A 72,089-nucleotide genomic window follows, 5' to 3' on the forward strand; every position below is an offset into this window, starting at 1 on the left:
TATAATTTTTTTTAGACTACTGAACACTATCTTATTATATGTTCGGAATTTAGCCGACCTTAGGGTGTGGTCTATTTGGTTTGGTTAGGTGCAGGGGGTGATCTCCGGTGTACGTAGACTTAAGATACCCATCACGGCCAGACACTGGTTCAGGTCATGAAAAAAATGGTATTAGAGCCTAGGTTTGTTCTTATTGGGTGTCCAAAAAACTTGTGTCAAATAGAGTCTCATTTATATATGCGTAGCACACCACACTTATAAAGGAGAAGCTAAAAGACATTTAAGAATGTTTCCCCTTTCTTGTTGTTCTATTTCAAGATATACAGTCTAAGGTTTTGAGTCTCTCTAATTCCTATTTGTTAACTTTTTAGATCATGCCTCTCAGATGATAAAAAGCTCGTGGAAACTACTCTGACCCACTTGAGGACAATGCTAATGGGACACACCCTGCTTATGAAGTACAGACCTGACCTAGAGGTCCAATTCCTGATTTCCCTTTTGGAGTTCCGCCAGTCTCCTCTAGTCCTCCCCGAGCTCCTCAGGCTGATATGTTAAATATAAAATTTTGTCAGTCTATTCATATGTTGACCCAGTTGGTAGCTTCTTAGTATGAGTGTGTAGCTTCTATTTCTCTATCTTCTAAGACCACAAGGGTTATCTAGTTTATGAGGTTGGATCCTTCAACTTTTACTGGTGTTAGGGTTGAGGAAGATCCTCAAGGTTTTATTGATGAGATGAAGAAGATCTTCTTGGTTATTCATTCTACTAATGTGGAGGGTGTATAATTTGCGGCCTATCACTTAAAGAATATAGTATACCAATGGTATGAGGAATGGGAACAATCGCAGGGAAATAATGCCAAATCTATACTATGGGATGATTTCTCTAGTGTTTTTTTAGATTGCTTCTTTCCTCAGGAGTTGAGGGAGGCAAAAGTGGAATAGTTTGTTAATCTGAAGCAAGGAAGGATGATGGTCAAGGAACATGCCTTGAAATTCCACCAGTTATCCCAATATGCTCCCGAGTTAGTGTTTAGCATGAGAGCTAGAACGAGGAAATCTGCTTTTTGGTTATCCTATGATTTGATTCTAGAAAGTAAAGTTTTCTTGTTAAAAAAGGATATGGATATATCCAAATTAGTTGTGTATATGCAGCAGGTTGAGAAAGAGAAAAAAAAATAGATGAAGATAGGGGAAAGATATAATAAGAAGTTTAGATTTTCTAATCAGGGTGAAGGTAGATAGAAGATGGTAGATATGGTGGAAAATGGTCTAAGAAAAAGTGGAGGTGTTCTGGTTCCTACTCTACGATTAGTTCTCCTTATCCAAAGACATCAGCTGATCTTCGTTCTCAGTATGATGGTGGTTTTAGGGTACAAAGCTCCCAATGTTAGGCTGGTAGTGCTCAGTCTGCTTTATTATATCCTCTTTGTAGATTCTACGGGCAGGTGCACTATGGGTGCTGTGAAAAGGAGAGGAACATGTGTTTTAAATATGGTCAGATTGGTCACTTGTAGAGGGATTGTCCTTCTAAGTTGATTCGGGGGAAAATAAGATTCTTGTTTTCTCTTGATCAGCTCTTGCACCAACGGGTGCCACTTCTGCTTCTCATCTCGACACTAGACGAAATAGCTTGTATGTCCTTGCTACCTGCCAAGACTCAAACCCATCCCCGATGTTGTCTCTACTATGTTATGACTCTTTTCTCGTGATGTATATTGCTTGCTTGATCTAGGGTCTACTCTTTATTTTGTGACCCCATTTGTGGCTGTGCATTTTGGTTTTGATCTCGAGTGTATTCCCAACCCCTTTTTTATTTCTACCTCAGTGGGTGACTCCGTGGTTGCTAGTAGAGTGTATAAGGGTTGTTTGGTATCTATTGATGGTATAGAAACTTTGGTAGAGATGATATAATTAGACATGGTTGATTTTGATGTCATATTAGGGATAGACTGGTTGTATTCGTGTTATGCCTTCTTAGATTATCGAACCCTTAAGGTCATGTTTAAGTTCTCTATGAGTCGGTTATTAAGTAGGAAGGGGTTTCTCTAATGCCTAAGAGAAGATTCATATCATATCGTAGAGCCCAAACTTTGATTTCCAGAGGATGTCTTTATCATTTGATTTGGGTTAAGGACTCTAACTTAGAGGGTCCTTCATTGGAATATATTCTTGTGGTTTATGAATTCCTCAAGGTTTTTCATGATAATCCTCCTGGTATTTCTCTCGGTAGGGAGATTGATTTTGGGATTAACCTTGTTCTAGACACTTGTCCTATCTCTATCCCTCTATATAGAATGGCTCTAGTTGAGTTGAATAAGCTTAAAGAGCAGTTGAAAGGAAAGGGGTTTATCCGTCCTAGCATGTCTCTATGGGGTGCACCTATTTTGTTCATGTGTAAGAAGGATGGTTCCCTTCCAATGTGCATCAATTACCGTCAGTTGAATAAGGCTAAGGTGAATAATAAGTATCATCTTCCCTGAATTGATGATTTGTTTGAACAGCTTCAGGGTGTTAGATGTTTTCTAAGATTGATCTTAGATCGAGTTATCATCAACTAAATATTAAGGAGGTGGATATCCCAAAGACTGCCTTCCAAACTCGGTATGACCATTATGATTTCTTAGTCATGTATTTTTGTTTGACTAATTCCCCAATGGCATTTATGGACTAGGTGAATAGTATTTTCCATTAGTTTTTGGATTTGTTCATTATTGTATTTATAAAGGATATTTTGGTGTATTCCAACAGTTAGGCGGATCATGCTGATCACCTCGGTATCGTGTTGTAAACCTTGAAAGTCAACACTTGTATGCTAAGTTCTTAAAGTGTGAGTTATAGTTGAAGGTTGTTACTTTTCTGGGTCACGTTATTTCTAGTGAAGAGATCATGGTGGATCTGCAGAAAGTCACAGTTGTTAAGAAGTGGCCTAGGCCCATGACTTGAACCGATATTCGGAGCTTCTTGGGTTTAGCTGATTACTATAGAATATTTCTGGAGAGTTTCTCGACTGTAGCTGCCCATTAACTATGTTGACCCAGAAGAAAGTGAAGTTTTTGTAGTCTGACGTTTGCAAGGGTAGTTTTGAAAAGATGAAAGATAAGTGACTTCAGCCCCAGTTTTGAATCTCCCCAAGGGTACTGATGGTTTTGTTGTCTATTATGATGCGTTTTGTGTGGGACTTGGCTTTGCGTTGATATAGCATGGTAGGTTGGTGGCTTATGTTTCTAGGCAGTTGAAAGTTCATGAGAAGAATTATCTGACTCATGACATGGAGTTATTAGTTGTGGTGTTTGCATTGAAAATTTGGTGTCACTATTTGTATGGAGTCCATGTAAACATCTTTTTTTATCATAAGAACCTGCAATATATGTTCACCCAGAAAGAGCTAAATCTTAGGCAAAGGAGGTGGCTTGAGCTGCTCAAGGACTACGACATGAGTCTTCACTATCACCCAGGTAAGGCTAATGTGGTTGCTGATGCTCTTAGCAGGTTATCCATAGAGAGTCTAGCTCATGTAGATGAAGATAAGTGAGAGTTGGTGAAAGGTATTTACTGTTTGGATAACCTTGGAGATCGTCTCTTAGACTCTGAGGATGGCGGTGTGTTTGTGCAAGTTGTGGCGAAGTTCTCTTTTTACTGACATAAAGGAGATGAAGGTACTGTATCTTGTCTTAATGAAGATTAACGGGGATGTAGGACAACAAAGGGTTATAGCTTTCGATATTAGTGGTGATGATATCATGAGGTACTAAGGCAGATTATGTGTTTCTAATGTAGATGGATTGAGGGAGAGGATCTTGGCTAAGGATCATAAATCGTGTTATGTTAATCATCCAATTTCGATAAAGATGTATCATGTTCTTAAGCAGATTTATTGGTAGAACAATATATAGTGAGATGTGGCAAGTTTTGTGGCTAAATGCATGGTGTGTCAATAAGTGAAGGTTGAGTTCTTGTGGCCTGGGGGGTTACGTCAAGAAATTGAGTTACCTGTATGGAAGTGGGAAGTGATTAATATGGATTTTGTTATCGATCTTCATTGGTCTCAGAATCAGTTTGATTCAATTTGGGTCGTCGCGGATAGGATGACTAAGTCTGCTCACTTCTTGCCAGTGATGATAAATTATTCGGAGAGGATTATGCAAAGTTGTTCCTCCAAGAGATTTTGAAATTGCATGGACCACCTGTTTATAGTATGTTAGATCATGGTACTCAATTCTCATCATAGTTTTGGAATTTGTTTAAAAAAGGTTTGGGGACTAAGGGGAGCCTTAGTACTACTTTCTACCTGCAGTCGAGTGGGCAAGCGGAAAGAACTATTCAGATATTGGAAGATATGTTTTGGGCTTGTGTGATTGACTAAGGTGGTAGTTGGGTTGATCATTTGCCTCTTATATAGTTCGCGTATAATAATAGCTACCACTTTAGTATTGGGACTACTTTATTTGAGGCCTTGCATGGTCGGAGGTGTAGATAACCTATTGGGTGGTTTGAAATTGGGGAGGTTGAGATGTTTGGCCTGGATTTAGCTCACCAGGTGATGGAGAAGGTGAAGGTGATTCGGGATAGACTTAAAGCTGCCAAAAGTCCCCATAAGTCCTATACAGACGTGAGACGTAAGGAGTTAGAGTTTGAGGTTGGTGATTGAGTGTTCTTGAAGGTATCTTCGATGAGGAAATAATGTAGTTTAGGAAGAAGGAGAAGCTCAGTCCCTGGTATGTTAGCTCATTTTAGGTCTTGAAGAGGGTTGGTAGTTTTGCATATGAGTTGGAGTTTCCTCATAGTTTGAGCTCCATTAATTCTGTGTTTCATGTTTTGATGTTGAGAAAGTGCACGGGTGATCCTTCGACGATTGTTCCTTTAGAGAAGGTGGGTGTTTTAGATTCCTTATTATATGAGGAAGTCCCAATTGAAATTTTGGATTAGCAAGTTCGTGGGTTGAAGAAGAAAGACGTAGCTTCGGTAAAGGTTCTATGGAGGAACGATAAGGTTGAAGAGGCTACTTGGGTAGGCGAAGAGGTCATAAGGTCCAAGTATCCATTATTGTTTTTTGCTCTGGATAATTGTACTTTATGTATGTGTTATTCTTGACATCTTTGTCTTATGACTTTGTTAAAAGAAAGAGTTATTTCTTTGGCATCTTTATTTTATGAGTTTGTTAAAGGTATGAGTAGAGGAATATGGATTCAACTCGTGCTAACAATTACCTTGTCCTAGCATTTGAGGATGAATGATCCAAATGAGGGAGAATTTAAACACCCTGGGTTTTGGACCTTAAAAATTTCTTGAGCCTCGAGCTCACTGCCCTGGTAAGGACTAGACCCTATAAGTCGTAGGGTGTCTGGACGAGTCATAACCGAACCAGTAAGTTTGTGGCTTGACTCTGCTCAGAGTACGAGTAGCTCACTAAGAGCCATAAGGATATGTTATGAGTCATTAGGTGTAATCGTAGGGTGTCCAGTTGTAACACCCCGAGAGTATACCCTGGGCGTCACATGGTTCTTATAACCCCTAAGGACCATAAGATAACCCATGACTAGTACCTACCGTAAGTACTGAATATAATACGAGAGTATATACATAGAAGAAATCTAAAAATGCCATAAGGTTCTCAAAATACTGAAATAATAACTGAGTATAACTGATAATAACTTCAAAAAAGTGAATAACTGACTATGCTAGTCTGAAAGCCTCTAACTGTCTAAATATGGAGTTGATACGACAAACCCCCAACTAACTCAAACTAAAATAACTGTTGACCTACTGGAATACTGAAATAAATAAACTTTGTCCTCAAAATATGAGGACTCACTACTATAACTGTTGCTGATAGCCTGAGCTGCTAAGTACGGCCAGGAACCTGAGCATCCGAACATATGATATGAGACATCATAGCGCAAAAGAAAGTATGCGATCAGTATGTGGAATGTACTGGTATGCTGAGTGAGGTAAGGCTGATATACATGGGTTCATATACGTGATATGATAACTGACTGAATGAACATCATGAAGTAACTGGATGAGAGTACATGTAAAACTGTAACCACTTAACATACTGAATATGCAATACTGCGCCTATAGGTGTACATCATGTATCTAATATTATACTAAATGTGAGTACAGAATTCTGATGGATGAGTAACTGATAATTGATAGCCATGGTTCAGTTGAACTGACTGAGTTCTTCACTGAATACTGAGACTGAAACTGTAACTGTTGGAGTATTCATCTAACCGATATACCCCAATGTAGACTGATTTGGGGTCCAGCCTGTGACCCTTGTTGGAAGGGTTCGACGGGATACTAACAATGATGTCTCAACCTTAATTTGGCAGGAAGACTCATGAATATGTATATATAATCACGTCAACCCTAGTCTGGCAGGAGGATGACTTACCCTATGCTGGCTACGTAGTTTTGTAACTCAGGGATTGCTACTGAGGATTAAACCTTAACTATCAGGAATGCCCCTATCCCTAAATTTGCTCGATGTTTAATCTTACTCCCAACTAAAAGAAACTGATCACTAGACTGTACTAAGCTTGACTGAACTAACCCTGATCATGTTGACTTACTGAACTAGACTGAGTTTTGTTAACTGACTAAGTACTATGATTCTTGACCTTTATTGGGACGATTCTATAACTACTGAAACAAAGTAAACAACTAGATTTTGGGTAATAAATACCCCCAGGACTCAATAGAATAATATATAAACTCATATCATGACTTTAGCAACACAATAATAAGTTACCATGCATAAGTTAGTCATATGGAAATTTTATCAAACACTTGGGGAGCATGGTTAATGCACGTGAAAATGAATAACACATAAGCATTATGCCTATAACTTAATCTTTCAATTTCAAGGGTTTTAACATGGGAATTACATCAATTAACATACATGCTATATTATGTTTATGAAAAATCTTGAATTGAAACCCATACAACAACACAAACATGAATACAACAAAATTTACTCATGTAAATCATGAATCTTAAAACTTATAGTTTTAAAAAGGGTTCTTGAACTCCAAGGGTGGAAGAAAACCCAAGAATGAATACCTAGCATACCTTGATTGTTGGTTTCGTGAGAATTATGGTGAATTCTTGGGACTTGGACTTGAACTTGATAAACTAGGGCTTTGGTCTTGAGAGTATTTGTGAGATAATGGGTGAATTTTTCACTTTGGAAGGTTTAATTTCATGTCATGGCCGAGTATTGTAAGGGAAAAATGACCCAATTACCCCCATAAATCTGTAACTTAATACACAAAACTAGCTCACTGATGCACCGCGCTGATGGGGTCGATACAATCACCTACACATCACGTCGATGGTGCCAATACCATAGCCAATGCGATGCATCGAGATCGCATTAGCTTGCTATTTTGGTCATCCAAACGTGACTCAAACAATGTCCAAGAATTCCAAAACTCACCCGAGATGACCTATAGATAACCCTGATTATGAATCAATTTAAAAATCAACTTTCTAAGGACGAAAAGATCATAAATGATGCCATTGAAATATTAAGGCCAAAAATGAGACTAAGTGTCAACACTTAGCTGAAATTTTCTAAGTCTAGGACCTCTTTTGGCATGCAGTAAAGTACTAAAATGACTAGGACTTTGTGAGGTCTTACAATATCTCCCCCTTAGAAATATTCATCCTCAAATGAGATTGAATGAACAAAGAGAAACTGAGGAACTGTACTTACACTAGCATGCATAACTAAAGAATGACTGAATTCTGGAGATATGACACATTAATGAACTGTTTCATGAATACATGAATGATATGAGAATGTTATACAGCTGTAACTGAGTATGGGTTATAGTAAACCTAAGGAAGGCTGTTACCTTAGGCTGAGTCTGAGTTTGCAGAGAAGAGGTGAGGATACTTAGTTCACATGTCTACCTCTGCTTCCCAAGTAGCTCCCTCAACGGAAAGAAACTTTTTTATTCTTTAGCCTGCGAATCTGACGATCAAGGATTTCGACTGGGACTTCTTCATAAGAGAGACTGTTCTGAACATCTACACACTCTATAGGGACTACAATTTCTGGGTCACCAATTCACTTCTTTAGCAAGGAGACGTGAAACACTGGGTGCACTGATGCTAAGTCTATAGGTAACTTAAGCACCTAAGATACCTTATCGAAATGTCTCAGAATCCTATAAGGACCAATATATTGGGGATAAGCTTCCCCTTCTTACCAAATCTTTTTACCCCCTTCATGGGAGAGATTTTTAAATACACATAATCACCAATCTCAAATTCAAGATCTTTCTTTCTCACATCTATATAAGATTTCTATTATCTTTGGGATATCTTAAGCCTTTTCCTGGTCTACTGTACTATCTCTAAGGCATCAAACACCAAGTCAAGCCCCACTACTGCGGTCTCACCTACTTCAAACCAACCAATGGGAGATCTACATCTTCTTCCATAAAAAGCCTCAAACGGAGCTATCTGAATACTGGAATAATAGTTGTTATTATACATGAACTCAATCAAAGGTAAGTGGATAGCCAACTGCCTTTAAAGTCAATGACACACGCTCTCAACATATCTTATAAAGTCTAAATGGTCCTTTCTTCTTGACCATTGTCTGAAGGTGAAAGGCTATACTGAGTTGGACTTGGGTACCAAGACCCTTTTGGAAGGCTTTCCAAAAGTGAGAGGTGAACTGCGTACATCTATCTAAAATAATGGACAATGGGATACCATGTGCCTAAACAACTCTCTAATATAGAGCCTGGCATAGTCCTCAGATGAATAAGAAGTAAGAACTGACAAGAAATAGGCTAATTTGGTCATCTTGTCCACAATAACCCAAATTAAATTATGCTGACGACAAGTACGAGGTAAATCAGTCACAAAATCCATGTTCACTTCCTGCCACTTCCAAGTGGGAATACTGAACTCTTGCATAGACCTACTAGGCTTCTAATGCTCAATCCTAGCCTGCTGAAAAGTGGAGCACTTAGCTATAAACTCTGTAATATCTCTCTTCATCCCACTCTACCAATAGACTTCCCACAAGTCATGTTACATCTTAGTGTCCCAAGGATGAATAGACTAACGAGCACCATGCGCTTCATTAAGATTTTTTTGTCTTATGCTATCCACACGTGGCATACATAGCCTACCCTGCCCTGGAAATACAGCACACCATCTCCCCCTTAGGAGAAAACCTCAAAATCTGGTCTATGACTGACTCTTTCTGCTTAACTAAACTGGGATCCCTATCCTGCTTTTCTTTCACCTCAAAAACTAAATAAGACTCAGAAATATTCTATAGCCAAACACTTCCCTCAACTGAATCAACCAAATGGACACCTAGCCTGGCAAGCTAATGAACTTCCTAAACTAACTTCTTCTTACTATCCTCAACATGAGCAACACTACCCATGGACAACCTACTGAGGGCATCTACCAATCATTGGCCTTGACCAGAAAATACAGACCACTCATGTCATAGTCTTTCAATAAATCTAACCACCTTTTTTGATATAAGTTTAGGTTTTTCTATGAAAATACATAATACAGGATTTTATGGTCTGTAAATAAATCTACATGCACACCATACAAATACTGTCTCTAAATCTTTAAGGATAAAACAACAACTGCTAACTCAAGATCATGGGTGGAATAATTCTTTTCATGGGGCTTAAGATTTCTAGAGACATAGGTCATTACCTTACCTCTCTGCATCAAAACACACCCCAAGACTACTCGGGAAGTATCACAATATACAACAAATTCGTCTGAACCGTGGGGTAAAGTCAAAACTGGGGTTGTAGTAATTTGAGTCTTCAACTCCTGAAAACTCTTCTCACAAGAATCTGACCATTGAAACCGTCGGTAATAGCCAGTCAAACCCAAGAAACTCTGGATATCTGACAGAGAGATAGGTCTGGGCCAGTTTCTCACTTCTTTGGTCTTTTCAAGATCAATTTTAATGCCATAACCAAAAATAATATGACCAAGGAAAGATACTGACCTTAGCCAAAATTTGCATTTACTAAATTTGGCAAACAATTGATGCGCTCTGAGAGTCTGTAATACTATTCTGAGATAGTCTGCATGGTCATTTTTATTGTGGGATTAGACAAGACTTTCATCGATGAATAATATGATGAACATTCCTAAGTAATTCTTGAACACTCGGTTCATAAGTCCATGAAAGCTGTTTGGGCTTTGGTAAGACCAAATAACATGACTAGAAACTTAAAGTGACCATATCGAGTTCTGAAAGCTATTTTCAGAATGTCATATTCTTTGACTCTAGCTGATGTAGCCCTCCAAAAATGGGTCCCAATATATCACACTATAAGACCCTGAAAAGTTTCCTTATAGTCTAAGCCTTATAGCGTGTCAAACGAAGTATAATTCTGGCCCTAAAAGATTGAGAAGAGAATTCCCTGGTGATTGGTATTTAAACCATATAGATTTTCTTAAATTTGAATTTTTCTCATGTATATAATTGAATTAGCTTTCCAATGATACCAATTTCATCCAAATCCAACATTAGAGTGAGAAGTTATGGCCGTTTACTGAGAGTTTTCGGAACCACCCAGGTGCGACGAATGATCCGATTGACCATTGAGTTTGCGATGGACTATTGCGACCAAGGAATAAACTCCCTTTCTGTCCCAAGTGTGATGGCCAGGACGATGAACCATCAAGGCTGCGATAGACCGTCGCCACTAAGGCAGTGTGGTCTTATCTTAGCCATTGAGCAACGGACAATCCAACAGACTATCGTACCTGTGACGGACCATCGATCCGTCCGTCGCATCGAGGCAGTATGTGCCTTGTCTAGTCATCGTGCGACGGATGACCCGATAGACCATCGGACTTGTGATGGACTATCACTCCGACCGTTGCAGACCCCGTTCAATATTTTTAGCTCATTTTTAAAAGGGCTTTTTGATCTTTTCCACTCTTTTATCAACCAGATATATTCTAAATAAAATTGATAGCCTCATTATCTCTCAAAACATCCAGAGGCTAGGGTTTCTCTCTCAAGAGCAAATCTAAACCCCTTCTCCAAGAAATCCAAGAACTCACCATGGATTCTACAAATTGAGTTGAGATTTGAGTTCCCCAAGTTCAAAGGTTGCAATAAATCTCTCTCAAGAGTAAGAAGAAGAGTTTACAGCAAACTCGTTCATCCAATTTCATAATCTAAGGTATGTGGAATTTTGAACAAGGGTAGTCCTTTCACCCTTGTGCCCAAAGGCTTATTTAAACTAAAATTCTCTGCAATTTATGAGATTTTACATGAAATTGAATTGAGGGGTTTTCACCCATTATTATTGATTACAGTATTTTGATGCTTCCCATGAATGAAGAGTCTAATGGCACGATTTTCACATGTTTTCTTGAGAAATTGCAGCTGCGTCTATACCCCATGATTTTTAATCTTTGAGAAATTAATAGTTGAAATATTTAAGATATTGAAGTATATGAGTATGTTGAGATTTGAGACAATTTGCTGAAATTTTCAGATTTCTACATGAGTTATAAATCTATAGGCTATCTATTATACTTTTGATGAGTTCTAACTTGAGATTGAATTATGGGTTATTAAACCCTACTTGAGACTTGAGATTTTATGAACTATTGTGCAATAAGCACCCATGATTTGAGTATTTTGAGATTATTAAGAAATATTTTCATCTAATAGTCATTGAGTTTTGAAATCCACTCTACTATATGACATTACAAATTTTATTATTGGGTTCGTGGTGAACCATGAGACTATTTCTAAAAGTAGATTTTTATGAGATAACCACAGATAATCTAAAGGGAGTAGTATTTAGCACCGAGCGGGTAAGTTACTACGATTTCTTACCCCAAAACTACGTGCCACCGTAGGTTAGGCCTGAGGCCGAGTTTATAATCATTATTCGGCCTAAAGCGGAGTTGATATTAGGCCCGAGGCCGAGTTTGTTTAGTGATCACTGAACCAAAGTTATACTCTCTGGAAAGAATATGACACCTCTCCCCAACGCAAGGTCTCTTTCTTACGAGGAAAAAATATTGGACTCAATGTAGCTCGCATGGTTTATGTCGATTAAGAGAACCTCCCTTGACATTTAAACTTCGAAATCAGTTACTTCCCTAAACTAAAGTATTTTTCATTGAGATAAGATATTTTCCTTTAAAACTAAAATACTTTCCCTTGATATGAGCATTTTTCCCTAAAGCTTGAAATGAGATATTTTTCTAACGTGAATGAAATGCTTCAAGTATGTTCCAAAGTTATATGATTTCAAATTCCAAGTATTTGAGTTCGAAAGAGCTATGAGTTCTTGAGCATTGAAGAAGTTTTACTCTCCATGAGACATATGCATGAGTTGAAAGTATTGCTTAAAGTTTCCTTTAGCCTTGAGTAATGAGAATAAGAGAAGAGTACAAATTTCAAAGCTGAAAGTACAATGACTCACGGGATTTGTGTTAAATTCTCCATTCTACATGATTCATGAGCTTTACATTTTATACTTATTCAAGCCATGTGAGTCATTACTTATTGCATGCATGATTTGATTAAAGAGTATTGATATTTTTTTTATATAAATACATGCACCCCCACATACTTAGTACATTCCCAAGTGCTGATCCACATATACGTCTATTTGCTGCATTGTCTTATAATGTAGGTTCAGGTGCTTAGTCCCAGCCTCGTCAGTGACTTTTGAGTACCTCTGTCTATATTTCTATAGTGGTGACTCCTCATGGTTTGAGGACCTATCTTCAGACAATTCCGTATTTGAGAGATTATGTTATTACTTTCAATTTATTTTGAGTCAGTTGGGGACCTGTCCCAACGACTCTCTAGTTCATGGATAAGTAGAGGCTTTGTCAGACTAGTTATCAAATTGTGATTGTGTTGATAATTCTTATATTGTGGTTGTTTGGACTGAGTATTTTCTCTGTACCTCCCTTCATATGATATGACTATGCCTGTGTTTGAATTGTTTCATCTTGAAATAAGTGTTATTAGTAGAAATAGGCTCAAAGGGTTAGTTTGGGACTACTTGTAGCCTTAAGCACCGTGTGACATCCCAAAAGGCAATTTCGGGTCGTTATACACACTGTGCTCAAGACTACGAGTAGCCTAAGCTAACCCTGTAAGCCATCTACTGAATCTGAAACTCATAATAAGGAAGTATAGAGGTATAATTAAGCTAAAATGTGGAATTTTTATGAGCTAAATTGAAGCTATCTGAAGATAATATCTAAGAAAACTAAAGAGTTTTATCAATCAATACTGAAAATCTGAATCATAATCTAGCAGTCTGACAAGCCTCTACTACTAATGCTAGAAAGTCACTGGGAAAAACCTCCAATTGACTCAAACTTTCTGAAAATATTGAATCATCTATACTAATAAGCTAAAAAACTGGATGACTAAGTCTCTGAACTATGAGGACTCACCAACTGTCGGGATATAGATGGAGACGCTCGAAATCACTCCCGCTGCTGAAATTAAACACCTGAACCTACATTATAAGAAAATAAAGCACATAGACGTATATGTGGATCGGTACTTCTAAATTGTACTAAGTATATGGGGGTGAATGCACAAGTAAATCAATATCTCAATATTATTATACATTTGTAAAAGAATGGATTCTAAATGTAGATGACTCACATAAGTTGGAATATCTGAAAACTGAAAATCATAATCATGAATAACAAAACATGTTACATAGATCTAGTCAGTCAAAACATGTTGCATAGATCTAGTGAGTCATAAAATTTAGTTCTAAAATCTATACTTGTATTCTGTCTTTAAAAAATATTGTCTAAGTGTAGAAAAGGCTCACTTTTATATTTGAAATCTGATTGCTGACATCTATAACTAATGCCTCATATAAAGAAATAACTGAATAAAAATTGTGAGCCTTTACACTTAGTTTCTAAAAGCTCTTTTATTATTCTTTACTCTTTTTGATAAGCGGTAGGGAAATATTTTTAGAAACTATTCTGCAAGTCTTTACTATTAGGGAGTTCTTCTAACCGACTTACACCATATAAGCTATCATAGTGTCCAACGTTTAGTTCCCTTATAGGAAAACCTCACGTTGGGGAGATATGTCATACTCTTGCCAAGGAGTATAACCTAATCTAAGTGACCACATCTGTGCTAAATACTACTACCTTTAATTTGTATGCTCATTCTGTTAGAAATTCTCTTTAGAACTAGTATAATGGTTTATAATGAAAACCAATTGTATATCTGTTAGTTAAATCTGTAACTGAAATTGAAGGGTGGATTCCAAGTCTAAACTGAGATTAGAAGATCAAGTCTTTACAAAAATTTGAAAATAATTAATCATAGGATGTATAAAGTATAGTCATTCTTGAAATATCAACATACAACTAGGGCTTAACAACCCATGCATCTAATTCATGTCAAAACATTATAAGATTCATGCTAGATAATGTAAGCATTGATAATTCATCTCAAAATCTAGAAATTTTTTCAATACACATGAAAATACAAAAATAAACATGCAAATTCGTCATCTAAATCACTTCAAATCTCATAATCTTTCAATTAGCAATATTCGGTATGAACTTTGAAACTTATGTAATTCCATACAAAATCAACTTTAAAATTAATTTTGGACACAAGGATGAAAGGATTATCCTTATTGAAAAATCCCACATACCTTAATTGATGCAATTGATGAGAACACTTGATTTTGGATTCCTATTTGTTCTCTTGAAAATGGATTCTTGATTATATTGAATTGGAAACCTTGAATTTTGAGTTCCGTTGGAGAAAAAATGGTGGAATTTGGATATCTTAGGGATTAAGTTTTGAGTCTAGGGTTTTCTTGGAGAGTAATTTGATGAAAAGTGAGCATATAATGCTAGGAATAGGTTTAATCTTTTATTTTTCATGAATTGAGGGCTTGGGAGAAGACTAAACTACCCTTTTAAAATTATCTTTGGAAACTAGAAATCCCTATTTTGGGCCCCACCGCGATGCGTCTCTATCATGGAGGCTCATTGGAAAAGGCACTATTGCGAACTAGAACTTCACCGCGATGCGGGGCTATCATGGTAAGCCAGTAGAAATTAACAAATTCCATTTAGGCCATCACCGCAGTGCGATACCATCATGGTGAGTAGCTGAAAATTAGCAAACGGGAACTGGGACCTCACCCGATGCGGGCCAATCACGATGCTTCACTGAAATCGGACAATTATGATTTTTTACTTCACCGCGATGTGGTTCCTATTGAAATGACTTATTTTTTTTACTAAAAATCAATAACTTCTCAATCGAGTTTTGGATTAAGGCAAAATTGGTATCGTTGGAAAGCTGAGGCAATTATCTACACATTAGGGGGGTCTAGAGATTGAAAATTCTACATGTATCAAGAGTTATTTATTTTCAAAGCTAATCCTTGACATTCCAGGAGCTAAACTGAGCTAGGAAAAGTATGAGGTATTATATTTTCTACCCCTTGGGAATATTTGTCCTCGAATGGTACTAGTTAAATTAAAGATTCTGAGGAACTGAGGCAAGATATGTTGGCTTGCACAACTGAAATAAACTGCATGACTGAATATGAAACGTACTAAGTGACTGAACAAATCTGTGAGTGCATGAATTTACATAAAGATAACTAAATGGCTGAATCTGAGACTGGAAAAGAACTGAATTAAAAAGGACTGTTACCTTCGGCTGAATCTGAGTTCGTAGGGGAAAAATGAGGATACTTAGTACGCATGTCTACTTCTTCTTCCCAAGTAGCACCCTCAATGGATTGATTTCGCCACAAAACTTTGACCAAGGGAAATATTTTGTTCCTTAGTCTACGGATCTGAAGATTGAGAATCTCTATTGGAACTTCTTCGTATGAGAGGCTATTTTGAATATCTATAATTTCTAGAGGGACTATAATAGCTGAATTGTCCATGTACTTCTCTAATAAGGACACATGGAACACTGGATAAACTTATGAAAAGCATGTGGGAAGCTCAAGCTCATACGCTACCTTCCCAACACGACTCAAAATCTTGTAGGGGCCTACAGATCGTGTACTAAGCTTCCCTCTTTTGCCAAATCTCTTCACCTCTCTTCATGGGTGAAACCTTCAAATACACAAGATCATCTACTTCAAACTTAAGATCTCTCCTTCTTACGTCTGCATAGGATTTTTGAAAACTCTGAGCTGCTTTTAATCTCTCTCAAATCAACTAAAATTTCTCCATGGCTTCAAACACCATATTTGTCCCAATCAAAGTAGCCTCACCCACTTCAAATCAACCGATTGGTGATCTACTTCTCCACCCATAAAGAGCTTCAAATGGGGCCAGCTGAATACTAGAGTGGTAATTGTTATTATAGGAGAACTCGATCAATGGTAAGTGATCATCCAACCTGCCTTTGAAATCAAGAACACATGACCTCAATATATCCTCTAGGGTCTGAATGGCCCTCTTTACCTAACCATCTGTCTGCTGATGAAAAGCTGAACTGAGATGAACTTGGGTACCAAGACCCTTCTGAATGGCTTTCCAAAACTGAGAGGTAAACTTAGTACCCCTATCTAAAATAATAGATGAAGGAACTCCATAAAATCTAACTAACTCTCTGATGTATAGATTAGTATAATCTTCAATCGTGTAAGACATGTGAACTGGTAATAAATGAGCTGACTTGGTCAATCTATCTATAATCACCCAAATCAAATCATGCTAACGACGTGAATGGGGTAATCCAGTCACAAAGTCCATATTTACCTCCTCCCACTTCCAAGTGGGTATGCCAAACTCTTGCAAAGTGCCACTTGGTCTTTGGTGCTCAATCTTAACCTATTGTAAAGTTGCACACTTGGCTACAAATTCTGCTATATCTTTCTTCATACCACTCCACTAATAGACTTCCTGCAAATCCTAATATATCTTGGTGGCTCCCAGATGAATGGAATAATGCACACTATGTGATTCTGCCATGATCCGCTGCCTCGAATCATCAATACATGGCACACATAATCTACTCTGGTATCTCAATACACCATCTCCCTTGGGAGAAAACCTCTACCTTTTGGTTTATAATTGACCCCTTCAGTTTGACCAAACTAGGATCCTTATCTTGCTTGACTTTCACTTCAGACACTAGAGAAAATTCTAAACTATTCTGGACCCAAACATTCCCTTCAGCTGAGTCAACCAACCTCACACCTAATCAAGATAACTGGTGAACTTTTCGAACTAATTCTCTCTTATCATTCTCCACATGTGCAACACTGCCCATAGACAATCTACAAAGGGCTTCTGCCACTATATTAGACTTTCCTACTTAATACAACACACTCATATCATAATACTTCAACAATTCTAACCATCTTCTTTGATGAGATTCAACTAAATATGTTTAAACACATACTGTAAACTTTTGTGATCCATAAACACATCAACATGCACCCCATAAAGATAGTGACTATAGATTTTTAATGCCAACATAACAACAGCTAATTAAGGTCATGGGTAGGATAGTTCTTTTTGCGAAGCTTAAGTTGACTAGAGGCATAAGCTATAACCTTACCTCTCTGCATCAAAACACAACCCGGACTGATTCTAGAGGAATCACAATATACAATGAACCCATCTGTACCATTAGGTAGTGCTAAAACTAGGGCTAAAGTGGGTCGATTCTTCAATTCCTGAAAACTCTTCTCACAGGAATCTGACCATTGAAACTTAACTTTCTTCTGAGTTAATCTAGACATAGGGACACAATAGAAGAGAAACCCTCAACAATGCATCTATAATAGCTAGGTAAACCCAAGAAACTTTGAATGTCTAATGGAGAAATAAGTCTTGGCCAGTTTCTTACTTCTTTTATTTTTTTGGGGATCAACTCTAATACCATCACTAGAAACAATATGAGTGAGGAAAGATACTAATCTTAGCCAAAATTCATATTTGCTAAATTTGTCCAACAATTGGTGATCCTTATAGTTTGCAACACAATTCTAAGATGGTCTGCATGATCATCCTCACTACGAGAACAGACAAGAATATCATCTATAAATACTATGACAAATATGTATAAGTACTGCATGAACACACGGTTCATCAAGTCCATGAAGTATACTGGGGCATTTGTTATCCTGAAGGACATGACTAGAAGCTCAAAATAACCATAATGTGTTCTGTAAGCTTTGTTGGGAATATCACATTCCCTTACTCTAAGCAGATGATAGTCAGATCTAAGGTCTATCTTTATGAAATAACTTGCACCTTGGAGCTGGTTGAATAAGTCATCAAACATAGGAAGAGGATATTTATTTTTGATTGTGACTTCATTCAGCTGAAAATAGTCAATGCTCATTCGCAAAGAACTATTTTTCTTTCGTACGAATAGGATGTGAGCTCCCTATGGAGAGGTACTGGGCCTTATGAAACCTTTATCTAAGAGGTCTTTAAGCTGCTCTTTTCACTATTTGAGCTCGACTGGAGCCATACAATATATAGGGATAGAGATAGGCTGAGTATCTGGAAGAAGGTCTATACCGAATTCTATTTCCCTATAAGGAGGTACCCCTAGCGAATCTTCAAGAAAAACATCAGGAAAATAATTAACTATATGAACTGACTAAACTGTTGGAGTCTTAGACTCAGTGTCTTTGACTCGAACAAGATGATAGATACACCCTTTTGAGATCAACTTTCTGACTTTAAGGTAGGATATGAAATGACTCTTAAGAGACACTAAATTACCCTCCCACTCAAAGACTGGCTCATCTGGAAACTAAAACTTCACCACTCGGGTGCGACAATCTATGGATGCATAATAGGAATGGAGCCAATCTATACCAAGAATAAGGTCAAAGTTGACCATTTCTAACTCTATTAAATCTGCTAACATGACTTTTTGAAGGACAGTGATAGGAGACTTTCTATAAATTTGTTTGGCAATAACTGACTCACCTACTAGGTAGAAACCAAGAATGGCTCAGGGATCTTTTCAGGACCTATTTCAAAATTTACTGCAACTAATGGGGTCATATAAGAGAAATTTAACCTAGCATCTAACAACGCATAAACGTCAATATGAAAGACACGAAGCATACCAGTAATAACATTTGGTGAACCTTCCTACTCCTAACGAGATGGTAAATCATAAAACTAATTCTAGCATTGACTGCCACCGATACTGGATGATGTGCCCAGAGGAGGGATTGGGCCACTTAGTAGAGCTGGTGCATTAGTTTCCTGAGTCTGCGGACGAACATCCCTGTTTCTTTTCTTATCATACAGACACTCTTTGATTCCATGTCCTAACTTACCACAACTATAACAACCTTTCTGTCCCAACAAGCACTAACTAAGATGATTCTTACCACACTTAGCACATGGAGGACAATTGAGATTTCCACTCACACTATTCTGAGATCTGGACATAGAAATCTTACCCCACTTCTTTTGCCAAGCTTTGGGAGCAGGAGCGCTAGCTAAAGATGGTGCTATAATAGATGAATGATTCTGAAATTGTGAATGATTTCCCCCTCCAAACTTTGTTTGGCCATACTCAAACTACCTGGTTCTAGCCTTCTTACTTCCTATCTCTCTTTCCTTCAAGTTTTCTTCCTCAATCTATTGAGCATGAATTATCACCCTAGAAATATCCATGTCACGAATAAGCATGACAATCTTATATTCCTTGACTACTAAACAGGATACTCTAGTAACAAACTTACTCATACTTACCCTAGGGTCAACCATCGTACCAAGGGAATACTTAGACAAATAGTTGAACTTAAGGCAGTACTCCTTTACTGACATCGAACCCAGCCTCATGTTTATAAACTTCTCTATCTTAGCTTTTCTTATTTCACGCAGAAAGAACCTATCTAAAAATATGTCTGAAACACCTTCCAACTCATAGGAGCTGCATTCTCACCTCTACCATTATTTCACATAACCACTCAATCATATGCTACATCCTATATGATTCCAAATCTATGCTCTCCTCTTCAAAAACATACATAATCTGGGTGATCTTCTTTACCTTATCTAAATAAGGTGTGGGTGCTCACCTGCTTTTAACCCAAGGAACTCTGGCGAATTCATTCTCATGAAGTATCGGATTATGGATGCTGCCAAATCCCCATTTTGCTGAAGTGGGACTGCCACCTGATGGTTTCCCTGAATATTAGCAGTATCAGATTGGGCCAACGCCTAAAAGGCAGCCCAAAATTCAGCATTGGGATACATTTTCATTTAGAGGGTTAGTAGCCTGGAGTGGCTGGTTATCATTTCTGCGGGCATTAGCTCGATGAGGAGGCATATTCAACTGTCACATAAAATCACAAGTTAAAATTAGATAGAGATACTATAAGCATGATAGATCATGAAAGAAAGAGATGATTTCTTAAAAATATCCCATAACCTCTTGCTCATAAATGTTGTGTGCTTCACACCCATGATTAAGAATCTATGTAACATATCTTGTTTGACTCCCTAGGAATCCTATAAGCTTAGGCTCTGATACCAAATTTAAAATGCCCCAAAAATAAGTCCCGAGATGTCACACGGTGCTCAAGACTACGAGTAGTCCTAAGCTAACCCTGTAAGCCATCTATTGAATCTGAAACTCATAATAGGGAAGTATAGATATATAATAAAGATAAAATATGGAATTTTGTATGAGCTAAACTAAAGTTATCTGAATATAATATCTGAAAATACTTAACTCAAGAGTCTGATCAATCAATGCTAAAAATCTGAATCATAATCAAGCAGTCTGACAAGCCTCTACTACTAATGCTACAGAGTCACTGGGACAACCCCCAGCTGACTTGAACTGCCTAAAAATACTGAATCATCTTTATTAATAATGAGGAACATTAAAATTCTAAACCTAGTTTAGAACCTTTATGAATCAAAAATCATTTTTTCTACTTATAAGGGAAAGTCAATTTGAATTTTGCTACTAGTTGTCAAGTTTATATTTTACATAATTCTAGAATACTTAGCTAATAAGAAAATGATTTTTCAACTATAAGTTGTCAACTATGAGTTGTCAATGAGTCGTGTATGAGTTTTCAATGAGTTGTACAAAGGCTTTTAAAGCCTATAAATAGAGGCAATGACCTCTAGCTATGTAGTTTTTTTTAGTTCAACTTTTCTATTAATGAAACTTTGTGTTTTACTTTAAGATCTTGGATTAGATCTTGTATTTTAAGGGCTTTTGATTAAGCTCTTGTTATCTGTGGATTTGGATTGTCTTTAAAGCATTATCTTTCAACACATTGTTGTTCCTTCAACAAATTTTGTGGTTTACTTTATTTAGTACATTAGAGAGTTCCTCTAAATTTGTACTACATCAGTTTGGCATCAAATAAATGAAGGATATTACAACAAGGGTGAATAACCTAGAAGAAAGATTGGATCAACAAATCGCTACTCTTTGTGAAGAACTCACTAGAAGATTTAAAGAACTTGTTGTATTAGTGAGAAATAATCAAGGAGGTGCTGCTAGAAACTAGATACAAAATCAAGCTCAATATGTGGAAGAGAAAGATGATGTGGAGGAAGATGATCTTTATGCACAACCAAGAAGAGGTTATGCAAATGGTGGACATATGTACAAGATTAAGGCTGAAATCCCAACTTTCAATGGTAATGTAAATATTAAAGTGTTTCTTGATTTGATATATGAGGTGGAGACATTCTTTGAGATTATGAACATCCCTCTAGATCATCGGATGCCATTGGTGGCATATAAATTAAAAGGAGGTGCTAGAGCTTGGTGGAATCATCATCAAAAAGAGCTCCGTTTGAGGGGTGAATATCATGTAAGATATTTTCCACAATGAAAGCACTTTTAAAGGCTAGGTTATTTCCTACAGATTATGAACAAATCTTGTATCTACAATTCCATAACTATGTTCAAGGCAATAAATATGCTTTTGATTATACAGAGGAGTTCTTAAGATTACAAATAAGGTGTAACCTTTCTAAAAATGAAGACCAACAAGTCGCAAGGTATATCAATGGTCTCAACAATTCTATCCAAGAACATCTTGGCATACAACAAATTCGGTTAATAGATCAAGCTCAAACTCTTACCTTAACAGCTGAGTGATATATAAAGACCAATAAGTATTATAAAGTTGTGTCTTATTCTCGCTTAGAAAGTATATCAAAATATTCTCCACGCCAAGAGGAGGGAAAGATGATTCCATCTAAAGCAAAGAAAGATAAAAAGGCACCATCTTCTAGCAAAAATAATGATAAGAAACTATCTAATACGATCAAGTGTTACAAGTGCCGCGAAGAGGGACACATATCAAGAAACCATTGAAGAACGAAGTTTGTCAACACCACTCATCATGATGAAAGTGATAAAGAGATGGACAACTATAAAAGTGAAGGTTAACTCAAACTATGTGAAGAAGAGGGAGAATAAATAGTAGTTGTGGTCAAACGCATTCTACGCTCAACCATGCAACCCAAAGAGACACAACGAAAGAGGATTTTTGAAAGAAAATGCACTGTGAATGGAAAGGTATGCAAGTTGGTAATTGATAGCTATAGCTGTGAGAATTTATTTCAAAAAATATAGTTAAACACTTAAATCTTGAGACACATGATCACTTGAATCCATATACTATCGAATGGCTTAAGAAAGGAGTGAAGATCAAGATTACCAAATAATGTTGGTTACTACTTTCTTTGGGTAAGTATTATTGATCAAATGTTCTATGTGATGTGGTTGATATGGATGTATGTCATGTTCTTTTTGGAAGACCCTGGAAATATGATGTGAACACCACACATAAAGGAAGAGATAATTGGTGTTATTTCATTTGGAATAAATGAAAAATCATTATACTTCCAAATAAGACTACTAATAATGCCTCTGAAGTTGAAGAGAAGAGTATATTAACCATCACTCAAAATCCAAAAGAATTTGCTCAATACTTGAAGAAATCAAAATTATGTGCCGCATTAGTCGTCAAAAGAGATAAGCAACCAATAAAAGAAATTCTAGTAGAGATGCAAAGTTTGTTATTTGAATACCAAAGAATGCTTGGAGAGCCTCAACATCTACCTCCTATAAGGAATATTCAGTATCAAATAAACTTTGTTCTAGGTGCTAGTCTTCCCAACCTACCACACTATAGGATGAGCCCAAAAGAGCATGCAATTCTAAGGGAGAAAGTAGATGAGTTATTACATAAGGGACATGTTAGAGAAAGCATAAGTCCATGTGTTGTACCAGCACTACTCATACCAAAGAAAGATAGATCTTGGTAGATGTGCATGGGTAGTAGGGATATCAATAAAATCACTATAAGGTACAAATTTTGTATCCCACGAATGTATGACATACTTGACCAACTCAGTGAATCAAAGGTGTTTTCGAAGATTGATCTAAGAAGTGGATAACACCAAATACGAATTAGACCCGGTGATGAATGAAAGACTGCATTCAAGACATAAGAGGGGTTGTATGAATGGCTAGTATGCCATTTGGACTTTCTAATGCTCCTAGTACTTTCATGCGCATAATGAATTAGGTTCTTCATCCATTCTTATCACAGTTTGTTGTTGTCTATTTTGACGACATATTAATCTATAGAAAAAATATGGAGAAACATTTTGAACATATCAAAAAGGTGATGGATGTATTGAAGGAGAATGAGATCTATGTTAACTTGAATAAGTGTGTATTCATTGTAACAAAACTAGTTTCCTTAGGCTTATTATTTCAAGTGAGTGGATTCACGTTGATGAGTCTAATATAGATTCAATAAAGCGATGACCAACTCCAAAAACTATCTCTGAAGTAAGGAGCTTCCAAAGTTTAACCACTTTATATAGAAGATTTTTGAAGAAGTTTAGTACTATTATGGCACCAATCACTGAATGTTTAAAGAAAGGAAAGTTCAAATGGGATGAAAAAGCTAAAGCTAGTTTTATGGAGATTAAGGAAAAGCTGTCACAAACTCCTATATTAGTGTTACCAGATTTCAACAAGACCTTTGAGTTGGAATGTGATGCTAGTGGAGTAGGGATTGGGACAATTTTATCACGAGAAATGAAACCTATTGCTTTCTTCAGTGAGAAGCTAAGTGAAGCAAGACAAAAGTGGAGTACTTACCAGGAAGAGTTGTATTCTGTTTATAGAGCATTGAATATATTGGAGGTCTATTTAATACCTAAAGAATTCATTGTCTACACTAATCATCAATCCTTGAAACATTTTAGAAGTAAAAGCATATGGATCGCATGTTATCAAGATGGGCAGCATACCTGGAGAGATTCAATTATCTTATTATCCATAAGTCCAGAGTAACTAATCGGGTGGCAGATGCTTTAAGCTGATGTGCAAGTCTCATGGTTTATTTTGAAGCTGAATTACTAGGAGTAGACCAAATAAAAGAGATAAATGGAAATTATGAAGAATTCAAGCATATTTGGGTGAAACAAATGAATGGTTTACCATTAGAAGAGAATTTTATGGTACAAGATGGATATCTCTTTAATGGAAACCACTTATGTATTCCCAGAAGTTCTCTATGAGACAAATTGATTCGAGAAATGCATTCATACATCTTAGCGGCTATGATGGGCATGATAAGACTATTGCTAATTTGGAAGCACACTACTATTGACCATAACTTAAGAGAGATGCCGACAAATTTATACAAATGTGTCCCATTTTCCAAACATACAAAGGTTAGGTTCAAAACACCAAGCTCTATATGCCATTAACCATTCCAAGTGCACCTTGGGAAGACCTATCAATGGATTTTGTACTTGATTTCCAAGGACAAGGAGAGGACATGATGCTATTTATGTGATAGTACACAGATTTTCTAAACTGACTTATTTTATCCCTTGCCATAAGACAACGGATACCCATTATGTAGCTAATCTTTTCTTCAGAGAAGTAGTCAGACTACATGGTGTTCCAAGATCAATTATTTCAGATAGAGATAACAAATTTCTTACTGCATTTTGGCTTACTTTATGGAAACAATTCAACATAGAATTAAAGTTTTCAAGCACTAACCATCCCCAAACACATGGCCAAATAGAAGTAGTGAATAAATTTCTAGGAAATTTAATTCGGTGCATCTATAGAGATAATAAAGGACAATGGGATTTAGCTTTATCCTTTGTGGAGTTTGCCTACAATAATTCTAAGCATAGGTCTATGGGTTGTAGCCATTTCTCCATTGTGTAAACTAGAATTCCAAGACATGTGGTTGGTTTAGTAAAGCTACCAACAAGGGAGAATTCAAGATCAATTATGAACTTTGGTGACAACTATTCAAAATTATGCAAAAAGGTTCAAGATGTATTAGAAATAGCAAATAAGAAATACAAGTAGTTGACAGGTAATAATAGGAGGCTAATGTCATTCCAAGTTGGTGACCAAGTAATGGTATACCTTAGAAAGGAGAGATTGCCTACAGGTGTTCATGGAAAATTAAGGCAAAAGAAATATGGTCGATAAACTATTCTAAAAAAGATCAATGACAATGTCTATGTGGTAGATCTGCTAACTGAGATGAATATTTCAAATACTTTTAATATGGATGACCTATCACTATATCATCCATAGCAAACACTTTACGAAGAAAACTCAAGGTCGAGTTTCAAATAACTAGAGGAGAATGATGAGGAACATTAAAATTCTAAACCTATTCCAAAACCTTCACGAATCAAAAATAAAATTTTGCTACTTATAAGAGAAAGTCAAATTGAATCTTGCTACTAGTTTTCAAGTTTATCTTTTACATAATTCTAGGATACTTAGCTATTAAGAAAATGAGTTGTCAACTATGAGTTGTCAATCAGTTGTGCATGAGTTGTGTATGAGTTGTCAATGAGTTGTACAAAATGACCTATAGCTATGTAGGTTTTTTTAGTTCAGCTTTTCTATTAATGAAACTTTGTGTTTTCCTTTAAGATTTTGGATTAGATCTTGTATTTTAATGGATTTGGATTAATCTCTTGTTATATGTGAATTGGGATTGTCTTTAAAGCGTTATCTTACAACACGTTGAAGTTGTTCCTTAAACATATTGTGTGGTTTAATTTATTTAAAAAATTAGAGTTCCTCTAAAACTTGTGCTACATCAACTAATAAGATAAAAAATTGGATGACTAAGTCCCTAAACTATGAGGATTCACTAACTGTCGGGATGTAGATGGAGATGATCAAAATTACTTACGCTGCTAAAATTGAGCACCTGAACCAACATTATGAGACAATATAGCACATAGACGTATATGTGGATCAGTACTTCTGGATTGTACTACGTATATGGGGGTGAATGCAAAAGTAAATCAATATCCTATTATTGTTATAAATTTTTAAAATAATGCATGCTAATTATAGATGACTTACATACGCTAGAATATCTCAAAACTGAAAATCATAATCATGAATAACAAAACATGTTTCATAGATATAGTAAGTCATAATATTTAGTTTCTAAAAGCTATACTTATATTTTGTCTTTAAATCATGCTGCGTAAGTGTAGAAAGGACTCACTTGTATATTTATAATCTGAAATCCAAAAGCTGACATCTGTAACTAATTCCTCATATAAAGTAGTATCTGAATAAAAATTATGAGCCTTTACACTAGTTTCTAAAAGTTTTTTTGTTATTCCTTACTCTTTTCTGTAAGCTGTAGGGAAATACCTTTAAGAACTATTCTGTAATTCTTCACTGTTAGGGAGGTTCTTCTAACAGACATACACTATGTGATCTACCATAGTGTCCAACATCTAGTTCCCTTGTGGGAAAACCTCATGTTGGGAAGAGGTTTCATACTCTTTCCAAGGAGTATAACCTAATCTAAGTGATCACATCTGTATCTATTATCGATATAGCAGTGGAAGCAAATCTGATAATCTTAACCTATATTGGCTAGTAGTTCTAGGGCATGTGAACATACCCAACCTCGATGCTAAATACTACTCCCTTTAATCTGTATGCTCATTCTATTGAAAATCCACTTTAAAAGTAGTATAATGGTTTATAAGGAAAACCAACTGTATATCTGTTAGTAAAATTTGTAACTGAAACTGTAAGGTGGATTCCAAGTCTAACTAAGATCAAAAAATCAAGTCTTTATCAAAATCTGAAAATAATTAATCATTGGATGCTTAAAGTATAGTCATTCTTGAAATATCAACTTACAACTAGGTCTTAACAACTCATGCATCTAATTCGTGTCTAAACATCATAAGATTCATGCTTGATAATGTATGTATTGAGAATTCATCTCAAAATCTAGAAATTTCAGCAATACACATGAAAATAGAAAAATAAACATGCAAATTCATCATGTAAATCACTTCAAATCTCATAATATTTCAATTAGAAATATTGAGTATGAACCCTAATATGAAACTCATGTAATTCCATACAAAATCAACTTTAAAATTAATTTTGGGTACAAGGATGGAAGGATTATCCTTGTTGAAAAACCCCACATACCTTAAATTAATGCAATTGATGAGAACATTTGATTTTGATTTCCTATTTGTGCTCTTGAAAATGGATTCTTGATTATCTTGAATTGGAAACCTTGAATTTTGAGTTCCCTCGGAGAAAGAATGGTGGAATTTGGATTTCTTGGGGATTAAGTTTTGAGTTCTAGGATTTTCTTGGAGAGTAATTTGATAAAAAAGTGAGCATATAATTCTTAGAATAGGTTTAATACTTTGTTTTACATGAATTGGGGGCTTGGGAAAAGACTAAACTACCTTTTTAAAAATCAACTTCAGAAACTGGAAATCCCAATTTTGAGCCCCTCCACGATGTCCACTATCGAGGTGGATTAAAGGAAAAGGAACTATTGCAAACTGAAACTTCACCATGATGCGGGGCTATCCTGGTAAGCCACTGGAAATTGACAAATTCCATTTAGGCAATCACCGCGATGCGGTACCATCATAGTGAATTGCTGAAAATTGACAAATGGGATCTAGGACCTCACTGTGATGTGGGCCAATCGTGGTGCTTCACTAGAATCAGAAAATTGCAGTTCTGTCCTTTATCATGATGCGGTGCCTATTGAAATGCCCTGCTATTTTACTAAACATTCCATGACTTCTAAATCAAGTATCGGATTAAGGCAAAATTGGTATCGTTGGAAAGCTGAGCCAATTATCTACACATTGGGAGGGGGAGGGGGTCTAGAGCTTGAAAATTCAACATGTATCAAGAGTTATTCATTTTCAAAATTAAACCTTAACATTCTACGAGCTAAACTGAGATAGGAAAAGTATGGGGTATTACAACAGATAATAGCCGGATCTGAGGTCTATCTTAGAAAAGTAACTGGCACCCCGAAGTTGGTCAAGCAAGTCATCAATTATAGGAAGTGGGCACTTATTCTTGATGGTGACTTTGTTCAATTGATGGTAATCTATACAGATTCTAAGAGAACCATCTTTCTTTCACACGAATAGAACTGGTGCACCCCAAGTAGATATGTTAGGCATGATGAACCTTTTGTCTAAGAGGTCCTTCAACTATTCTTTCAACTCTTTAAGTATAGCTGGATCTATTCTATATAGATGAATAAAGATGGGCTGAGTATCAGGAAAAAGGTCTATTCCAAAGTCAATTTCCCTTTCTGGAGAAACTCTGGGGAGATCTTTCGGAAACACATCTGGAAATGTATTTGCAATTGGAATTGGCTCAAGATTAGGAGTTTCAGAACTAGAGTCTTTGAATCACACCAAATGATAAACACACCCCTTAGATATTATTTTTCTCGCTCTAAGGTATGAAACAAGTTGACCCTTAAGCGCTGTGGTACTGTCCCTCCGTTCTAAGACAGGTTCATTCAGGAACTGGAAATAGACAAATTTGTTTCTACCATGAATTGAAGCATAGCATGAATGGATCCAATCCATGTTGAGAATGATGTAAAAATCTGTCATCTCTAAATCTACTAAGTCTGTTGAAGTAACTTTTTGAGACACCATAACCGGACAGTTCCTATATACCCATCGGGCTATCATAGACTTACCTGCTAGGGTAGAAACTGAAAAAGGCTCTATTAGTAATTTGGGACTAACTCCGAAGTTGAAAGCTATATAAGGAGTTACAAAAGACAGAGAAGCTCTAGGATTTAACAAAGCATAAATATGTAAATGGTAAGCTTGTAATGTACGAGTGACCACATCGGGAGAACTTTCCTAATTTTGTTGGGATTAGAGTGTATAGAGCCTATTTGGGTGTTGTCCACTGGTGGTACTGGAAGAAGCACCCTGCTGAGATGCCGACCAGACTTAACTGGGGGATGGTTATGTTGAATTTATAAACCAACCAAAGGATACTCTCTGATTCTATGACCTTTCTTACTACACCCAAAACACATGTCGTTGCTAGCTCTGCAGACACCCTTATGATTTCTGCCATACTTTTAACAAAGAGGATTTGTTCGGACACTATTCACACTACCCTGAGATTTAGAGCCTAGAGACTTATCCTTATTACCATTCCTGAATTTTGGCACTGGAGCACTGGCTGAGAATGGAGCTAGGATGGAAGAGTTTGGGCGAAACTGAGGATGATTACCACCCTCTAACTTACGTTGTGCAAAACTAAAGCTACCTGTTCTATCCCTCTTATTTTCCCTCTCTTTCTCATTAGTATTTTGTTCCTTAATCTACTGAGCATAGATAATCAACCTAGGCAAGTCCATCTCCTTAATCAGCATTATCATCCTACACTTCTTGACCATACTATCAGACACACCAGACACGAACTTGGTCATCTTAGACCTGCTATCAGCTACCACATGAGGCGTATACTTAGCCACTAAGTGAATTTGAGGGAATACTCTTTTACACTCATGTTTCCCTTCTTCAAATTTATAAGCTCTAACACCTTAGTTTCCCTCAACTCCATTGAGAAAAACCTATCTAAGAAGGTAATAGTGAACTCCTCCTATTCTATACGCCCTGGATATGACCCTATCTACCTTCTACTACTTAAAGCATGTATGAGCCACATCCTGCAACTGATAGGCATCTAACTCAGCAATCTCACTAGCGGTTACCCCTATAATGTCTGTTAAATTTTGCACTATGTCAAGGAAATTTTGTGGGTCCTCTTTAGATGTAAACCCTAAAAATGAAGTAGGGTTCATTCAGGTGAAGTCTTGAATTCTAGCTGCAGCAGTATTGGCCGTTCGGTTGGCTTGAACAGCAGTTGGCCAAACATTTTGAGATGCCACAGAATGGGCTAGAGTAGTGAAAGCTGCTCTAAATTCTGCATGAGAAATGTGATCATTCAGAGGATCTTCCTGAATGGGCGTAGGTGCTGGATGGTTCCCAGTTCTTCTTTCGTTGGTCTTTATAGGAGGTATGCTCTATAAATGGAAGGAAAATTTGGATTAGATAGAGAGATTAACATGAGCTCATGCTCACTCGCATGATATTAACATTGAAAGAAGGGAACTTTTTTCCTAAAAATACCTCATAGCCTCTTTTCCAAAAGTGTGGCATGCTACAAACCCATCTATAAGACTCTACTTAACGTGGCTTTAAGAATACCTAGGACTCTTTAGAACCTTAAGCTCTAATACCAAGTTTGTAATGCCCAGATAGTAAACCCTAGTTTTCACATGGTGCTTACGGCACCGAAGGACCATAAGCTAACCCATGACTAGTACCTATTGTGAGCACTTAATACAACACTAGAGAATAGAGTAGAAGAAATCTAAAAATGCGATTAGGTTCTCAAAATAATTAAATAGAAATTATGTATAACTGACAATAACATTTGAAAACTAAATAACTGACTAAGCTAGTCGAAAGGCTCTAACTGTCTGAATATAGAGTTGATGGGACAAAACCCTAACTAACTTCGACTAAAATAACTACTGAATTGCTGGAATACTTAAATGAATAAACTTTGTCCTAAAAATATAAGGAATTACCACTATAACTCCTACTGATAGCTTGAGCTGCTAAGTACGGTTAGGAACCCAAACGTCTGAACCTATAATATGAGACATCATAGCATAAAAGAAAGTATGTGATCAGTACATGGAATGTACTAGTATGCTAAGTAAGGTAAGGTTGATATACATAGGTTCATATGCATGAGATGATAACTAAGTGAATGAACATCATGATGTAACTAGATGAGAGTACATGCAAAACTATAACCATTGAACATACTGAACATACAATACTGTGCATTTAGGTATAAATCATGTATTTTAGAATATAATGAAATTGAGTACTGAATTTGAATGCCTGAAAAATTGATAACTGGTAGACATGGTTCAGTAGAACTGACTGAGTTCTTCATTGAATAGTGAGACTGAAACTATAACTATAGAAGTGTTCATCTAACCGATATACCCCAACGTAGGCTGATTGGGGGTCCAACCCGTTACCCTAGTTGGAAGGGTGTTAGAACCTTGCCATAGAATGCTCATAATGTTGTGTCAACCCTAATATTATTGGAAGACTCATTAATAAATATATTTGATCGCGTCAAACCTAGTCTGACAGGAGGATGACTTACCCTATGCTGGCTACATAATTCTATAACTTAGGGATTGCTACTAAGGGTTAAACCCTAACTAGAAGGAATTCCCCCATCCCCAAGTTCGCTCGGTACTGAATCCTACTCCCAACTAAAAGGCACTGATCACTAGACTATACTAAGATTGACTGAACAGACCCTGATTATGTTGACTAACTAACTAGACTGAGTCTACTGAGTTCTGTTAACTAACTGAGTACTACTGTTCTTGACCTTTACTGGGATGATTCTATAACTACTGCAACTAAGTAAACAACTGGATTTTGGATAATAAATACCCCAGGACTCGATAGCATAATGGATAAACTCATATCATAACTTTAGCAAAACAACAATAAGTTACCATGCATAATTTACTTATATGGATATTTTATCAAACACTTGGAGAGCATGGTTAATGCACATAAGCATTATGACTATAACTTAATCTTTCAATTTCAAGAGTTTTAACATGGGAATTACATCAATCAATATACATGCTATCTTATGTTCATGAAACTTATATTTAAATCTTTAATTAAAACCCATACAACAACACAAACATGAATACAACACAATTTGCACATATAAATCATGAATATGAAAACTTATATTTTTAAAAAGGGTTCTTGAACTCCAAGGGTGGAAGGAATCCAAAGGATGAACACATAACATATCTTGATTATTGATTTGTGAGACTTGTGCTGAATTATTGGGACTTGGAATTAAACTTGATGAAACTAGGGCTTTGTTCTTGAGAGTATTTGTGAGATGATGAGTGAATTTTGCCTTTTGGGTAGTTTAATTTCCTGTTATGGCTGAGTATTTTAAGGGGAAAATGACCCAATTACCCCCACAAACTCATAACTTAATGTGCAAGATAAGACCAGTGATGTGATAGGAGATATGCCATATCGATAGAGTTGATGCAAGCACAGGCGCATTGCATCAATGGTGCCGACGTGATAGCCAATGCAACGAATTGAGATTGCATTGGCTTTGTATTTTGGTCATCCAATCGTGATTCAAATGATGTCTGAAAATTCCAAAACTTACCCAAAATGACCTATAGATGACCCTGATCATGAATAAATTTAAAAATCAACATTCTAAGGTCAGAAAGATCATAAATGATGCCATTGAAATATCGACGCCAAAAATGAGACAAAGTGTCAACACTTAACTGAAATTTTCTAAGTCTCAGACCTCTTTTGGATTGTTATAAATGTGTGAAACAACTAGGACTTTATGGGGTCTTACATCAGTGTAAGTCCCAAATTGGGTTTTATGTTGACTACGCTTATGAGTGGTGACATTTAGTTGTAAGGATAATAGTTTAGGGTGCCTTGGTGGTAGTTCCTGGTTACGAATCATGGTGATAAATTTTAAGGTGTGGTTACGAGTCAATGGGTTAACTCGTAGTCAAAGGTGACACTTCTTCAACTTTTAAGTTGAGGGAATTCTAGACATTTTCCTTATTACTCAACTCGAAACCCAAATCTTATAACCTTTTTAGGGTGTCATTATCTCTCAAAAACAATCTAAGTAACGTCTCAAATACTCCTGAATTCTTAATGTAAGGGGCACTTAGGGTTTTTAAGAGATTGATCAATTAGTTCTCTCCAGGGTGATTTCTCTTTGTATATCTTACTATTATAGGCATTCTACTCTTCCCTCATTGTTAACTTTGTAAAAGCATATGATTTAAAGTATTGTTAATTTGATTATTGTAATGGTTTTGAAATAAGGGTTGAAGATTTTTAATTTTTATGAACTAAATAATGTTTCTCATGGTTTATATATGATTTCTATGTTTTAAATATGGTTTTGAACTTGTGGGTGCATGAGTATGGTGAATGAACTAGGGAATTGTGATTTTCCCAAACTTGTGACTTTTGAAATGGTTATGACCCCAACCCCATAATATGAAATTAGTTGTAATCATGAGAACTGTGGGAATTTTAAAATTGAACTAGTCTTGAACTATTGCATGATATGAAGGGATATTTAAAATACAATGGGATAAATTAATGAACAAAGAGAGTCAGTATCTACCATCGTGTATTAATTAACAATGGGAGTTGTTCTCCCCAAGTTAATAGAAATTATTTTGGGCATGATATGTTACCTTGCAAGTGTAGTTGGTAAGATGATACTAACAATGTATGCCTAAAAGTTTATTGTGGTTCATTGAATGGGGTTGTATGATAAAAATTTTAATTGGGCTCTAATGAGGATTGTGTAGCTGAGTCTTACAAGTAGAGGTCCGAGTGATAGATACTGGAAACAGCATTTGCCGACACAGGGGTCAAAGTAACCAGAGAGGTTTGAGTCCCCCTTATTATTATTTCATGATTAGGGAAGTTTGAGTACCTAGTAAATCATTATATGATCGCGTGCTTAAGTCACCTTGGTATATTTTGGGAAGTTTGAGTCCCCCATATGCATGTATATGAGATTATTCTCCAGTTCGTGCAGCTACATGCACTGGGGCCCAACCAGGTAGAGAGTGTTAGGGCCCAAATAGCCCGTGGGTACTATTATATGATGGTTGAGCTACACAATTCAAAAAAAGTTTTCAAATACATGTTAATCATTATTCTCTATTCCAGCATGTGATATATATTTTTATATATATATATATATATATATATGCTTATGCATTTGATTATGTGCATTGGTTTTTCAATGATTTAAACTATTGATCATGTCATTAGGTTATCCTTATCCTCATATTACATCTTAGCATTCACCCCACTAATCGTCTTCAGATGCTGTATCCCCATGCGATGCAGGAATTGTCTATACTTGTACTCCTCCTACTCAGTGACTTGGATTCGAGATCATCTAGAGATTCAAATTGAAGTGGTGAGCTTCTATACTTTGGAAGACCCCATTTCATGATTATAGTTTCCTTTACATTTTGACTATCCCTTTGGATTTAGTTTTTAGATATTATCAGGGGCATGTCCCTATACTCTATTAATATTAAGTTTTGGATCATAGTTTAGAAAGATTTTTTTAGACTACTATTGCTATTGGGTGGCATGGTCGGTTGTTTGGCTGATCGTTGGTGGTTGGTTATGAACATGCATTTAAAACTTTCTTAAACTATTGTACGCTATGTTATTATATGTTTGGAATTCAGTGGACCTTGGGGTTTGGTGTTTTTGGCTTGGTTCGGTTTGGGGGTGATCTTGGGTCCAGGTAGGACTTGAGATAACCATCACGGCAAGGCCCTGGTTTGGGTTGTGATAGTTCTATTTCAATATCTTTCATGTCCAAACTTTTATTATCAATTTCAGTGTCTTTTTCTTTGAATTCCTCAATAGAAGATACTATATCTTTAGTATCATCTTGCTTCTTATCAGTTTCTTCCTTCCCCATATGATGGATTATATTATATCTGATTCGATCTCTTTCAAAATTTATGGAAGCCAAGGCATTTATTTCTCGACTCTCATCTTTTAAGTATCTTTCCTAACCTTCTTCTTCTTCAACAAATTTTTTAGTATGAGCTATTTTGCGCTCTATGGCTCAACAATATCTTCTTATGTGTCCTACTTTTCTACACTGATAACATCTGAGAGGCTTCTTACTATAATTGTTAAAAAAATCTTCCTTTTTTCCAAGCAAATTTAAACTGCCTGAGAATCGAGAGTTAGGCATATCTCTTATTTTCCCTTCAATGTTCCTCTTGTCAGCTATAAGAGCATTTTCTTCCCTTTTTTCTGACAAATTCACCAGCCAATTGCTTGGCTAGTAACTCTTGTGAAGACAACAAATTCTCAAATTCCTCCAAAGATAGTTGTTGAGCCCATCCCTAAATTCATGTCACAAAGGGAATATATTATGGTTTCAAACCATGAATGATAATTCCTCTCACCCGTGCTTCAGAGATAGCCTCGTCTGTATTCAATAAACAAATCTCAGAACATAAGTTCTTAATCTTTAAAAAAATTTCTACAATAGAAATATCACCTTGAGTGGTCTTCGCTAATTTATTCTCCAATATTTATAGCTGAGCTTCATTTTTCTTGTTGAAAAACTGGTCGAGGGTCCAACAAATATCATGAGCTAATTTACACCTTGTAATATGGTCCAATAAATAAGAGGATATGGACCTCTTCAGAATGAACTCCACCTTCACATTAATCTACTTTAACTTCTTGTATGCACTACTATTCTCCGATCTGTCATTCGAAGGACCTATGTTACATCCGTTAACAACATCCCACAAATAGTCACCCAAAACGTATGATTCTATATATGTCTCCATACCTTGTAATTGGAATGACTAAACAATTCCATTACCAGTTTATTAAAGGGACTATTTGAATCCATATGGACAAACCAGTTGAAACAACAACAAACCCGATCTTGAAATAAACACAAGTCAATCTACAACTTTGGATCTAATACCATGTATAGAATAGCAGAAGAAAGATTTAATTTGGGAGACCTTCTTCTAGTCCAAGATGTTAACTAAGATCGGAAGATTCAACTAAAAAGAGGAAGCTAGAAAGGTGAAGGAAAATATTAAAAGGGGGAACTTGGATTTGGAAGAAGACTACTTGAATATGCTTGGTATTGTGTTTGTTTTTTGGATTGGTTACAAATGTAGAAGACTCATAACTATTTATAATATTCTATATATGGTTCAAGAAATTCATCTAGATATTTCTACAAAAAAATCTAGTGATATTTATCTTCTACCACTACTCTAAAATATTTAGATAATTTTACAAGAACAATCTAGATAGCTTTATCTTCTAGCTATCTATGATTAATCTAGATATTTCTCTAAGATAATTATCCTAAATACTATGTTAGAGTATTCTAGAAACCTTACTAGAAAGTCTATTATTTCAAAAAATCAACTTTAACATTTTCACACACTTGAGTCTAGAAGGAATAGCCGATTTCATCACCTCGAAGGTTTTTTTCCAACTATGTATGAATCGATATGTTGTGCATTCCCCAACATGTTTATTATCGAAACATAACAACTAGTTTGAAAACTACTTTTCTGAGATTTGAAATTCTCCCTAGTACTATTGTGCTTCCATCTTATTTATTCTATCTATCCTTTGGAAGAACACGTTCCAACATGTTTAACAGGGCTAGTAATTGATCGAATTTACCATTCATAGTAATTATTTCTCGACCTTGTAGACTAGAAACTACTGCCCTTCATATTAGGGATTGATAACATAGAAAAGATACAAGGTGGATCTCTTTCAGAGGGATATTTCCGCACCACATCAATGTAAAATTTGCAGAAAGGTCTTTGTTTTCAAAATAAAGGTGAGTTTTGCAAAATAGAGTGGAACTTTTCTGGATAGGAAGTCAGGCTAAGAAGTCTCAGGTATGTCAATAAATAATAACTCTTTGAAAATCAAAATATAATAAGTTTCAAATTTGTGATAACCATTTAATTCAACTAATTAAAGTGGAACAACAAGGTTTGAAGTTTTATAGAACAATGAGTTCCATAAATGACTAACAATGAGGTTTGTACACATAGGATATTGCAACATAGCACAAAACCTCATATGACATTAAGACTATTGAAGGGAAACTCCAAGATGGTGTGATGGAGTTTGAATTTTCATGGAGTTTCGCATGTAGAATCTCTAACTCCAGAGCAATGTTTGGTAAGGAGATTGAGAAGTAGTACTCCGATGAGGAGATCAAAGAATTGGTTATGTCCCACTCATATATTATTTTCCAATGTTTGTTTTCTTATTAAATAATTTCTTAATTTCATTGATTTTGAGACAGTTTCTAATGATTTTGCAACTCCCCGAGTCTTTACCCTGGATGCTACATGATGCTCATAATCCTGAAGGACCACAAGCTAAACCATGACGCGTACCTTCTGCAATAACTAAATAGTAATACTGTAAATATGCAGAAATCGGGCGGAAAAACAAGCCATAAGGTTCAATACTATAATAAAACTGAATACGGTATAACAATACAAAAACTAAAATATTTCTCTGAAAAACACTCTAATCTGAAAAAGGATCTAAACTGTCTGAGTTATGGAGTTGATGGGATGATTACCCAACTAAATCCAAACTACTAAAATAAGATGAACTAATGAAATAATCATCATGTCTTCGAACTAAGAGGACTCACCACAAACTCTGTCAGCTAGATATTTGAACTGCTAAGTATTATTAAGAGCCTGCAAGTCTGAACGTAAGATATAAAATATCATAGCACAAAAGAAAGGTATGCATCAGTACTTTGAATGTACTGGTATGCAAAGTGAGGTAGGATGAAATGCATGGGTTCATATGCATGAACAATATTTACTGCATGACATGAATATAACTGAATAAGAGTACATACGTGAATACATAAACTATAACTTAGATCGTGATAACACTGGATATAAGTTCTGAGTTACTGATTTACTGATAGTTTAGTTTACTAATACTGTTTAGCTGATAACTGAGTGACTGTATCTGTCAGTCTTGACCTGTAGAACTATATTGAGTTTCATACTGAACTGAGTGACTGTATCTGATAGTCCTAATTTTCTATAGAACTAAACTGAGTTCTATACTAAGACTGGAACTGAAACTAAGAAGAATCATCTAACTGACATGCCCCACTTTGAACTATTTGGGGTCTAACTTATAACCCCAGCTGGAAGGGTGTAAGTACCGTGCCATGGATAAAGACAAGATGAGTCACCCTCATCTGGCAGGTGCTCTGAATGAGAATAGTGGTACCCTCAATTGGCCGGTTGATCACCTCATCAACCCTCAATTGGCAGGTTGATGTCTCAACCTACGTTGGCTATGTAGTTCTAGAACACAAGGGCTTCTTCTAAGGATCACACCCTCTACTGGCAGGTGAGTCCGTATTCGTGGGTTCACTTGGTGCTAAATCCTACTTCCAACTGAATAGACACTTGACTAGATTCTAGACTGTTCTAGGTTGGACTGAACTATTTCTGATCGTACTATATAACTAAATTGAACTGAGTTCACTAGGTTCCATGGACTGATGGAATACTACTAAATTCGGTTAACTGACTAATTCTACCAATCGTGACATGACGGATCTATCCTATGACTGACCATGGCTCTATGTAAACAGCTAAATTTTTAGATATTGAATACCCCTAGTAATCAATAGCATTAATTATACAACATGGCACAATCTTAAAACATGATAAAAAATTACTTGATCATCATTCATTCATAGGGACAATCTATCAAACACTGGCATGACATGAACTTGAATACATGCTAACATGATATAATTTCATTATTTAATTCTCATGAAGAATTCATCAAACACTTGAAGTAAATAATCTATGCACATGATACTAAAACAACATTTACACATCATAGTTTAATTCCACATTTACAACTTCAAGGGTTTTAACATGGTTTTTCATGATAATGTACACATATCAATAAATTCAACATATACCTTGTAGTAAATCATGAACTAGAAACCCCATTAATATGGTAATCATGAAAATATTCAAATTCAACTATGAACTTCATCAAACTCATAAACTTGTAGTTAAAAAGGGTTCTGGAACTCCAAGGGTGGAAGGGAACCCTTGGATGAACACTTGAAATACCTTGGTTGCTAAATTCTTGAAGACAAAATGGTGAAACCTTGAGCCTTAGCTTTGAAATTAAATCACCTAGGGTTCTTGTTCTTGAGAAATTTGAGAGAATGTGATTATATTTTGCTCAATGAAGGATGAATCTCGTGTTTTGGCTGAATAGAGGTGGGAAAAATACCCTAATACCCCTGAGGATGCGGGTTTTTAATTACTAAAAACCAAAATGTTGATGCGCAGGAAGAATCGCCGCATCATTAGCATCAACATGATAGCCAACAGACCGCATCGAGTTTGTGTTGATTCACTAAAAACTGCCACAAGGAGCCAAGGAAAAATATTGATCGACGCATTGGCTGCTATCGATCCACTGCATCAATCCACTGCGTCGATATCATATCAATACACTATTTTGGATTCCCAAACGTGGTTCAAATAAGGTCCAAAAACCCAAAACTCATCCGGGAACACCTACTGACATTCCTGATCATGAATCAATCTAAGGATCGATACTTTAAGATCATAAGATTCATGAAATAGAGTTGCCAACTTATGAAGGCCAAAAAAAAACTAAGTCTGAATACTTAGCTAGAATTTTCTAAGATTGGGACCCCTTAGCAAGCTTAAAAGACTGAGTCAAGCTTAGGATTTTGGGGGGTCTTACAATATTTCCCCCTTGGGAACATTTATCCTCGAATGAGACTGATTAACTGAGAATATTGATAGACTGGATTTAGACACTGGACATGAACAACTAAAATATGATTTCATGACTAAAATTACTGATATACTTAATTATCATTATGAACATGCATGTCTGATGCATGGGTGTATATCTGAACATGATTTATGAATGCATGACTGGGATTATTAATAAGCTGAGTTCATATACTGGATATGCATGTCTGATGCATGAGTACATGACTAAACTGATTTGTGAATACATGACTGAGTATGCAACATTAATTAATACCAAGTTGGTAGTTATATCTGAACATGAGACTGAGTAAATTCAAAAGAAATCCATTTCCTTGGGCTGAGTCTGAGTCTGCAAAATCTAATAATCAAGGATTTCAACTGGAGTCTCTTCATAAAAGTGGCTATTCTGAATATTTATGCCCTCTATAGGGACTACGACTGCTGGGTCACCTATGCATTTCTTATGCAAGGAGACATGGAACACTGGATGCACTGAAGCTAAGTCTGAAGAAAACTCAAGCTCATAAGCTACCTTTTCGAAATGGCTGAGAATTCGGTAAGGACCAATATATCAGGGACCGAGTTTCCCCTTCTTGCCAAACCTCTTCACTCTTTTCATAGAAAAGATTTTCAAATATATAAAATCACCAATCTCAAACTCGAAATCCTTTCTACGTATATTTACGTATGATTTCTGTCGCCTCTAAGTTGTCTTAAGTCTTTCCCAGATCAACTAAACTTTCTCTAAGGTATCAAATACCAAGTTAGGCCCTACCACTGCGGCCTCACCCATTTCAAACCAACAAATGGGAGATCTATACCTCCTCTCATAAAGTACCTCAAACGGAGCCATCTGAATAATGGAATGATAGTTGTTATTATATGCAAATTCAATCAAAGACAAGTGGTCATCCCAACTACCTTTAAAGTCTATTGCACATGCTTGCATCATATCTTCTAAAGTCTGAATGGTCCTTAATGCTTGAGCATTTGTCTGGGGATAAAAGGCAGTACTGAGGTGAACTCGGGTACCAACCCTTTTAGAATGCCTTCTAGAAATAAGAAGTGAACTTGGTACCTCTATATGAGATAATTCACAATAGAATACCGTGCAATCTGACCAACTCCCTGATATAGAGTTTGGAGTAATCCTCGACTGAAAAAGAGGTATGGACTGGTAAGAAAGAAGCTTATTTGGTCATCTTGTCTACAATGAGCCAAACTGAATCATGCTAGCGATGAGTATGAGGCAAACCCATCACAAAGTCAATGTTCACTTCTTCCTACTTCTAGGTAGGAATACTAAACTCCTTCATGGACCCACTTGGCTTCTGATGCTCGATCTTAACTTGCTGACATGTTGAGCACTTAGCCACAAACTCTGTAATATCTCTATTCATCCCATTGGACTAATAGAAATCCCGCAAATCATAGTACATTTTAGTGGCCCTTGGATAAATAGAGTAGCGAACACGATGAGCTTCTGCAAGAATTCACTGCCTCAAATCATCTACACTTAGCACACATAGCCGACTATGGCAAAACAACACACCATCTCTCCCTTAGGAGAAAACCCCTACCTTTTGACCTCTGATTGATTCCTTTAACTTAGCTAAACTGGGATCCTTATCTTGCTTTTTCTTTACCTCAGAAACTAGGGATGATTCTAAACTACTCTACACCCATACACTACCTTCTGATGAATCGACTAAGTGAATACCTAGTTGGGAAAGCTGATGAACTTTCTGAGCTAACTTTTTCTTACCATCCTCCACATGAGCAACGCTACCCATAGACATCCTACTGAGAGCACCAGCTACTATATTGGCTTTACTCAGATAATACAGGATTCTTAGGTCGGGATAATATAGGATTCTTAGGTCGTAGTCTTTCAGCAACTCCAACCACCTTCTTGATGGAGGTTTAAATCTTTCTAAGAGAATACATACTCTAGGCTTTTATGGTCAATGAAAAAATCAACGTGAACCCTATACAAATAGTGCCTCCAAATCTTTAAGGAAAATACTACTGCTGCTAACTCAAGATCATGAGTAGGATAGTTCTTTTCATAGGGATTAAGCTATCTAGAGGCATAGGCTACCTCTCTACATCAAAACAAACCCCAAACCGACTCTAGAGCCATCATAATATACCACAAACCCATTTGAACCATCTAGTAGGGTCAAAACTGGAGTTGTAGTGAGTCGAGTCTTCAACTCTTGAAAACTCTTTTCACAAGAATATGATCACTTGAATTTGACTTTATTCTGGGTCGATCTGGACATAGGGGATACAATAGATGAATTTCCCTCAACAAACCATTGGTAATAGCCAGCCAAGCCTAAGAAACTCCTAATATCTGATAGAGAGATAGGTTTAGGCTAGTTTCTTATTGCTTCTATCTTTTGGGGATCAATTTTAATAACATCACCAGAAATGATATGGCCAAGAAAGGCTACCGACCTTATCCAAAATTCGCACTTACTGAATTTGGCGAATAGCTGATGATTTTTAAAAGTGTGTAATACTATTATGAGATGGTCTACATGATCATGCTCACTGTGAGAGTAGACAAGAATTTCATCTATGAAGACTATGACGAACATGTCTAGGTACTACTTGAACACATGGTTCATCAAGTCCATGAAAGCTACTAGGGAATTAGTAAGATCAAAAAACATGACTAAGAAATTGAAGTGACCATACTGAGTTCTGAAAGCTGTCTTTGGGATGTCACATTCTCTAACTCTAAGCTAATGATAGCCTAATTTGAGGTCTCTCTTAGAAAAGTAACTGGCACCCTGAAGTTGGTCAAATAAGTCATTGATTCTGGGAAGTGATACTTGTTCTTGACTATGACTTTATTTAGTTGATGGTAGTAAATACATATTCTTAGAGAGCCATCATTCTTAAGCACAAATAAAATTGGTATGCCCTATGGAGACACACTAGGTCTAATAAATCCCTTATCTAGGAGATCTTTTAACTATTCTTAATTCTTTGAGTTCTACTGGAGCCATTCTAAATAGAGAAATAGATATAGGCTGAAAATCTAGAAGAAGGTCTATTCTAAAGTTGATTTCCCTTCGGGAGGAACTCTGAGAAGATCTTCGGGAAACACATCTAGGAATTCACATGCTACTAACATTGATTCAAGAGTAGGGGTTTCTGAACAAGAGTCCTGGACATAACTGAGATGGCAGACACATCCCTTAGATATCATTTTTCTCACTCGAAGGTAAGAAACAAGTTGACCCCTAAGTGCTGAAGTACTACCCCTCCATTCTAGGATGGGTTCATTTGGAAACTAAAACCAGACAATTCTGTTTCTACAATCGACTGAGGCATAGAAGGAATTAATTCAATCTATGCCGAGAATGATATCAAAATTAGTCATCTATAATTTGACAAAATCTGCTTAAGTGACTTTCTAAGATATCATAAAGGGATAGTTCCTGTATACCCACTGAGTTATGATAGATTTACCCACTGGGGTAGAGACTGACAAAGGCTCTGCTAGAATTTTAGGACTGACTCTAAAATCAATGGCTATATGTGGAGTAATAATAGACAATGAAGCTCCTAGATCTAGCAAAGCATAAATATGTAAATGGAAAACTTGTAACATACCAGTGACCACATCAAAAGAACTTTCCTGATCCTATTAGGACTGAAGATCAAAGAGTCTTTTTAGGCATTGCCCACTGATGGCACTGGAAACGGAACCCTACTAATTCAGCCGATCGGACTGAGATGGGGGACGATTATACTGACCCTAAGAACCTGACTAGGGACAATTTCTGACTTTATAGCCTAGCTTTCCATACCTAAAAGCTGCTCGCTCTGTAGATACCATGGTGATTTTTGCCATATTTCTGATAAATAGGATTGGTTCGAGCGCTGCTGACACTACCCTGGGGTTTAGGGAATGGTGCCCTATCTCTATTGCCATCTTTAAATTTCAGCAATGGAGCACTAGCTGAGGATGGAGCATGAACTAAGGATTTCAGGCAGAACTGAGAACGATTCCCACCCTCTAACTTAGGATGAACAAAGTTGAAACTACTAGTTTTTGCTCTCTTATTCTCCCTCTCCTTCTCCCTATTCTTAGCCTCCTCTATCTACAGAGCATAGACCATGAGATTGGATCTGTCTATTTTCTTAATCAACATTGCAATCCAACACTCTTTGACCATACTATTAGACACGCCAAACACATACTTACTCATCTTAGATCTGTTATCTGCTACCATATGAGGAACGTATCTGGCTAATTGAGTAAACTTGAGAGAATACTCTTTCACTATCATATTGCCCTACTTTAGATTTATAAACTCCCAAACCTTTGCTTTCCTCAACTCCAATGGGAAGAACTTATCTAGAAAAGCAGTGGCGAAATCCTCTCATTCTATAGGCCCTTCATCTGTGGCCCTTTCTGTTTCCCACTATTTGAACCATGAGTGGACCACAGGCAACTGATATGCGGCCAAGCCAGTGCTCTCAATATCAGTCACTCCCATAGTATATGTAACTTTTGACAACTGATCAAGAAACTCCTAAGGGTCCTCATCTAGCTTAGACCCAGTAAAAGATGGGGGGTTTATTTGGGTGAAATCCTAAATCCTGGCAGTAGCAGTATTGGCCACTGATTTGGCCAGAAAAGCAGCTAGACATTTATTCTGGGCTGCTACAGAATGAGCCAGGGTGGTGAAAGCTGCTTTGAATTCAGCGTGAGAGACTTGTTCATCTAGATGATCTAAATGGATTGGCTGGGATTCTGGATGGTCTCTCGTTCCTCTTCCCTTAGTCCTCTTTGGAGATATATTCTATAAATAGAAGAGAAATTTAGATTTGATAGGAAGTTTAACTAGATCTTATGCTCACTCACATAATATGAATACTGAAATAAGAGAAACTTTTTCTAAAACACCTCGCAGCCTCCTATCCATAAGTGTGGCGCGCTATATACCCATGCACAAGATTCTACTAGATGTGGATTTTAGACTTCCTAGGACTCTATTGAACCTTAGGCACTGATACCAAGTTTGTAACACCCCGAGTCTATTCCCCAGGCGCTCTACGATGCTTGTAATCTCAAAGAACCACAAGCTAGCCCATGACTAGTACCTGCTGCAATAACTGAATATTAATACTATAAATATACAAAAATTAGGCAAAAAAACATGCCATAAGGTTCAATACTGTAATAAAACTGATTAGGGTATAACAATACCGAAACTAAAACATGTTTCTGAAAAATACTCTAGTCTGAAAAAGCCTCTAAATTGTCTGAGATATGGAGTTGATGGGAAAAGTCCCCAACTAACTCTGAACTACTAAAATAAGTTGAACTACTAAAATAATCATCAGGTCCTCAAACTAAGAGGACTTACCACTAACTCTGTCAGCTAGATATCTGAATAGCACAATATGATCGTCAGATTGAACATCTGAACCTATGATATAAAACATTATAGGGCAAAAGAAAGGTATGCATCAGTACTTTGAATGTACTAGTATGCAAAGTGAGGTAGGAAAAAATGCATGGGTTCATACGCATGAACAATACTGACTGAATGACATGAATATAACTGAATAAAAGTACATGCGTTAATATATAAACTATAACTGAGATTGTGATAACACTGGATACTGAGTTTTGAGTTACTAATTTACTAATATTTGAGTTCACTAATACTGTGTAGCTAATAACTGAGTAACTGTATCTGACAGTGTTGATTTTGTGGAACTATGTTGAGTTCCATACTGAACTAAGTGACTGTCTCTGACAGTTTTAATTTTCTATAGAACTAAACCGAGTTCTATACTAAGACTAGAACTGAAACTGAAACTATGAGAAGTAATCATCTAACCGACATGCCCCTCTCTGAACTGATTGGGGTCCAACCTGTAACCCTAACTGGAAAGGTGTCAGTACTGTGCCATGGGTAAAGACAAGCTGAGTCACCCTCATCTAGAAGGTGCTCTAAACGAGAATGGTGGTACCTTCAACTGGCAGGTAGCTCACCTCATCAACCCTTAACTGGTAGGTTGATGTCTCAACCTACACTAGCTACGTAGTTCTGGAACACACGGACTGCTTCTAAGGATCACACCCTCTACTAGCAGGTGAGTCCCCATCTGTGGGTTCACTCAGTGCTGAATCCTACTCCCAACTGAATAGACACTGAACTGGATTCTAGACTGTTCTAGGTAGGACTGAACTATTTCTGATCATACTATATAACTAAACTGAACTAAGTTCACTAGGATCCGTGGACTGACGGAATACTACTAAATTTTGTTAACTAACTGAATTCTATCGATCATGACATAACTAATACAATCCTGTAACTAACCATGGCTCTAGGTAAACAACAAAATTGTCGAGTAATGAATAAACTCAGGACACGATAGCAAAAATTATACGACATGGCATAATCTTGAAACATGATAAAAACTACTTGATCATCATTCATTCATAGGGATACTTTATACACTCGCATGACATGAACTTGAATACAAGCTAACATGATATAATTTTATTATTTAATTCTCATGAAGAATTCATCAAATGCTTGAAGGACATAATCTATGCACATGACACTAAAACAACATCACACATCATAGTTCAATTCCATATTTACAAATTCAAGGGTTTCAACATGGTTTTGCATGATAATGCACATATATCCATCAATTCCACATGGATCTTGTAATAAATCATGAACTAGAAATCCAATTAACATGGTAATCATGAATACATCAAATTCAACCATGAACTTCATCAAACTCATAAACTTGTAGTTAAAAATAGTTCTTAAACTCCAAGGGTGGAAGGAAACCCTTGGATGAACACTTGACATACCTTGTTTGCTAAATTCTTGAAGAGAAATGGGGAAACCTTGAGCCTTGGCTTTGAAATTAAATCACCTAGGGTTCTTGTTCTTGAGAAATTTGAGAGAATATGAGTATATTTTGCTCAATAAAGGCTGAATCTCATGTTTTAGGGATGAATAGGGGTGGGAAAAAAACCTTAATACCCTTGAGGACGTGGCTTCTTAATTACTGAAAACCGAACTATCAATACGCAGAATGACGCATCACATCATTGACATCAACATGATAGCCAATGTACCACATCGAGTCTGCATCTGTTCACTCGAAATTGCCACTGGGAGCCAAGGAGAAATATTGATCGACGCGATGGTCGCCATGCCTCACCGAGATTGCGTCGATACATTATTTTGGATTCCCAAACATGGTTCAAACGAGATCCAAAAAATTCAAAACTCATCCAAGAATACCTACAGACATTCCTGATCATGAATCAATCTGAATATTGATACTTTAAGATCATAAGAGTCGTGAAATAGAGTTGCCAACTTACGAAGGCCAAAATAATGCTAAGTCTGAATACTTAGCTAGAATTTTCTAAGGCTGAGACCTCTTAGCAAGATTAAAAGACTAAGTTGATCTTAGGATTTTGTGGGGTCTTACAGATTTAAAACAGTTCGTAACTTTGATTAACTAATAGAGTACATTATGTTTCTTGTCACTAGTAGAACATTATTGAATAGAAAAAAGAAGTACCCACTGAAATTTGAATTTTCTGGCTTATGTGATCTTTATGTTAGTAAGGGCAGTGTTTTTTCATTTTTTTGTTAAAAAAATAGTTAAGTGAATTTGGTGAAAACCACTCATAGTTATGTGATTATCTATAAAATTTACCCCATAAAATTCAAAATGAATAAATTATTATTGAGTAAAAATGTTTTAAATTTTTATATATACAAGACAAGTATGATTATATTATTGAAAGTATGGGGGTTGTTTTTTGTTTCAACTTTTTGATGTTATAAGTTCAAGAATCTATATTGTAGTAGCCAATACACGATCATAAGGAAAGTTAATGTAACACAGGGGAGAAAGAAATTCACTCAATATCAAAAGGAAAAAATGTTTGAGTTCGCTGAAAGAGTTGGGTGGGAATTGAAGAAGTGAGATGAAGAGCTGATTAACAACTTTTGCAGAAGAATCAAATTTAAGAAATAGGTTCTTAACATATGGATGCACAATAATAATAAGAAGAATTCAACAGTCAATATATTGCCAAAATGTCTCATTCAAAAAATACTTTATCTTTGTTCTCTTTGTTTTAAAGAAAGTAGCCAAGATGAGTATTCTCTCTAAAACATAGATTCAATCTTTGTTGACTCTTCCCAACTTGAAATTCACTGTTAATTATCACAAAGGCAATATTAATATTATGGAAACAATCATGGAGCAATACAGGAAGGAGGAAATCCAAATAGAAAAGTTTGAATTATCGTACAGTATTAATTAGGGCTGGAAAAGATTGAGTTCTTGAATCTTCAAAAGATCAAGTCAATTTCCATTAAGAAAAGGCAAGATCCAATGACGTGGGGAAGAACCAAACCAGCTTGTTAAAATCCAAATACCAATTCTTCAATACTTGTAGTATTTTGGTTTAAGGGAAGAATTGAATGTTTTTGATTGTTAGAATATGAAATCTTTAGATCAACATATGTCAGGATATCTGATGGATTACTGCACAACCTTATTTCTAAATCTTAATCCCCAAAGGTTTTGAAGATTCAGTATTGTCAGGACATAGGAGATATTGAAACTCCAAATTTGATGTCACTTGAGCATATGGGATTTCAAATTCCTGAACATAAAATCACAAGAGAGTCTAGCCAATTGAAGGACTCAAAAATCATTATTCACTTTTGTGACAATGTAAACATTGGATGGTTTTGTTAGTTGAGGAAGTTTTAATTAAATTTAACCTATTGGCCTCAAGTTTCACTCTATTTTTACCAATGAAGAAAGATCAACTTGAAAGATTTGAAAATAGATCACAGAGTTACTACCCTTAAGTGGACACTTTAGCTGTCAACAATATGTGGCCAACAGGGGCGTGCCCAACTTTTATTGATGTTGTGTTAGGGAGTTGTAATCCTAGGAGATTCAACCTACACTCTAGTGTTAAAATGATTACATATATGAAGAATTCAAATCATTCTACCTCTCATTTAATCAAGCCTAGACACAGACAATTGCTACAATTAGAAGCCTACTTATTTAATTAAAAAAATCATTTGGAATTCAAAAATTGCAAGCAGAAACGAAGGATCCTTACAAAGGGAAAGAAATTATACTTTTTATTTTATTGGTCATGAAGTTAATTTCTCTCTAGAGTTCATTAATCTACTTGTCAGGGTAGAAAAATCCTGTTACACTTCCATGAATGCCTCAACTTTTCTCATCTCTAAGGTTATACTTTTGATTTCTATGGGCTATGCATCTTTTCTTATATCTTAGAAGTATAGAACTGCATGCACATTGTTTACCTTTTTGTTATTTCACATGTCATGGTGAATACGACTTCTAAACCAGATTCTAATGCTTTTAATGATAAGTAGAAGCTGCAATACTTTAATCACAGCTAGTTAATATGCTAGAAAATAATTGTTTGTTTGTTTCTATAGTATCTTGATGAAGGTATCATATATTATCATTCACTAAAAAACCTGGTGTATCCATCACTTTATCCACTTAAATATAAGCTAAGATACTTTGTGTTCCTTCTCCTGAGATACTCTTTATATTTTAAACACTTTGGTGGAACAGGATCCGAGCCTCTGATTATAGCCTTATTTTAGCAGTGTCCTCCTCCTTAAAGCGTGTCCATTCTCTATTTTTCATAGTTCAATAATGCCACTAATAGTAGACTTAGGAGTGATATCTATAATCTTAGTTTTAAAGAAGTAGCCCGAATAAGCATTTTCTCCAAAACATAGCTACGAGCTTGGTTTACTCATCCCAACTAGGATTTCACAGTTCCTTATTGCAAAGGAATTCTACAAATAGTGGATAGAATCATGGGGAGACATAAGGATGGAAAAATTTATATTAATAGGTTGAAACTTTTAAACCCAATACATGATTTTGTTGAAGTTTTCTGGCCTCTGATTGATAAGTGTCTTGACACTACACTTCAAAATAACGTAAAAGTTCTAGTCATTGTAGATGTTCCCAGCATTATATTATACCTCTTGCCTATTTCCAAAATCTTGGCAGTAAAATCGTTAAGAGAATCGATGATCCAAAGTGTGTCTCATTATCTAGTGGTGTGACAAATTGAAATTCATTTGAGAAAGCTTTCTTGTTGAGATGAACAAGCAATAAAAAACAATATAACTCAAGAAGAAGAAGAAGTTAGTGAAGTTAATCAAATTAATATTCATAATTAACTTTGTGAAAATTTAGTTATGAGTCTGGAAGTTAGTTGAGATTATAAGCTTCTTACCTTAGCTATATATAGATCATTATTGTACATTCTAAAGATAACTAACTGAAAACATTTCAACATAATCACTCTCTTATTCTTTTTTTTTCTTCCTCCTTAAGTCATCATTTTTTCTTCTCTAATTCTTGTTTTGTTTTCTTCACTAATGAAGTTGAATGATCTTTATGATCTACTCTCTACATTCTCTCATAAATTCTACAAGGTATCAGAGCCTATGATCTAAATAGCTTCTGCAAACTATTCTCCATATTTAGCAACATATATAATCTTATTGTAGAAATTATCTCCAGGAGTCTATCTTGCACTCTGCAATTATCAAGTCAGTTGTACTATATTTGAGTAGAAATCTTGAGGTTCATATTTGTGTTGATCAAGAAGTGTAAAACAAATCAAGAATTGTAGATTCTTTTTTGGAAAACATGGATTTTGAATGTGTTGCTGGTGTCAACCCTACATCCATTGGTACTACTCAAGTCTTGGATCATAATCATAAACTATATCTCCATTATACTAATACAAGTGGTATTTCCTAATTTCATTACAACTTACTAGTTCTGAGAACTACTCTGTTTAGATTAAGTCCATTAGAATTGCCCTTTAGGAAGAAATAAATTGGGATTTGTGGATTGTTTATAGAAGAAAGAAAAATTTAGTGCAGAATTAGGGTATCAATGGGAAAGGTGTAATACCATAGTGTAATCATGATTGATGAATACAATCTTAAACTCATTGTTAAAAGGTATGGTGTATGAAAACATGTGATGTGTGGGAGGACCTAAAAGAAAGGTTTGACAAACTTGATGGTTCCAAAACATTTTACTTGCACAAGGAAATTGGTACATTTGTGCAGGGTCCTTTAAGTGTAGTTTTATACTTCATAAGGCTGAAAGAACTATGGGTAGAACTGAAATCATTAGTACCTATTCCTAGTTGCAATTGTGATAAGTCTAGGGATTTCTTCCCCTATCTACAAAGACAAAAATTGTATCAATTCTTGATGGGCTAAATGATAACTATATGCAAGCAAGAAGCCAAATCCTTATAATGACATCTTTACCCTCAGTAAACCAGGCTTATGGCATTATCATCGATGACGAATTCTAAAAATCTATGACTCCATCTTTCTCTGCAGGCCTTTTTGGAGCTATGGTTGCAATGAATATGCATGATCCTACTTCAATGTACTCAAGAACTATAGTTTCAACATTTAGGAAGAATCAAAACCAATTCGGTGAGTTTTGTAAAATGAAGGGACATACTAAAGATATATGCTACAAGCTAGTTGACTACCCTACTGATACAAGGTTCAAGAAGAAAGAGGGAGTACCTTCTAACCAATAAAAATTAGGTTTGAGTTATATTGGACCCTCTGTACACAATGCTTACTCATAAAGGTGCAAGGAAGGATATGCCAAAGAGGCACAGTATGGAAATTCTCAAGGCCTGAACATGGTACAAACTAGAGCCTGTGCATTTACTCATAGTTAATATGAAAAAATTATCCAATTGCTGAGCCAAACACAGCTGAATTCTAATATCCCTGACATACAAGGACAAGGATCCTTAGTAAAATATTGTAAGTACCTTGAAGAGTGGTAAATTTTCCAACTTTTTAGCACCTTTTAAGCTTAAATTATCATTATTTTTCATTAATTTGTTATAAATTTCTTACTTAATGCTCATTTATGAAGTTAAAATTTGAAATGGGAAGATTAGCAAGGAAACTTGATAAAAATGAGTTGAGGAATAGGTGAAAGAGAATAAATATTAGCAAAAAGAACAAAAGATGAAATACAGGCTTAGAAAATAACCCTCAGTTATCGTGATCATGGTTTGAAGGTCACAATTGCATTCAACAATCAAGTTAACCAATGGTAATCGCGAGATTATCACCGCAATTACGGTATCATAATTGCAATTAAGATATGGGTATCGTAATATGGCGAAACAAGTTTAAGGGAAAATTGTAATTTGACTAAAGATATCAAGAGTACGGTAGCATTTTTGTAATAATTGGAAAATGTAGAATTGGGGCTTAAATAGAGTTTTTTAGCAAATTTTCCTCATATTGAACATATATCTTGATTCTAATTTTTAGTTTTTGACATTGAAGAGAGACAATTGTATGTGAAAACTCTAAATGAGAATTTAGTTAAAGATTGAAAGTGAATCTTGGGTTTACACTATTTAAATTTCAATGGAAGAATTGAATGCACATATGGGTAATCTTCTTCTTCTCTTTAAATCCATGCATAGCTGAATTTTTATCTTGGGATTATGTTTGAATAGGGTGCTAATATGTGTGGGATTTGATTTTTAGTTCCCATTGATATTTAATGATGTTGGGTTTCACTAATACTTGATTGTTTGAATTAAAAGTTGTGGGTAAAAACTCCAACTATCTTGACTCCTACATCATCCTTGAAAGAGGGATGTGGTAATAAGTATTTGTGAATAGTAAAATTGATTTTAGCTTATTCCTTAACGTTATCTTAGAAATAAGGATGGTATATGAATATGCTATATCTTAAGCATTATCCTAGAAATAGGGATGCTTAATTGAGGTTTTGGATTGATTGTTTTTCCATGCCCATGAGGTATTCGAAAGAATCCATGGATGAAATTTTGGTGATTTGTTTACAGATTAACACTAAAACCCCTAACCTAGCCTATCCATGTATCCATTAACTAATATTGGAACTTACTTTCATGTACCCATACACTAATTACCCCTAGAAAAGCATAACCCCAAGAATTTCTCTTTTGGTTTTATCCATATGTTGTTTGCTCTCAATTTAGTGTTATAGATTTCTTATATTTAAAAAAGTTTGATTCAAAACCCCCAACTACTTGTATCTTAAGTTTGAATTTACCAAGTTTCTCTTATTTTGAACTTACTCATTCTCCACTCACACTGTTCCTCGAGGATTCGACCCCAACTCTTATTGGGTTTATATTGACAGTGACTGCCTTGTAGTTTATTTGACATGTAAGTTAAGCGTTATCAAAAATAGTGCCTTTGCTGGCAAACAATTTGGCGTGTTGAGTTAGTTTGGAAATTTAGCCTACTTTCTTGAATTCAAACTTGTAAATATTTGTATGTGATTTTCTTTTATTTTTGTGTTAGGTAGATTTTTATTTTGTTTGCTTGTTACTATGGCATCTTGGAATGATATAACGTTGGTCGTTGCAAATCTTATCTTGATGATCCATGTCCATATTGTGGTGGACCGCACTTTTGACAAAATTATAAATATATTTCCCAAAAAGAGGTTTGTGCACCATATCGATCCTATTGGGAGTATGATTGTTCTTTATGTGGTGTTCAAGATGGACATTGGAGTGATTGTCCAAATGCCCTCTCCCTTAATTATGCTAATAAAAATGCTATTTATTTTTACGAGTTTGATAGGTCATATGATGTGATAAAGGAAGAACAACGTGCCAGATATAAATGTTTGAAGCAATGCTTCTAACTATCTTGGATTAGGGGAGAACATGGATCTCTTACATCAATCCATAGTGGAATTTGGAAACAAAAGTGAAATTAAAGAAGAAGTGGGTGAGTAGACTAATCTTGCAAGTACCATGAATATGCCAAATCTTCAAAATGAGTTAGATAAAGAAGAAATAAGCCATGTTGAAGAATCCTTGGTGATTTGCCAACCAACCAAACCAAATCTAATGAAGGATGCCAAAATTGAGAAAATGGTATTAGAGTCAAAAAAACAATCCAAAAAAATCCTTTGTAAAGATTCTTGTTCATTTTGACATGAGAATTTCAAGAAGAATGCGACTCCAAAATTGGGAAGACGACCTCATTGTAACCAATTTTCAACATTATGCTTGGTAAATGTGATGAAAGTCAAACCATTCAAGCAAATGATGAACTTTGGAGATGAGGTACAAAATCATATATTTTAGAGTTTGTCATTCAAAAAAGGCAAAATGATATCCCTCACTTAAAGGCCAAGAAGTTTAAAATCTGGTGTTTATCTAGTGGTCTATTGACATTCTCACCAATACCCAACAACCCTATTCGGAAGTTTTAAGTGAAGTTGGGTAAATTTTTCAAGTCTTTAAAGTGGCGAGATAAATGATAGTCAAAAGAGTTGTGCCGCGACTTTAACTAAGGCGCTGCTTGGGAGGCAACCCAAGGAATTTTTCTTAATGTTTTCTAATTTTTTTAAGTAAATAATAAGCTTTCTTTTAGGTGTTTGTAGCTGATAGCATATGTTGGATAGGGTATCTCAAGAATGAAACCTCAGATATGTATATTGGACTTTCATTTTTATCATTTTCCTCTCTTAGACAAGTTCACAAGGTATGATGCTTAATTAAATTCTCTTTAAAATACAAAAGATGATCACATTCCACATTTTTTTGGTTTAAATTTAATTCACTTGAGCTTAATTTGGTTGAATGTGGTTGTTGGAATGAAAATATTTGAATGTGTGCCTTGTTTCAGATGCTCAATTGCAAAATTCTTACTTCCATGCTCAAGTGCACACTATGTGTTCGACGAAACACCCATTTGTACTTTGTTTGCTTAAGTGAGGGGTGGGTGATTTAACTAGGTTACTATGATTACAAATGGTGTGTTTGGTGATCTTTGTTAAAATGTCAATAAGAAAGGAACGCCTTTTGTTCTTGAAAAGGTTAATGTGAACTTTCTTGGGGCATTATGTGATCATTTTTAGAGTATAGTTTTGAGTCCAATTGGTCTTAAATGTTGGATAATGGTGGGTTTTTGTTGAAATTAGTATGAATGTTGCGTCCATGGTTTGATTGATTGATGTGATTATCATAGCATCACCGAGTGAAGTCTAAGTAACTCGAGAGACATGAATGCTTGTCTTGGCCTATGATAGATTAGGTGTCACCATTGTAAGGCTATAGGGTCGTTTGTGTTTCTATTGGTTCCATAAGTGTTTTATGGACTAAATGGGTGATATGTGAAGTTATAAGGAAATAAGCCCACGAGGTGTAATGATAAAGTCGGCTTGCATCCACTTAAGTTTTTCTTTAATTGATTAGGAAGACGCAAAAGTTCAAAAATACTTTAAAAATGTCATTGGCAAGAAATGAAATGATTTTGACAAAAACCAAAAGTATAGTTTGCTTTTTCAAAAAAATCAAGGATGTTTTTGAGCTTTCTTTTGGGTGAGACCATTAAATTAGTATTTTGTCTCTCTGTTTACAAGGATGAGTCCTTGACTTGGAGTAACTTATTAAGCTCAAATTAGTTGGGAGATTAACTTTTTGCTCTATAAGTACGATTCCATGTATGATTAGATTTTTTAAATAATTTTTGTACATATGTGTAGTAAAGAACTTGCCCCGAGTGTGTTCAAAGTGAAATCCTATACGATCTTGGTTTGGAGGATGGCTCGAGGTCATTTTTGACCTATTACATAGCCAAATTCCCACCTTAATATTGTTCCCTAGTTAACCCCTTTCAGCCTTTTTGCCTATCTTTCTTTCTTTTTGTTAGGATAACTTCGCTAAAGCACCTAAACCCTTTTTAAAATCCTTTTTTTGAAACTTAACCTCCTTTGATGCATCGCATGATTCTAAATAATGAAATAAAAATGAAAGTCTAAGTTTGGGAGATTTGTGTAATTGGGAGAATAATGGAAGGGTGGTTCAAACTTTAAGTTTGGGGGGATGAGTGTGATGTGCTGGGATGAGCCAAGAATGGTGTATGTAAGGTTTTCAACTCATGTTCTTAAAATACAAGATATATGCTTGATGATAAAGTTGAATAGCCTACCCATAGAACTTGAATAGAAATTAGATGAATGAGGGGCTAATGATGTTGGGTGTATTTATGCGTTCTAGCATTACTATTCTAGCCCCTTTTAGCCTTGTTTTGAGGATGATTCTTATCTATATGTTCTTATAATTATATAAATGAGCATTCATGTGTACAATAATGTGCTTACAAGTTTTAATGGTCTTTTTACATAAGTTTTGAGTCAATTTAAGCATTTAGAGTTCAACCGAGAAAACTAGTGTGACTAGCTTGAGCTAGGTTTTGCATAGTCTATTGTGTTGAGTCCTAATGTGTGAGTTACTAAGGTTTTTATTATGTATTTATATGTGAAAAAACTTAGTTAGAATGTTCATATATCAATTGGATCAAGACAAGAGTCAAAACTATGCTTAGCTCATGTTTTGAGTTCACTATCTTGGATGTTGTGTTGTTTTGAGCTCTACCTTGTGGTTTTTAATGATTTAGGATGCTTTGTGAATGTATCATGATGATATATGAAGGATATACATGCTTCAAATCAGGTGGAAACAACTCAATAAGGTTCGGAATGTCTCAACAAAACCAAAATGCAGAAATTGACTCCATTTGGAGTCCTGAAATGTATTAGGACATTGTGGGCACGTGAACAGTCCAATGTACTCATACAAATAACCAGTGGATTTATAATAAGCCCAATTTTAATGAAAACTGGTGCGTGTAACATTTTGTAGAGTTTGAGAAGGGGTCGTGACACGGTGAAATCACGGTGAGATTCTGGAAATTGACAATTGTCAATTGGCTTGTCACCGCATCGCGATGGCCATCAAAAGAGCGTTTTTTCAGCAGATATAAAAGGAAAAATTGCTGAAACCATGAGGGTATCTTGTACATACTCTTTGGGGAAGCTTAGGAGCAGCGGAAAATGAGAGAAATCTCTCATTAAGGGTTCTTAACATTCTTGTAAACATCTTCCATATGAACATTGATTGTGGGTATGATTTATTACCTATTCTTAACTATGAATTCAATATATATTATTGATTTTTGTATCATGACTAGCTAATTTTCTTTACTTGAGTTGTGGGATCTATGAGTTTGGTTTTGTAAAACATTAGTTGAGCAAGATTTGCAAGACAATATGAACTTCTTGATAATTCTTCTATTATACATTTTTGTTTATTAGTTGAAAACAATGAACGAAGCCTAGTTGTTGATTTGCTTAGGAATAAGAAATCAATCTAATAGGAAGTGAATTATCAGCGGGTATTGGAAGCGCTAAACTTTCAGTTAAACGATTAACGCTGTGACAAGGTTAATCAACTCGGGATACGATTTGGTCAAGTATTAGCTTTCCTATGTTCAGAAAAATTAGGGAATTGAAGATCTAGTCAGGTCGGGAGACATTTAGATTGTACTGGACATTGATGATCTGTTGTTCCTATTTGTTACATAAATATTGAGCAATAACTAATGCTTATCAAGCACCAATACTCATAGTGAACACAACTCTAGTTTCCCATGACATTATTTAAATTAAAGTGTTTATTAACGTTTGTTCAACCATTAAAAACTCCCCATTTTATCTTTTCCTATCATTTGTTTAAATTCAACTTGTAGCTATAGTTTCAAATTAGGTTTATCGGCAGTCACATTGTTCCTCATAGATTCGACCTCGACTCCAAAATTAGGTAAATATATTGATGACAAATGTCTTGCACTAAATTAACGTGTAAGTTGAGTGTTATCAGCTAAGAAAGGCTTCAATTTAGAAAGTATCTTGAAAAGGTCAAATAAATAAAGAAATGAAATGATGCCTTTGAATTTGTTTGGTAAATACATATAAAAAGGGTAGCGAAATATAGGAAATGATTTTAAGAAGAATAAGGTGGATAGTCTAAAAATTTTAGGTGTAGAAAATGTTGAGCGATTACGCTGAAGGAGGTCTTTATTCACTTGATTCATATATATTCCTTCCCGCACCTTAAACCTTCATCTTAACCTACAGGACATTGGTGATTCCAAACTAAGTAAGTCTATATTAATGGTGAAAAACACAAACGGCAAGCCTATGGTTCTACTCATTGTATTTGAATTTCTTTACGAGAGTGAGTGTGAATTCTTTTATTACTTGAGCTCTTTTAGAAATTTAAATGTTTTGTGTGTGCACAGCTAATTCTTGCATGTAAGTGGCATTGATTCTTTTGGGTGGAAGGTGAAGTCTTACTACCGGTTTGAGTAAATGAGTGAGGTAAGTTGCATTGTGAAGATTGAGACAATCTTTGAATATTTTAGGTCTCCTCTTAAGATGCTTTGTTGATTTAAAAGTTACTTTTGATATTTTAATACCCCATATTATACTTAGCTTAGTTGAAATTCTAGTTGCATGCATAAGAGGCTTAAAGCCTTAAAATTTCACTAAGTGTTGGGGACTTAGTCTTATTTTTGGCCTCTTAACTTTATGAATTTTTAAATTGATCTTTTCGATGTCGAGATGCTATTTTTTGAGTTAATTCATGTTCAGGGGTGTAAGGAGCATGTCTTGGGGAAGTTTTAGATTTTTTGGACGAGGATTGAGCCGTGTTAGGATTTTGATTCCAGTAGCTCACTGCTATAACATCGTGTTGTGCTACTTATAGCAGTGAGAAACTCACTGCATCGCGTTTCCCTTTTAATCTACATTACAGTTATGAATTTAATCTCCTGAGGGAAGTTATGTATTTTTCCATCGACCCAATTCATAAAAACATGACTTAAAGCTTCAGTTAGGGCATTATTTGCCCATATTATCCAATTTCCTATCAAAAACAAACCCTAATCATCTTTCAAAAATATCAAATTCAATTACCTCCTCTCCAAGAAAACCAAGAATTTATGTTTTCCAATCTAAGAACTTTCAAGAAAGCATCTGAATTGGTGTTCCTCTTTCGAACATAAGGGTTTAAGGTATGTGTGATGTTCATCCATGGGACCTTTTTCACACATGGAGTCCAAGAATCCATTTTTATGTTTTAAATGATGAATTTTACATGTTTATGATGAATTATCTCCATGAAGCTCTATGAATTTTGATTTATGTATTGTGTTTACAAAAGTTTTGATGGAATGAGCCTTTACACGTTGATATGATGAAATTTTCATGTTAAATCCCTAACTCATAATTTTAGTATTGTGATTTAGTTATTATCATATTATTTACCCATTCACATGCTTAAGTTCATGACTCTCATATGTTTGGTAAAATATCTAAGTGTTGGATTTTGAACAATGATTCCCTACTATGTTTTTGTAGCTTTTATATGTCATTATTATTATTATTTCCATTCAGTGTTGGTGAGTTATGAACACCCGATACCTAGTTATTTACATAAATTTAGTATCTTCAGAATGACTTTAAATAATCTATGAGCATTGCCATTCAGTCAATGTATTTATGATCAGTTGTTTGCTCAGTTAAGCTTAGTTTAGTCCAGTAATCAGTGTCAGTTCAGTTGGAAGTAGGATTTAGTGTCGAGTGAACCTAGGGATGGGCGCTCACCCGCCAACTACAACTGGGTCCTTAGAAGCAATCCCTAAGTTCCAGAACTACATATCCAGCATAGAATTATGAGATGTCACCCACCAGTTTTGGACTGACATTCTCTGAAATGTTACCTGCCAATTTAGGACTGACATTCTCTTAGGGGTTACCTGCCAGTTTAGGAATGACTCCCTAGTCCTTTGGGATAGCAGTTAAGTGGATCCACACAGCCAGTATTAGTACTCATGGAATGGTACTGACACTCTTCCAACTGGGGTATAGGTTAAACCCTGATTAGCTCAGATTGGGGTATTTCGGTTAGATGATTCCTCCCATAGCCTCAGTTCAGTATTCAGTATAGAATTTAGTTTAGGTTTGCTTGACCATATAATACAAACTTACCATTATTCAGTTATCAGATTTCAATAATTAAGTTTACAGATTATTTCAGAAACATTATATGTTTGGTCTTGTATTCTCAGTATTTTAGTTTTCATGCATGCATACTCAGTCATCTTATGATATTTAGCCAGTCATTATCTCATGCACAGTTAACCCTAATATTATAGCCGAATCTCATCTTATATACCAGTACATTCAAATTACTGATCACATACTTTTCTTCATACTATGATGTCTTATATCATAGGTTTGGATGAACAATTTCCTGACCGCTCTTAGACAGTTCAGCTTATTAGCAGGAGCAATCATGGTGAGTCCTCATCTATCGAGGACATATTTGTTTCATTTTAGATTATATTAGAAGTTTATCATTTCCATTTAGTCAGAGTTAGTAAGGGTTTGCCCCATCAACTACATAGTCAGTCATTTAGAGGCTTTTCAGACATTTGAACAGTTAGTTAGTTTATTAGTTATTTTATCAGTCTTTTTAGTATGTATTCATACATTTCTGATCTATGATCTAATCATGTTTTAGTATTTAAAACCTTACGGCATTATCAGTTGTTTTTTCGTATATGTTATTTATTATCAGTTTACTCAGTGCTTGTGTGGTCACTTATGACCGTAAGCACTAATTTTATGAATAGATGGTAGCCTCAGGTCATGAAAAAACTTGGTACCAAATCCTGAGGTCTTACAGTGTCCTAGAGACTCTGAAAAGCCACGTTGAGTAGAGTCTTATGCATGGATGTGAAGCACGCCACACTTATGGACAGAAGGCTACAAAATGTTTTAGGAAAAGTTTCCCTTCTTTTAGTATTCATGTAGTGCAAAAGAGCATGATAATCTATCTAAAAATCTCTTTCTAACTTATTCTTCCTTCCATTTACAGACAATGCCTCCTAAAAGAAATAACAGAAGAAGAAATGGAAACTAGCCCGCACCTTTACCTGTTCAGGAAGATCCCCTAAACGAGCACATCTTTCATGACAAGTTCAGAGCTGTATTTACTATGTTAACTCATTCAGTAGTTGATTAGAATAATGAGCTGGTTATTTCCCCAGCTAATCCAATGTAACATATAGCTGCACCTAGGAATCGGGATTACACTTGAATAAATCCCCCTTTGTTTTTGGGATTCAAGTCTGAGGAGGATCTTTAGAAGTTTCTTGATATGGTTCAGAAGGTGACTAATATCATGGGTGTCACTTTGAGTGACAGTGCAGAGTTGGCTGCTTACCTATTGCAAGCTGTAGCTCATACATGGTAAAAGAAGTGGAAGGAGGATAGGGGTGCTGAGGCAGGGGCTGTAGAGTGGGAAGAGTTTGCCATAACCTTTTTAGATAGGTTTTTCCTTTAAAGTTAGGGGAAGCTAAGGTGCTGGATTTTATTAATTTAAAGCAACGTAATATGAGTGTGAAGGAATACTCAGTTAAGTTCACTGAGTTGGTGAGGTATGCTCCTAATATGGTTGTAGGCAATAGGTCTAGAATGAGTAAGTTCATTTCTGGTATATCTGATAGCGTGGTCAAGGAGTGTAGGACGGCTATATTGATTAAGAAGATGGACCTATCTAGGCTTATGATCTATTCTTAATAGATTGAGGAACAAAAATTTAAAGAGAGAGAGAGAATAAGAAGGCCAGAGCAGGTAGCTTTAACTTTTTCTAGCCAAGGTCAGAGGGTGGTAACTATTCTTAGTTCCATTAGAAATTCTCAGCCCCAAATCCATCTTTAGCTAGTGCAGAAGTGCAAAAGTTTAGGAATGACAATCGGGATAGAGCGCCAGGCTCTAAGTCCCAAGGTAATGTGAACAGTGGTCGTACTAATCTGCTTTGTGGAAAATATGGTAGGAATCATTAGGGTGTATGCAACGATAGTAGTGATATGTGTGGCAAGCCAGGCCACAGGGTCAGAGAGTGTCCAGTAGTTGCTCAGAGGGGAAAGGATTTATGCCAACAAGGCAAGTCCAATTTGTATACTGTCATGATCAGGAAAGCTCTGCCAATATGATTATGGGTACATTACAGGTCTTTCATCTTTATGTATATGTTTTATTAGACCCCAAAGCCTCACTTTCTTTTGTAACCCCCTATATAGCAGCCAATTTTGATGTCAGTCCAAAACATTAGTAGAACATTTCTTAGTATCTACCTTAGTGGGTAAGTCTATCATAGACAGACAGGTATACAGAAACTGCCTGATTAGAGTATCTCAGAAAATTACTTTAGTAGATCTCATAGAACTAGAGATGACTGATTTCGATGTCATTCTCAACATGGATTAGATCCATTCATGACGTGTTTTAGTTGATTGTAGAGATAGAGTCGTTCAACTTTAGTTTCCTAATTAATCAATCAATGAATGGAGGGTAGTACTTCAGAACTTAGGGGTCTAACTGTGTCATATCTTAAGGTAAGAAGAATGATATCTAAGGACTGTGTTCACAATCTTTTTCAAGTCAAAGACTCTAGTTCTAAGACCTCAAGTCTCAAGTTAGTTTTAGTAGTAAGGGAATTTTCAGAAGTGTTCTCTGAAGATCTTCTCAAAGTTCCTCCCAAAAGGGAAACTGACTTCGAAATAAATATTCTTCCAGATACCTAGCCAATCTCTATTCTGCCCTATAAAAGGGCTCTATCTAGTCTAAAAAAGTTAAAAAAATAGTTGAAAAATCTCTTATATGAGGGATTCATTAGGCCCAGTATTTCCTTATAGAGTACTTCAGTCCTTTTCGTGCGTAAGAAAGATTCTCCGAATGTGCATCAATTATCGTCAGCTGAACAAAGTCATAATTAAGAATAAGTACCCACTCTCCAGGATTGATGAATTTTTGGACCAACTTTAGGGTACCAATTATTTCTCTAAGATAGACCTCAGATTCAATTATCATTAGCTCAGAGTCAGAGAATTTGACATTTCGAAGATAGCCTTCAGAACCAGGTATGGTCACTTTGAATTTCTAGTTATGTCTTTTGGACTAACGATTGCCCCAACAACTTTCATGCAATTGATGAATAGAGTGTTCTAGCATTACTTAGACATGTTCGTGATAGTCTTCAATGATGATTTTCTCATCTATTCCCGTAGTGAAAATGATCATGTAGACCACATCAGAATTGTATTGTAGACACTTAGAGCCCATCCGTTGTTCGCCAAATTAGTAAGTACAAGTTTTGGATATTATTGTAGCATTACTTGGACATATTATTTTTGGTGATGGCATTTAAGTTGACCTTCAAAAGACCAAAGCTGTGAGAAACTGGCCTAGACCTATCTCTCCATCAGATATCAGGAGTTTCTTGGGTTTGGATGGCTATTATAGATAGTTTGTTGAAGGGTTTTTATCTATTGCATTCCCCATGTCTTGATTGACTCAGAAGAAAGCCAAATTTCAGTGTCAGATTCTTATGAAAAGAGGTTTTAGGAGTTGAAGACTCGACTCACCTCAGCCCCAGTCTTAACTTTACCAGATTGTTCGAATAGGTTTTTTATTTACTGTGATGCTTCCAGAGATGGGCTTGGTTATGTATTGATGCAGAGAGGTAAGGTCATAGGCTATACCTCTAGACAGCTTAAACCCCATGAAAAGAATTACCCTACCCATGATCTTGAGTTGGCAATAGTTGTTTTTTCCTTGAAAATTTAGATGCATTATCTTTATAGAGTTCATGCGGATGTGTTCAGAGATCACAAAACTTTCAGTATGTGTTTTGGTAGAAGGATTTAAATATTCATCAGAGGAGGTAGATTGAGTTGTTAAAAGATTATTATATGAGTGTCTTGTATCATTTGAGCAAAGCCAATATAGTGGAGGATGCCCTTAACAGATTGTCTATTGGTAGTGTTGCTCATTTTGAAGATGATAAGAAGAAGTTAGTAAGAGAGATTCATTATCTTTCTAGGTTAGGTGTCTGGTTGGTTGATTCAGATGCGGGTAGTATATGGGTTCAGAATACTTTAAAGTCTTCTTTGGTTGTTAAATTAAAAGAAAAGCAAGATAGGGAATCCAGTTTGGTTAAGTTGAAGGAATCTATTAAAGATCATAAAGTAGAATTCTTCTCGCAAGGGGGAGATGGTGTGTTCCAATGTCAGGGTAGGCTTTGCATGCTACGTGTTGATGGTTTTAGACAACAGACTTTGGAAGAAACGTATAGTGCGCGTTACTCTTAACATATAGGAGCCACTAAGATATACCATGATTTGTAGTAAATCTCTTGGTAGAGTGGTACAAAGAGGGATATTGTAGAGTTTGAAGCTAAGTGTTCTAATTATCAGCAAGTCAAGGTTGAACACCAGAGGCCTAGTGGAACATTATCAGAATTCAGTGCCCCCACTTAGAAATGGGAAGAGGTGAACATGGAATTTATGGTGGGTTTGCCTCGAAAACATTCTTAGCATGATTCAATATGGGTGATTATAGACAGAATGACCAAATCAGCCCATTTCTTGTCATATCATACTTCTTATTCAACCGAGAAATACACCAAGCTCTAAATTAGAGAGTTGGTTTGGTTGCATCGAGTCCCATTGTCTATTATTTCAGATAGAGGTACTCAGTTTACCTCTAACTTTTGGAGAGCTTTTCAGAAGGGTCTTGGTACCCAAGTTAATCTCTGTAAAACTTTTCATCCTCAGACAAATAGTCAGGTAGAGAGGACCATTTAGACCCTAGAGAATATATTGAAGGTGTGTGTTCTTGATTTCAAGGGTAGTTAGGATGATCACTTGCCTTTGATCGAGTTTGCCTATAATAACAGTTATGCTCTGTTTGAGGCTCTCTATGGAAGAAGATGTAGATCTCCTATTAGTTGGTTAAGGCAGGTGAGTCTACTTTGATAGGACCTGATTCATTGTTTGATGCAATGGTGATGGTTTAGTTGATAAGGGAGAGGCTTAAGATATCCCAAAGTCATTAGAAATCCTATGCAGGTATGAGAAGAACGGATCTTGAGTTTGAAGTTGGGGATTTGGCGTATTTGAAAATCTCTCCTATGAAGGAAGTGAAGAAATTTGGCAACAAAGGGAAACTCAGTTCCCGATATGTTGGCCCTTACCGAATTTTGAGTCATTTTTGGAAGGTATCTTATGAGCTTGAGTTGCCTGCTGATTTGGCATTAGTACATCCAGTGTTTTATATTTCTTTATTAAAGAAGTGTATTGGTGACCAAGTTGTTGTAGCTCCTTTAGAAAGTACAGATATTTAGGATAGACTTTCTTATGAAGAAATAACAATCGAGATCCTTGGTGGTCAAATTTGTAGACTAAGGAATAAAGAAGTTTCTTTGATCTAAGTTCTTTGGTAGAATCAGTCTGTTGAGGGAGCCACTAGGGAAGCAAAAGCAGATATGCGTACCAAGTACTCTCATCTTTTCTATGCAAACTCAGACTCGGCTTAAGGTAACAATTCTTCTTAGATTGACTCTTTTCCATTATCAGTCCCATCTATATAATCATTCTCATATCCTTCTATGCATTTATGAATTCAGTTACGTCATGTATCATGTTTTAAGATAGTCATGTAATTATGTTTTTAGTTATGCATACTCAGTATGTGATTTTAGTTTCCCTAGTATTCTTAGCTTAGTTAGTCTCATTCGAAGATGAATGTTCCCAAGAGGGAGATATTATAATATCCCATATTATACTTATCTTAGTTGATCTCCTAGTTGCATGAATAAGAGGCTTAAATCCTAAAAATTTCACTAAGTATTGGGGACTTAGTCTTATTTTTTGCCGCTTAACTTTGAGGATTTTTAAATTGGTCTTTCCGACCTTGAGATGTTGGTTTTTAAGTTAATTTATGTATAGGGTAGTAAGGATCATGTCTCGGGGAAGTTTCAAATTTTTGGAACGAGGATTGGGTCGTGTTTGGAATTTGATTCCAGCAGTTCACCGCGATAGCATTGCATCACGCTACTTATAGTGATGAGACACTAACCGTATTACGGTGCCCTTTTAATCTGCATTCCAGTTACGAATTTAATCTCTCGAGGGGAAATTATGTCTTCTCCCACTGACCCAATTCCTAAAAACATGAATTAAAGCTTCAATTAGGGCATTATTTGCCCATATTCTCCAATTTCCTCTCAAAAACTAACCCTAATCATCTTCCAAGAACATCAAATTGAATTACCTCCTCTCTGATAAAATCAAGAATTTAAGTTTTCCAACCCAAGAACTTTTAAGAAAGCATCCAAATTGTTGTTCCTCTTTCGAGCTTAAGGAGTTAAAGGATGTGTGATGTTTATCCATGGGCCCTTTTCATCCATGGAGTCCAAGAATCCATTTTTATGTTTTAAATGATGAATTTTACATGTTTATGATGAATTATCTCCATGAAACTCTTATGAATTTTGATTTATGTATTGTTCATACAAGTGTTTTGATAAAATGAGTCTTTACAAGTTTACATAGCGTAATTTTCATGGTAAATACTTAACTTATTTTTTTAGTATTGTGATTATGTTATTATCACATGATTTACCCATTCCCATGCTTAAGTTCATGACTCTCATGTGTTTGATGAAATACCTAAGTGTTGCATTTTGAACAATGATTCCCTACTTGTTTTAAAGCTTTTATATGTCCTTATTGTTATTTTCATTCAGTGTTGGTAGGTTATGAACACCCAATACCTATTTTTTACATAAATTCAGTATCTTCAGAATGATTTTAGATAAACTGTGATTATTGCCATTCAGTCAAGTTATTTATGATCAGTTGTTTGCTCAGTTAAGCTTAGTTCAGTCCAGTAATCAGTGTCAGTTCAGTTGAGAGTAGGATTTAGCACCGAGAGAACCTATGGATAGGAGATCACCTGCCAGCTAAGACTGGGTCCTTAGAAGCTGTCCCTAAGTTCCAAAACTACATAACCAGCGTAGGATTATGAGATGTCACTCGCCAGTTTACGACTGACATTCTCTAAGATGTCATATGCCACTTTAGGACTGGCATTCTCTTAGGGGTCACCTGCCAGTTTCGGAATGACTCCCTGGTCCTTTGGGACACTAGTTAAGTGGATCCACATAGCCAGAGTTAGTACCTGTGGCACCGTACTGACACCCTTCTAACTAGGGTACAGTTTGGACCCCGATTATCTTATATTAGTGATGTCAGTTAGATGATACCCCCTACGGTCTAAGTTCAGTATTCAGTGCATAATTTATTTTAGGTTTGCTTGACCATAGCATATAGACTTCCAATTATTCAGTTATCAGACTTTAGTAATTCAGTTTACAGATTAGTTCCAAAATATTATATACTTGGTCTTGCATTCTCACTATTTTAGTTTTTATGTCTGCATACTCAGTTATCTTATGCTATTCAGCCAGTCATTATTTCATGCTCAATTAACCTTGCATTACAAACTATCCTCATCTCATATACCAGTACATTCAAAGTACTGATCGCATACTTTTCTTTGTGCTATGATTTCTTATATCATAGGTTCGAACACATAGTTTCCTGATCGTGCTTAGATAGTTCAGCTTATTAGTAGTAGCAATCATGGTGATTCCTCATCTACTGAGGACATGATTGTTTGATTTTAGTTTATCTTAGTAGTTCAGTATTTCCATTTAGTTGGAGTTAGTTGGGGGTTTGTCCCATCAATTCCACAGTCAGTCAGTTAGAGACTTTTCAGACATTTGGACAGTTAGTCGGTTTATCATTTGTTTTATCATTCTGTTTAGTATATATTCATATATATTAGATCTATGATTTAATCATGTTTTAGTATTTAAAACCTTGTGGTGTTATAATTTGTTTTCTACATGTGTTTTTTATTATTTATTTACTCAGTGCTCACAACAAGTACACGCTCATAGGTTAGCTTGGGGTCACTTATGATCGTTAACACCGTTGTCATGACTAGAGGGTAGCCTTAGGTCATGACAGATACAAACTATCATCCTTGCTACATAAAGATGTGCTTATTCAAAAATTTTGGTTCACTTGCTGCCATGAGATATTTTTAAAGTTTTGTTAGAGCTTTGTTAGCTTATTTCTTTAGTATAGATTTCTTTAGGATGGATTAGAGTTGAATACCCTATCTCATTGAACTTTTCTTGGTTGCTTGAGGAAAAGCAATAGTTTAAGTTTGGGAGTGTTGATGAGTGGTAAATTTGTCAACTTTCTAGAACCTTTTAATCCTAAATTATCATGCTTTTTTATTAATTTGTTATAAATTTCTTACTTAATGATCATTTGTGTAGGTAAAAGTTTAAATGGGAATATAAGTAAGGAAACTTGATAAAAATAAGTTGAGGAATAGGTGAAAGAGAAGAAATGTGACCAAAAAGAACAAAAGTTGAAATGTAGGCCTAGAAATCAATCCTCAGTTACCGCGATCGTGATCAACAATCAAGTCAACTAACGGCGATCGCGAGATGATCACCACAATCACCATATCGTGATCGTAGTTAAGAGATGGCGATTGAAATATGGCGGAACAAGTTCAAGAGCAAAATTATAATTTTCTTAAAGAGACCAAGAGCAAGGTAGCATTTTTGTAATAACTGGCAAATGTAGAATTACGGCTTAAATAGAGGTTTTTAGCTCATTTTCATCATCTTGAACATATATCTTGATTCCAATTTTTAGTTTTTGACATTGAGTAGAGACAATTGTGTAACACCTTAAAAAATTTTGAATCAAAATTTAATATTATAGACGAGTATAACTCAAAATTTATAGAGTTACGAGGTGAGCATATTCTACGAAAAATTTTTATAGTATATGTATGATTATTTATCACCATAATTGTTTTCTGTTGGTATAGAATAATAAAATGATGTATCCTTATTTTAGTTATTAATATTGGATAAGTAGGGGCCCACTTTTTTAATAGTGTATTGAGGGAGAAAAAAAAAAGAACCCCTAGTATTTTCACTTTTGCTTCAAGAAGCAAAGAAATGATCCTGTAGTAGTACTTAAGTCCTAACCCCTTTTCTCTCTTTACTCAAGCAACAAGTATCAAAAATAGATGATTGGGTTCTCTGTTTTGCTTCTCAAAAACAACGATACTAGTAGTATTTTTACTTCACTCCACAATTTCCTCTCCCTCTTCTTCTTCTTCTCCTCAACATCAAGGAATTGATTTCAAAACTTTAGATAAGGTGAACCCTAAGAGGTAAATTCTCTATTCCATCTCTTGAATATGATTATGGATAAGTAAATTGGGATGATTGATTGAAATTTTATTTAAATTCAAATGTGTATTGCAACTAGGGTTCATAAAAAGGGGGAAGATGAAATTGTGATAAAAAATATAATTTTTTTGATAATTCCCGCCAATTGAATAGATTTAGTATTGAATTCCATAAGTTGAAAATAAAATTACTAAATGATTACCCCGAATGATTGTTAAGAATCTTTACTAATTTCAGGCATAGGTAAAGGATATTGAAATAGCTTGATGTGTCAACCTATTGGGTATCAATGATATATGTATATTGTGTATATAGTTAATGGTGGTTGATTACTTGCTCGCCAATTGGACGGTAAAAGCTTATGGTTAGTCACATAAAGATCATATCCTTCTATATTAAGTTATTCAAAGTTCGTAATATTATTGCTATCTAGGAAAGTACTAAAGATATTTAAGGCTAAACCCTTATTCGTTGTTAAAGCATAATCCATTGTCCTTTCTTTCTCCTAGTGGTGTCGGTATAGTCTACTTGATATAAAAGAATGAATTTTCACCTTCTATGAGTCTAGCATGTGACTATATGCCTAATGCACCACAATATCTACTTTTCATTTTAAATTACTTGTCTCCATCTTTCGTGCATTTATTTGTTGGAGCCGCATTATTTATTTTACTCTAGTCGGGTCAAATATCTATAAATTAATACATGATCGTATTTGTGTGTATTAGAAATTCCTAGGATTCATATGTTATGTCTATTAAATGTTATATATTTTGAATAAAACGTCATAGCATAATTGCACTTGTATATTGAATCACTTAGCAATATATTCATAGAATAATATAAAGAACTAGAATTTGAATAGATCGACACTAGTAAAGAAATTAGTGGAATACGAGAAACATTACTTTAATGGTTGAATAGTACTTTGATACACTTACATAGTCTTATAAGGCACTACTTGATAAATTTAATGACAGAAGGGTACATAGGTTTGGCTTAGCATATATCTCGATGTGATTCTGTGCAAAGGATCGAGATCAAACCATTATAGTGAGCCCAAACATTGTGGCATACCCATTCTTGTGGCATAATTTGCATTTGGAGTCAGCTAGGATGCCCCTGACTCAAGCCAATATATGGAACATATGACCTACGGGTAGACCCTTATAATGAGACCCTAAGAAAAGGCGTACCCCATAACAGACTGCAATTTAGTAATAAAAGCATACATAGATATGGGACAACATTGCCATACATTTGATGCAGTACACCTTCGATAGGCCATCTTCCGATCATTTGTATTTCATATAGGCATATGACAGTACCTAGTCAATTTGCTAGGTGTTTTATAATGAAGATTAACATTGAGGACACAAGTATAAGCTAACAAGGTTGCTTACATAAGTCATACTATAGTTTCTAATAATATTGATCCATAATTGCTCATCCTTAATACTTGAATTATGATATGCCATTTAGAGTAGTACATTAACAATTGTTTTATATTGTATATCCATTATTCGCATAATCATAAGTCCTTTATCTTGATATCTGATCCAATTTAGCATCCATACTTTTTACTTGTTATTCTGTCTGCTTTACATGCTAGTACATGTCTTATATCTACTAACGTTCCTTCATTCGAGGCACTGCATTTATATAAGTATAGGATCAGGTATGTCGGTAAGTAGACTTTCATATTAGGCACTTATCCCATGTTCTACAAAGCAGTGAGTGAGCTTCTTTCTCATATAGAGCTAATAAATGTCTAGCACTCTCTAGTCATGTTTGTATTTATAGTTTGGACATGTTAGGGGCCCTATCCTAACCATATTCCATTGTATGGATACAAATTCAATTATAGGCTTCATGGACAGTTTTAAGGTAACACATATGGTTATAATTTTACTTGGCTATGTCGGTTGTGCGCAATAAGATAGAATTGTATATTTACATTGACTCTTATTATTGTTCAGAAATAGTAACTTTTTCGCTTGGTATATATGTCAGTTGTGTAGCACCTTATTATACGGTTCTTGTCCGCTCTATCTAGGCTAAGGAGCATGACAAAAGTGGTATCAGAGCCTGGTTTCAGTTATCCCAGGAAGTCTATGAAGCCATGTCTGGTAGGAACTCACTTATGAATGTGATGTGCTACACATTTATAATGGCGGAGATGCTTAGACATTAGGAACTATGTCCTCCCTTCATGATCTAGATCGTGCAACAGAGGTAAATCATAAGCAGTTACTTCTAATTCACACTCTACGTAATGGTCATACAAACTCCTTTATTTTACATAATCTCAATTCTAACCAAAATGTCAAATCTTAGTATCTCTAACAAGGTATATTTTAATTAATAATCACCAATCAATAGAAACTCAAACTTGAGTTTTAGATTACTCGGCAAGCATGATCCTTCAAATCTACCCTTTTTTTACAAAAGAAAGACATAGAAATTCATGTACATTTTATAGCTATAGTTGTATTTATGGTACCCCCTGCCATTCCTAAGTAGGATCCAAGGGGGGTCAGTCGCTTATATGTTTCCACAATTGATCGTTTACTTACAGAGACACTAAATGATATTTGTTAATTTGGATTTATAGGAGACTACCACTAACTTCTAATGATGTAGGACCTTATGTCAATTCTTCTCATGCTTGTAGAATCAAGTCGTCAGAAGGACTTTAGCACCCTATTGATGACATACTTAGAACTCTGAGGACTTTGTATGTGTTAGAATGAAAGTATCCACACTTATTTTTAGGTTGGATTATTGGAAATAACTTGAATTCTTATCATTGTTAAGCAGAGACTCCCATAATTGACCGACAAAGCCTATATGATTTATCAGATATCACCCCAACTATATACATAGATGATTTATATAGAACGTATATATTTGATTACCCCAATTAAACATGACCTTCATATTTTTGTTCTTTTCTTTGGGTTGATAGGATCAAAAGTGGGTTTTTCAATTGTTCTATAGGAATATATCTATAGATTCATGCCCATTGTGTTTAATGATGTGGTTAAAAGGGATTTATATATG

Source organism: Capsicum annuum, unplaced genomic scaffold, assembly GCF_002878395.1.
Source record: "Capsicum annuum cultivar UCD-10X-F1 unplaced genomic scaffold, UCD10Xv1.1 ctg75115, whole genome shotgun sequence".
NCBI classification, from domain to species: domain Eukaryota; kingdom Viridiplantae; phylum Streptophyta; class Magnoliopsida; order Solanales; family Solanaceae; genus Capsicum; species Capsicum annuum.